Source organism: Mesoplodon densirostris, chromosome 4 (genome assembly GCF_025265405.1).
Source record: "Mesoplodon densirostris isolate mMesDen1 chromosome 4, mMesDen1 primary haplotype, whole genome shotgun sequence".
Taxonomy (NCBI): Eukaryota; Metazoa; Chordata; class Mammalia; order Artiodactyla; family Ziphiidae; genus Mesoplodon; species Mesoplodon densirostris.
Window position 1 is genome coordinate 119,897,642 of NC_082664.1, and position 56,071 is coordinate 119,953,712.

Here is a 56,071-nt window from a genome sequence, read left to right on the forward strand (position 1 = left end):
ACAAAGTACAACAGCTTCCTCTAAAAACCTTGACTCTCCTATCTTTTTTTCAACCTCTCCAATGCCTTTTGTAAGCTGGAGGTAGGTGGTGAACTAAGAGTAAAAAACTGGTTTTCTACACTCTCCCTCTGCAAATCCTGTGTTGGTGAATTTGCATCTAACTTTGAATATGACCTTATTGTTTTGGGGTCTCAGCCAAATCTGAGACTAAGTGAGGTTCATTTAAACATCTTATCTATACATATCTCTGGAAGTATACAGATGGAACAGAAAATATTCATTACCTTTGGAGGGAAATTTGTTGGCACAGGGAAGCTGTGGGAGGGAGAATTTTTCACATATACTCTTTTTAACTGCTTTAATTTTAAACTATATATATATGTAGTACCTATTTAAGAAATTAATCTTCTAAATGTATATTGAAGTACATTTCTGCAATAGAGCACTTTCCAACTCTTAAGAAGAATGAGCTAAAAATTCTGATGTAGAAATATCTCAAAGATGTTGTTAAGGAAGATACAGAACAGTTCATAATGTACCTATTTACATACAATAAAATTACACATAATTACATGTTTTTTAATACATGAGAAACATTTCCAGAGTAATTTTATTGGGATAGACTAAATTATGTTGTAGCAACATGTTAAACTTGAAATCTCAGTTGTTTACCACAGAAAAGGCTTATATTTCTGGTGCATACATGTGTCCATTGAGAGACAGGCAACTCTTTTAGGGAAGCTCTTCTCTATGTGGTAACTCAGGGATCCAGGCTGTTTCCATCTTGTGGCTCCCTCACCTAAAGGCATGGCCTCCACAATTGCTGCAGCATGGGGAGAGAGAGCTGGAGAGTCACACACTGGCACTAAATGCTTTGGCTCAGCAGGGCACATGTCACTTCTGTTTACAGTTCTCGAAGTAGGACTAGTCTCATGAGCCCTGCCTCACTACAAGGCAGGGTAGGAAATATTGTCATTCTTCATGCCCAGGAAGAAGAAAATAAAATGGGTTTCAATATCATGTTGACATTGTCTCTGCCACAGGACACATACACAAAAAGGTAACAGGAAGAGGGAATCTGAAGATCTGAAATCAGAAGACTTACTTTTCACAGTACTATTTACTATATTCACTGTATATTAAGTATGTATGTTATTTGGATTTTTTTAAACCATTGGGTCATGTATACTTTTTCAGTGAAAGGAATTATTAACTTTAGCATCAAGAGATACTAAAACTAGTTTTATGAGGAATAAGGTATAGTATAAAAATATCTCCCCACATGATACTTATTAATTACAAATGGACAAAGAATAACTTTACAATGGAAAACCTGACAGACATCACCTTAACTTAGGGATCAAAGTTAAATAACATCACCAGTAATGGGACAAATAGATATCTTGTGCCTCCTGATTTAATGAACTGAGAAAAACACAGCATCATTTTTGTGATATTCCTGCCAAAAATGCATAGCCTGAACTTAATCCTGAGGAAAAAACAGATAAAACTAAATTGAAGGACTTTATACAAAATATCTTGCCTGTATTCTTCAAGTGACAAGGCAATGAAAGGCAAAGAAAGACTGAGGAATTAATCTAGACTGAAGGAACTAAAGAGACTAGTCAACTAAATGCAATATGTAATCCTGGATTGGATTCTGAACCAGAAAAATACTATTTTCCTCATTGCTACAAAGGACATTATTGAGACAATTAATGATATCTGAATAAAGTCTGTAGGTTAGATGGTATTATTGTAACAATGATATTTTTCTGATTTTATAATTGTGCTATTGTTATATAAGAGAATGTCCTTGTTTTAGGAAACATACACTCAAGTGTTTAGGGGTGAAAGGGCATCATATCTGAAATTTACTATCAAATGGTCAAATGGTTCAGGAAGTAGTTATATATTATATTATATATATATATATATACGTATATACACATAAACATACATACATATATATGTGAGAGAGAGAAAGAAAGAACAATAAAGCAAATGTGGTAAAGTGTTAACATTTTGAGAATCTGAATAAAAGGTATATGGGAGGTCTTTGTAATTTTCATGCATCCATTCTGTAAGTCTGAAATTCTTTAAAAATAAAAAGTTTGTAAAAGTGACCAGTAACTAACTACGCTTATTAAGTTTGTGACTTCTAAATATAATGCTGATCATCAAGTTTTATTTGTAATAGAATAAAGGTGCAGAGTAATTATTTCAAAATTATATCTCACAGACTTACGGTGAGGATCAAAGGTTGTAATATGTATAAATACAGTCTGTTGTCATTATTGCATTGTTTATGTGTGAATACATTTTTTCATTATTATTATTATTATTTTCATTTTGGCTGAAGTGGGTGATTCCTACTGGAGAGTAATAGAGGTTGAGGTTGAAAGACATGGGTTTGACACGAGAAAAAGACAAAATCTTTTGATTTTGAAAAAGATACCGATGAGACTTCCCTGGTGGTCCAGTGATTAGAACTCTGAGCTTCCACTGCAGGGGACCTGGGTTCGATCCCTGGTCGGGGAACTAGGATCCCACAAGCCACACGGCACAGCCAAAAAAAATACAAATAAATAAATAAATACATAAAATTAAATTAAAAAAAGAGAAAAAGATACGGAATGTCAGGCAAGGGGCTTGGATTTTGCCTTGTAAAAGTCACTTTTGGGATACTGAAAAGTTGTTGCTTACCAAAATGGGATGGGGGAAGCTGAATTCTTAGCAGTGCTGGTAGTCTCCTTAGGGATCAGCTGATGAATGGTCCAACCTCCTCATTTTAGTTAAGCTAGTGGGTTATGCAGATGAGGCATCTAGACTAGAGTCTTGAAGATGAAGCTATGAAGATTCAAAGATTGAGAGGGCAAATAAAGAAAAACAAAGAGATGAGAAATGTCACATTACCAGGACCAGCTTCATAATTTGGGGGCCCATTGTGAAAAGAAAATTCAGGGCCCCTTGTTCATAAGTTATTAAGAATTTCAAAACAGTAACAGCAGAACATTATACCAAGCAGGGGATCCTACTGAGCATGGGGCTTCATGTGACAGCACAAGCCACTAACCCATGAAGCTGGCCCTGCACACACAATCCACCAAGGATGTCCACATTCTGTCATTCACCCAAGGTCACTAGGTATTTTAAGTTGAAAGGGACTGGAACCCTGATTCAAAATGGCTTCAGTCCTAAGGAAATGTAGATGGCGGAAGGTTGTTCTTCAGGCATAGTATGAGCAATGGCACTTGAAGTTATCAAAGGCCCGGGTTCTTTGAGGCAAATCTCTATGCTCAGTGTATGGGATTTGCCCTCAGGCGCCATAACATCCAATGTATGAAATGGGCCAACTTCTCCTGTTCTCTCTGAAGGGAGCAAAAATTACTTTCCCAGGAGCATCTCACATTTCCTTAGCCAGAATTGGGTCCCAGTTCCATGGCAGGAGGTATGTGGAGCCATGATTTGATTAAGCGATCATGATGCCCCTCCTGGAGCTCGGAGTGGGGCCATCTTCCCTTGAAGCACAGGGCTACATGGAGGGAGGCGGCACCTGAACAAAATCAGGGCTCTGTTGGGAAAGAGGAGAAGGAGTTTTTACATTGGTCCCTGACACGCTGCTGATTCCAGAACTGCTGATACAAAGGCAGGGTGGTGGGTTAGCAACATCATGCTGTGTGAGAAGGAATGATGTTACGCAATTTAACCTTAAGTGGGTCACAAAAATATATTTTTATTTCAGTAAAGACATGTTTATTCTTATGTATATATTTAAAAAATAAATTGTAAGAGGAACACAAAGAGCACTAAGCATAAAGAAAAAACTGATAATTCAAACTTATTAAAAAGAAGAATTATTGTTCATCAAAGACTCCATTAAGTGAGCAAAAAGGCACGCCATATATTGCATATATGTATATGCAATACATATATCTGACAACAGACACCAAGAGCACGTGCATACACACACACACACACACACACACACATACACATATCAATACCTATACATGCAGGGGGTGGGGGTGGGGGGAAGATGGGAGAAGATGCTGTAATTGTGTAATTTGTGGCAAGCCAAGAAGGGTCCTTGGGGTTCTGGAGCAAACCCATGCCATCTGCAGTGGAGAATTAAACACCCTTTGAAAAATATACACACATGCTACAATACAAAAAATCAATAAGAAAAAAACTAGACAACTCGATTAAGAAAAGGGCAAAGTACATGAATACTTCACAAATGAGGATATGCAATTGACTGACAAACATGAAAAGTTTTCAGCCTCATTAGTCATCAGGGAAATGCAAATTAAAACCACAATGAGATACCACTTTATGCCAATGAGAATGGCTAAAATTAAAATGACTGATGATATCAAGTGCTGCTGAGGATGTGAAACAAGTGGAACACTCATTCAGTGCTTCTAAAAGGGTAAACTGGTACAGCCAGTTGGAAAACTATTTGGCAGTACCTAGTAAAACTAAATATGTCTATGACTCGACTATTTAACTCTTAGGTATGTGTCCTCAAACAGGCATACATGTGTACAGTAGAAGACACTAATAAGAACATGACTAGCAGTGCTTTTCATAATAGCTAAGACCTGAAACAACCTAAGTGTCCATCAATGGTAGAATGGATAAGAAAATTGAGTTGTGACCACACAACAAAATACTATATATCAATGAGAGAGAAGAAATTATTACTATACACAACAAAATAGATGAACTTCACAAACATAATGTCAAGAGAAAGAAACCAGCCACAAAAGAATACACACACTGTAACTCATTCCATTTATATAAGGCTCAAACACAGGTAAATGAGTACACTTATACTCATAGCAGTGTTATTCACAATAGCCAAAAGGTGGAAGCAACGCAAGGGTCTAGCGACAGATAAATCGATAAACAAAATGTGGTGTACACATACAATGAAATCACTCAAGCTTTAAAAGGAAGGAATTCTGACACATGCTACAACATGGATGAACTTTGAGGATATTATGCTAAGTGGAGTAAGCCAATCACAAAAAGACAAATGCTATATGATTCCACTTACATGAGGTCTAAAGTAGTTAAAGTCATTGAAGCAGTAAGTAGAATGGTGGTTGCCAGGGGCTGGGCGGGAGGGAGGAATGGGGAGTTGTTTAATGGGTTGTTTTAGTTCGGGAAGATGAAGAGTTCTGGAGATTGGTTGCACAAGACTGTGAATGTACTGAACCCTACTGAACTATACACTTAAAAAATGGTTAAGATGGTAAATTTTATGTTATGTGTATTTGACCACAGTTAAAAAAAAAGGCAGATAAATGGGTCTATGATAGAAGGATAGTGGCTACCTTGGGGGAGAGACTGACTGAAAGGAGGGATGAATGGGGCTTCTGTGGTGCTGGTAATTTCTGTTTCTTGAGCTGGGTGATGGTCACCTGGGTGAGTTCACTTGGGATTTACGCACTTTTATGTATGTATATTATTGTGGCATGCATGGTGATGTGTTGTCCAGATCACCCTGCAAGGAAAAACCTGCTGCCCAGCTGCAGCAAGAGTGGTCAGCAGAGAGTCTCCAGCTGTTAATTCTCTCAGAGCCTACAGAGGGCCGCCTTGCCTGAGGTCACCCCCTTCCTGGGCAGCCTGAATCTGGTGACTGAGAAAAGTAGGGGTATAAATGTCCAACCATTTAGACTTGATGCTAGACAAATCTGTTGGGATTTCTCACTCCAGAGTGAGCTGCTGATTGGCTGAGACTCTTCTGAGTCTGCAGCACAGGTTGACTTTCCCTCTGCCAATCCTGCTCTCATTCCCTTCCTTTCACGGGTGCAGATCTCTAATAAGCATTTTACACCCCAAACTCTATCTCAGCACCTCCTTCTTGAGAACTTGACCTTTGACTGTTGGTACCAGAAGTGGATGAGAAAGCTGATGATAAGATGGGGTTTTGGAAACTGATGACCACCCATCTGACAAGGAGGACCCCATTACTAGAGGTAGGTGGAGCACAACCAGGGGTGAATTGGGAAGGTGAAAGGATAGAATGGAATGCTCTATCCAGTGGAATAGAGGGCACAATGTACCAGATGCTTGAGATGTGTGGAGGGAATAGTGCTATATGGATGATGGATTGGATGGCTATTGCTAATCCAACTGGATGAGCATCTTTAGCATCTCATGCTAAAGTCAGGGTCCTGGTTGGAAAAACCTGAAATTCTGGCATGGAATGGAGATATCAAGGTGGATGCCCCTAAAGATTTTAACTCCACGAAGTCCTTTGAATCTTCTGAGCCTGCAGAAGTGGCCCACTTCTCCCTAGTAAGAGCCAGCATTCCCTTTCTGCTGGGAGACAGTGCGGATGCCCCTCCCTCACAAAGCAACAAGTACCCTTGTCATGATCTGCCCCTACTCCCTTCCTAGCCATTTTACCTATACTAGGTTAGCTGCAGCATAACTGAGCTATGGAAGTGCTGAGCCTGATAAGGGAAGAAAGGAATTGTGACCCATAGGAACAGCAAGGTCTAGCCAGCATGTACCCAGGAGCCAGAGAGGATAGATATGGAACTGGATTCTGAGGGTACTTGATGAAGGGGGAAGAAACATAAAATTGGAAATGGAAGAGTTTATTGACTTGGGATCCCTCTCTTTAGTTACAAGATTCAATGTCTTGGCAAAGACCAGGAGATGGTGCAAACTCACCACTAGGATGGATCCTAGAAGCATGGAAAAAGCAATGACCTATGCTAAAGGAAGCTTAAAGTTAGGACTGCTGTGGAAGTTGATGGAGGTGGGATTAAAAGACTCAGATAAGTGAGAACGTTGAATAGACTATGGATAAATAGACCTGCCAGATAATTATGTTCTATGAAAAGAACCCAAAGACACACTATTTACCAAGGCCATAAACAATTTGCTGGTGAGAGGCTACCAGAATCTCTTAAAAAGTTAAGTGGTAGCTCTCCTCTGTATTCCAGGGCTGATGAAAGAAGAAATTGTTTTGGTTTGTTTTTTAATTTATTTATTTTTGGCTGCACTGGGTCTTCATTGCTGTGTGCGGGCTTTCTCTAGTTGCCACAAGCAGGGGCTACTCTTCGTTGCGGTGTGTGGGCTTCTCATTGCGGTGGCTTCTCTTGTTGCAGAGCATGGGCTCTAGGCGCGCAGGCTCAGCAGTTGTGGCGCACGGACTTAGTTGCTCCGCAGCATGTGGGATCTTCCCAGACCAGGGCTCGAACCCATGTCCCCTGCAATGGCAGGCGGATTCTTAACCACTGCAGCACCAGGGAAGTCCGAAGGTATTGTTACAGAACTTGGTTCACCGAAAGCAATGGGAATCACTGGACCCTGAAACAATAAAGGCCAAGCAGCAGTGCTTAACTTCCAGAAACTAGATAATAACAATTATCATAATGGCTGGTAAGATTGGAGTGGCAGTCGGGAGAACCTGGCCCAGAGAGTTATGGAGATGGTTAATTGAGCAAAGCATCCCTAGAGGCAGAATAGATGGGCAATTGTCAAGGGTACTACCAGCTGCACCAGCTTATACCAGCTGAAGAAATTAAGGAGAGATGACTGGAAGACTGAAGGCAATAGCCACAAGAAAAAGTTGCAATCCCTTGCCCAGTGTCCAGACCTGAGGCAATTTTCAGACCATGACTGAAGCGGTAGTGAGTCCCTAGGAGGAAGGACCCTCAACACTGTAGCAAGAATACATGATTCCACCAGTCTTTTCCCAAAGAGACCTATGGCCATTTACTTGTGTAACTGCACTGGGAAAGGGGGAATACAGCATATCAAGGTCTGTTGGACACAGGGTCTGTGTTCACATTGATAATGGAGACCTCAAGTATTATCTTCCCCCTCCCCATTAGGGCTGGGGAGGCACATAGAGGCCAGGTAATAAGTGACATCCTGTCTTAGGTTCTACTTACAGTGGGTCTCCTGGGTTCTTGGACCCACTCAAGGGTCATTTCCCTGTGTGTATAATTGAGACTGGTGTTCTCCTGAGGGTCAACACAGAAAAGTGATGAGAGTGGGGATTAGTTCCATTCTTAAGCATACAAAGGATGCAGGGATGCTGGTTTTCCATCATATCTGTTTAATTCACCATTCTTAACTCTTGCAGAGCCTAGATGAACCCTAGAGGGTGACTATAGACTACCATGAACTCAACCAGGTACTACAGCCCTGATTGCAGCTGCTGTATCAAAGGTGGTAAATTTACTAGAGCATATTACATTGGCCTCAGCATATTACATTGCAACCGTTGATTTGGCCAATCAGAAAAAAAAAAAAGACAAAACAATTGCATTTACATGGAATGGACAAGTATATACACTTAAAGTTTTCCCCCAGGGTTATGTCTCTTACCCTATGTTATAATATAGCCTGAAGAGATTGAAATATCAGGAGATACCACTGAGCATCACACAGATGCATCACACTATGGCGTTATGATAGGCCAGATGAACAAGAGTGGATAGTACCCTGGAGGCCTTGGTAAGACACATGCACTCCAGAGGGAGCTGTGAAGATTCACGGTCTTCTACGTGTATAAAATTTTTAGGAGTCCAGTCATCAAGGGCATGATGACTCTCCTCCAAAATAAAAGACAAATTATTGCCATCTTACATGTACCACAGAAGGAAGCACACCGCCTGGTGGGCCTCTTCAAGTTTTAGTGTCAGCACATTATACACCTAGGGATATAGCTCCAGTCTATGGTAAAAAAAAAAAAAAAGGCAGACAGCTTTGAGTGAGACATAAAGCAGGTCCAGAGCACATTTCATCCCTTCCATCCCAGAAGGGCCAGTGGATCATTCTCACAGGAGCAGACATGTATTCCAGGTATGGGTTTGCCTTTACTTCCCACAGGGTCTCAGCCAGCACCACTAACCAGGACTCAATGAGGATTTGATCCACTGTCCTAGGATCCCACATAACTGTATAAGATCAGGGCCCACTTGACAGCAAAGGAGTTGTGAGGGTTAACCCATGACCATGGTATTAATGGTCATATCCTATGCTGTGCCTGATGCAAGAAGATGCTTGGGGCAGTCTGCTGAAGGCACAGCTGAAGCAGAGGCAATACTCTGCAAAGATGGGGTGCTGTTCTCCAGGATGCAGAACATGCATTGGATCAATATAACAGTGGTGCCACAGATGTTTGGGATTATGCTAGAATGGATAATCTAGATTACTGGTATCGGTGATCATAGATTGACTCTCCATGACCAACACTCCTTTCTTTTTTTTTTTTTTTGCGGTACGCGAGCCTCTCACTGTTGTGGCCTCTCCTGTTGCGGAGCACAGGCTCCGGATGCACAGGCTCAGCGGCCATGGCTCACGGGCCCAGCCACTCTGCGCATGTGGGATCCTCCCGGACCGGGGCATGAACCCGTGTCCCCTGCATCGGCAGGTGGACTCTCAACCACTGCGCCACCCGGGAAGCCCCCCAATACTCCTTTCTTTCTAGAAATACATCAAATCATTCTTTCTAGTTTACAATTATTTTGTATTGAAGTATGTATACAGGTACGCAAAAATGTAAATTCAAATTGTACCTTGGGGACTTCCCTGGTGGCGCAGTGGTTAGGACCGCGCGCTCCCAAGGCAGGGGGCCCAGGTTCGATCCCTTGTCAGGGAACTAGATCCCACATGCATGTTGCAACCAAGAGTTTGCATGTCACAACTAAGGAGTCTGCCTGCCGCAACCAAGACCGGGTGCAACCAAATAAATAAATAAATATTTAAAAAATTGTACCTGTGCAGTTTTGTTTTACGTTTCTTTTTACCCCTCATTGGATCAGGGGTTAAAACAAGATATTTTTCCTTTCTTTTAATTTTGAACTAATTTTAAACTTACAGAAAAATTAAAAGACTAGCACACGGAACTTTTTTTGTCCTGAGCTATTTAAGAGTATGTTGCCAGCAATATGCCCTGTCACCTATACAAATACTTTATGGTGTGTATTTCCTACAAACCACAATATTCTATTGCAAGAAGTACAACACAACCATCAGAACCGGGACACTGACAATGATACTTCACTACAATCTAACCTACAGAGCCCATTCAAGTTTTGACAATTGTCCCAACAATGTCCTTGCAAAAGAATCCAACCCAGGATCATACCTTGCTTTTGATTTTTCATCCCTCTTTAGTTACCTTCAGTCTGGAACATTTCCTCAGTCTTTCCTTGAACTTCATGACCACTTTTGATAACAGGCCATTTATTTTGTAGAATGTCCCTTGATCGGGGTTTGTCTGATGTCTAGATTCAAGTGATGCATTTTGGCAAGAATATCATGCAAGTGATGCTGTGTTCTTCCTACTGCATCCTATTGGGGGTGCACAATTTCAATTTGTTGCATTCCTTGTGATGTTAACTTTGTTTACTTGATTCATTTTATGATGATGGTCTCTGCCAGATTTCTTAGCACTCAGAATCTAAGATCTGCTTGCTAAGTGGGCTCCTTGCTTTGGGATGTTGCCACCCCCAGTCCCTCTCAGTGGATAAACCTAGGGAAAATGTGTTATGTACACATACATACACATACATTGTTACCTATTTATATTAAATGAAAACCATTCCAATTCCAATCCAACACCACAGGGTTTTCCTAGTTTCTCCATTAAAATATTTGTCCTTTCATTAAAAACAATTTTATTGAAATGTATTTGATTTACAATGTTGTGTTAATTTCTGCTGTAGAGCAAAGTGACTCAGTTATACATATATACATTCTTTTTCATATTCTTCTCTATTATGGTTTATCACAGGATATTGAATATAGTTCCCTGTGCTATACAGTAGGACTTTATTGTTTGTCCTTTCATTTTTGATAGTGGCTCCCATTATCCTAAAGACATTTACTTATTTCATCAATCCCTTTGTATCTTCTGTGTCACCACCGTCCAACCCCTTCATGAACTCTCTCCTCACCTGGCTTGGACTCTGACATTCCCAGCTGGGCTACTGCCACATCCCCATTGCCCTGTAGAAACCTTCCTCATGCTTGGACTCCAGTACCTCCCTCTTGACTACCTCTGATATTCCTCTCCCCACCATGGACTCTCCCTTCACTCTGCTTGAGCTCTTACACTCTACTTGACACTTATTTTTGTAAATGGTATAAAATGGGGGTCTAGTTTTTTTTGCTGGTAAATAATATCAACACTGTTTATTATTTAATCATCCTTTTGTCACTGAATTAAAAATTCATCTTTCATATGTTATATTCTTATAATCAGATATCCATTCCTGGATTTTATAGTCTGTTACACTGGTTCATTTGTCTATCCCTATCATATGGATTTTTTTTTTTTTTTTTTTTTTTTTTGTGGTACGTGGGCCTCTCACTGTTGTGGCCTCTCCCATTGCGGAGCACAGGCTCAGTGGCCATGGCTTACGGGCCTAGCCGCTCCGAGGCATGTGGGATCCTCCCGGACCGGGGCATGAACCCGTGTCCCCTGCATCGGCAGGCGGACTCTCAACCACTGCGCCACCAGGGAAGCCCCATGTGGATTTTTTTATGGTAACTTTATAGTGTCCTCTGATATCTGGTAAGCCAAGTGCACCTTTAGTGTACTTCTTCCTACATTTAATGGCTATTCACAGGTACTTTATTCTTTCCAAATGAATTTTAGGATAAGTTAATCCAATTAAAAAGAAATATGTGGGGATTATATAGGAATTTTATTAATTTTACATAAATTTGTAAAGTTGACCTTTTTGTGACATACTCAAGAATGAAACAATGAAGGCATTCAATGCCTGTTCATTGTTCAGATCTTGTTTCATTTCTTTATCCAACATATACTTTTGTTGACCACCTACCACATGCTAAGCACTGTTCAAGATGCTGAGGATACAACTGTGAACAAAATAGGCAAGGTCCTTGTCTTTTGCAGTTTGCATTCTAGTAGGGGGAGACAGGTAATAAACAAATATAGAATACATAACACAAGTAAATATGTAATATATCAGGTGGTGTTAAATGCTATCGCCAAAAAAAAAAAAGAATCTAGTTGAGAGGGATATAGAATGCTGGGAGGAGGGTTGTTTTTCTATTTAGGGTGATAAGGTGATGTGGTGACATTTGAGCATTGCTGTGAGGAGGGATCCATGCATTCCAGGCAGAGGAGATAGCAAACGTAAGGGCAGGAGCATGCTTGGTGTGTTATATGATCAGAGGAAGAACAAGAAGCCCAGTGAGTGAGTAAGGGGTAGTTGTGTTGGGGCATAGTGAGGACTTTGGTTTTAACTGTGAGTGAGAAGAAAAGTGATTCCTGAGTTTTGAGCAAAGGAGTAACATGATCTGATGAAGGTAATAAAAGATCATTCCGGTGGACAGGAGTGGAAGGAAGGAGACCAATTAGGAATCTCTTAGGATGATTCTCACTCGAGATGATGGTGACTTGGACGAGGGTGACAGAGGTGGCAAGAAAGGGGGGATTCTGGGGAATTCCCTGACGGTCCAGTGGTTAAGACTCTGAGCTTTCAGTCCCGAGGGCGCAGGTTTGATCCCTGGTCGGGGAACTAAGATCCCACAAGCCGCGTAGCGCCAACCAAAAAAGAAAAAAAAAAAAAAAAAAATAGTGGGGGATTCTGACCCGTCTGACTCAAGTGCTGCCATAGTCCACCAGAGGGCACTACATACGTGTCCTGGTGAGGCGGAGCTGTGACAGCCAGTCCTTCCTTCACCCTCCCATAATGATAGGTTGTGGTATCTACCTACATAACAGCTACCCCTCCCCTTTTGATTTTATTCCAGACTGTGGAGTGCCCAGCCTCAAAGGATGAGTCATGATGGTATAAGCACCATTTCCATCTCCATGATACTGTTATCTAATGTCATAACCTTCTTTTCTTTCCAAGACCCTCCCTCTATCAACCTCTCCTATACACATACATGCATCAACTAGTTTATTAAGGCATCTGGGAGAACAGATTAACTGGTTGTGACTAGGAACTCCCTTCTTTGCCATTATTTCTTTTGGGAACATTGCCTCTTTAAACCTATAGTGTTGAAAAGAAAACGAAATAATGTCTTTAAAAATTTATGTACGTGTAAAGAAAAATTGAGACAAAAGAGTTTACAGCAGCACCGTCCAATAAAATTCTAATGGGAGCCACATATGTAATTAAATTTTAACTTACACATGTAACCAAATTTTTAAAAGTAAAAAAATAGTTTGAAATTAAGTTTAGTAATGTATTTTACTTAATCCAATATATCAAAAATATTATCATTTCAAAATGTAAACAATATAAAGTATACTTAATGAGATATTTTACATACCTTTTTTTCATACTAGGTCTTCAAAATCTTGTGGGTATTTTATATTCATAGCAGGTCTCAATTTGGACTGGCCACATTCCAAGTGCTCAATACCCACATGAGGCTAGTATCCACTGTATTGGATAGTGTAGGTTTTCAGTGTGTGGAAAGGCATCTTATCACCCCCCCCCAGTACTCATTTTTCTCTTTCTTTCACTGTAAACCTGCCCCCTCCCCCCCCAAGTTTAACAATGCTCATGGATGTCCTGCCGCAGACACCATTTCCCAGCCTTCTTGAGAGTTGTGTGTGTATTCATTTTCTATGGCAGTGTAATGAGCTGCCACACACTTAGCAGCGTAAAACACCCACTCATTATCTCAGAGCTCTGTAGGTCAGAAGCCTGGGCTTGGCTGGGTTTTCTGCTCAGGGTTCCACAAGGCTGAAATTAAGGTGTCCACTGGGCTGGGCTCTTACCTGGAGGCTCTTGGGAAGAACCTGCTTCTAAACTTATTCAGGTTGTTGGCAGAATCCAGTTTCTTGTGGCTACGACTCCGAGATCCTGTTTCTGGGCTGGCTGGGAGCTGGGAGCTGCTCTCTGTTCCTACAGGCTGCCTGGACTCCTTTTCGCGTGCCCCCAAACTCCTCACGATTTGAATCTCTCTGACTCCCCCTTCTGCCCACCAGTTGGAAAAACCCGTGCCTTTAAAGGGCTTGTGATTAGATTAGGTCCATCTAGATAGTCTTCCTTTTGCCGTATAACATAACATAATCACAGGAGTGAGCTCATTCAAAGGGGATTATACCAGGGCAAGGGGCGTTTGGGACGTTCTAAGAATTAGGCTTCCAGTTGCTCAGGCCAACATTTTGGGTGTCATGCTTGTTCTCTTGCTTTTCCTCAAACCTCACTGGTCAGTGATCAAATTCTGTCAGCTCAACTTCCAAAACACACTCAGAATTCAACCACTTCCTATCACCACCTCTGCTGTATCTTGGGCCGGCCATCGTCATCTCTCATGTGGTTAGTTCAGTAACCTCCTAACTGGCCTGCCTTCAGCAATCTTCAGCAGTCTCAATACAGCAACCAGAGTGATCCTGGTACAATGTATGCCAGACCATGTCCTTCCTCTGTCACCCCTTAATGGATGCCCATCTTAGAATAAAAGCCAAAATCCTTAATATGTGTACTGTAGGCCACATTGTAGTCCTTGTAAGGTTTTACTTTGGTTTCCTTATTAGCTCTGCATGTGACCTTCAAATCCTACCACTTGTCCCCTCTTTCACTTCACTGTAGCCTCACACTCCTTCTTCTTTTTTTTTTTGCAGTACACGGGCCTCTCACTGCTCTGGCCTCTCCCGTTGCAGAGCACAGGCTCCGGACACGCAGGCTCAGCGGCCATGGCTCACAGGCCCAGCCGCTCCGCGGCATGTGGGATCTTCCCGGACCGGGGCACGAACCCGTGTTCCCTGCATCGGCAGGCAGAGTCTCAACCACTGCGCCACCAGGGAATCCCTTCACATTCCTTCTTGCTATTCCTTAAACATGTCACGAAGTCCTTTAGGGTTTTTGTACTTGCTATTCACTTTGCCTAGAATGTTCTTTCCCCAAGATATCTGCATGACTAGCTATACACACACACACACACACACACACACACACACACACACACGGGAGACTTCATATTCCCCTACCTTGCTTTATTTTTTGCTTCTACTGTAGTAGTTTTTGCTATACTACATACTATATTTTTAATTTGTATCTTTTTTGTCTCCCTGCTAAAATATAAAGCCATTAGAAAAGGGACCCCTGTGCCCCGCACCTGCCAGACACATACCTTTTGTTCATTATTATATCAACCTGGCACACAGTAGGAACTCAAAATTATTTGGTGAATGAATAATAACACGAGAGGGCGTTGATGGGAGTTAAAGCATTCTAAGGTCCTTATATTGTTTGGAAGGAAGGTAGCAATATTGATTAATTTTAGACTTTGCTAAGCTAAATGTGCACGCTACATTTTTCAGGGTTACCACTAAGAGAACAGAAATAGAACTGTGACTTCAATGTCAATAAGAAGGGAAGGGCAAAAGAGAAAATTTCAGCCAGTGGAAGGCAGCAATGAAGAGAAAGTAGCAGAGATATGATAAAAAGAAATCACGGAACTTCCTTATTCCTGTAGAATAATGGCAGATGCCTAAATCCCTTCACAATCTTCCAAAACCCACACAGATCAACAAGGAAAGCAAATTACATCACCCCAGTCCTCACCTACAGCATCCTAGGAGAGGGAGAGTACCTTGAGCCTCAATTTACATGTAAATGGACAGAGAAATATCTGGAACCAGCAGAGCCACAACATCAGCTAGAATTATCCCAGAGGGATAATTGTGAATCCTATTGTGAGAGGGGAAACACTGAGGACAGGTCTGAGACTCGGTGGATCAGAGCACTGGCTACTGGGTAATCGAAAGGAACATTCGTGGAAATTGATGACATATTAGGTCGCAAAAGAAAATCTCAGTCAATTTATTTATTTATTTATTTTCATTTATATTTTACTTTTGGCTGCATTGGGTCTTCGTTGCTGTGCGCCAGCTTTCTCTAGTTGCGGCGAGCGGGGGCTACTCTTCGCTGCAGTGTGCAGGCTTCTTACTGCAGTGGCTTCTCTTGTTGCAGAGCACGGGCTCTAGGTGCACGGGTTTCAGTAGTTGTAGCACGTGGGCTCTGTAGTTGTGACTCGCAGGCTCTAGAGCGCAGGCTCAGTAGTTGTGGCACAGGGGCTTAACTGCTCCTCGGCAAGTGGGATTTTCCCGGATCTGGGATAGACCTGTGTCCCCTGCATTGGCAGGCGGATTCTCAACCACTGCGTCACCAGGGAAGTCCTCAATAACTTTAAAAAGAGCAATAATATAAACAGCATTCTCCAATCACAATGCAATAAAAGTATAAATTAATAACAAAATTAAAAGCAAAAAGAAACTTTCACCTAGAAAATTTTAAAACTCTGTATTAAGCAACTCTTGTGTTAATAAGATAATACAAACCAAAATTGCAGAATTTTATAAAATAGCAATAATGGAAACACAGCTTATCTCAATCTATGTGATGCTGCAAAAGTAGTTGTTAGAAGAATATTACACTAAATATCTAGGTAGAATTAAACATCAATTTAAAAGCTACAAAAATAAAAGCAAAGCAAACCAAAAAAAGCAGAATGAAGGAACTATTAAAGATATAAGCAGAAATTAATGAGTTTGAAAACAGAAAAATAAAATAAAAAGAATAAATAAATCCAAATGCTAGTTCTCAGAAAAAAAGGAAAAATCAGTCAAATGGACAAACTACTAGCTAACCTAATCAGGTAAAAAAGGGAAAGAGCATGAGTATGCAAGATAAGAAATAACAAGGAGGAAATAACCATTGAAAGAGAAGAAAAATTAAAAATCTTAAGATACTACTTTTCACGAGTCTAGACAAACGCATCTGAAAATGTAGATTAAATAGATAACTTCCTAGGAAAATATTGTTTACCAAAATTGACCCTAATAAACATAAAAATTTTAAGCAAATTAAATAATTACTCCTCAAAAATTCACAAGGCCCAGAAGAATTCATAGGAGAATCTACCAAACCTTCAAAGCTACTTAAAAAGTTCCAGAGCATAGAAAAAAGAAACTCCCACATTATTTTTAAATAGCCACATGCAATTTAAAGAAATCAAGAGGGAAGAGTAGTCTTTGACGTTTATCCACATACTTACCATTTCCGATGCTCTTCATTCTTTCCTGAAGATTAAAGTTTCCATCTGGTTCCAGGCAAGAAAAGGAGAAATAAGTGAAAAGGAGAGAAGTAGTGATACTTATAAACAGAAAGCAAAGCTTTTTGAGATATCTTTGGGAGAGTTTTGCTTATGTCTCAATGGCCAGAAAACTTTGATGTGATTTTTAGATGGGCACATTGCTTTCCTAAACAAATTCAGGGTTCTGATGGTAAAGAAGACATGGAGAATGCTTATTGGGTAGAAAGAAAGCAGTGACTGCCACAGTCCACCCTTTTGGGTATCCATCCTTCCATATACAGAATATGCTCCCTCCCTGATGGGGACAGTTCCAAAGTCTCAGCCAGACACTGCAGCCATCTCAAAAGCCAGAGTCTCTATCCCATATGCAGTTTTCTCCACTTAGCCCTGATGTGAATCCTTATACAAAGTCCAGTAACCTACAAACTAAAAGCCAAGTTATCTTCCCCCAACATATCCCATACATAATATTGGAGAAGGAAAAAAAATAAACTCCCACATGGGAAAGGGAAGAATGGGAAACACATCAAAGCTACTGCAAATATTAGAGCTATGGGCAAATACCGGATTCTGCTAGACAGAAGCAGCCAGGACTCCCTGCCGGACAGTAATTTCCTTACTCAGCCAACCTACTCTCTGGGTGGAACTTTTTCGATTGTGCTCCATGGTCCAAGTTCCATCTGCTTTTGAGATGACTTCTTGTGCATTATCCTCTTTAACCATATCTGAAGTATAACTTTGGAGTGGATGCTCTTTCTGTTGTGTGTGTTCGGGGGCCTGGGGTTGAAAAATGATAAGGTTTTGCTGGTCAGGTCCTTAAATTTTCATTTTTGGTGATATGATTCCCTCAAAAATGTTGTAGGCTTCCAGTCTATTTGCTTCTTCTTCAATCCTATGTTGCGAGTAACCACAGCTGAAGCTCCTATGTAGCCATAGTCTGTAAACCTGAAAACCCTCCTCTATTACGTGTTGGCCTCTGTGCTCTGCTTATCCTTCTAGCCTTCAACTTAGTGCTCACTGACTTGAGACAACTGGAAACAAAAGGCTCTAGGAGGAGGAGAACACTTTGCAGACCCCACTTCCTCTGTGGAGTGGTGATTCTTAAAGGAAGGTGCTTAGGAAAGGCCCAGGACACCAGTCTCATCTTCTAAGCTATTGCTTGGTGGCCACCACTCTTATTTGGAGAACAGAAGCAATGATCTTTTTCAGCCCTGCAAGCCTCCAAATTATGAGATGTTCACTCAAAGGAAATTTGCAGGCCCTAGCCAGAGAACCTTCCTTAGTGAAGCGGTACTTCCTTACCTTTTTTATTCAGCCTGCATAACTCTAGCTCATTGGTCTCTCTCAGGACTTTGTTGAAAATAGAACGAAGTCACCAGCACGTGCCAACATTCTGAATCATTCCAGCTATTTTCCCTAACACAACAGACTTGATTGGCATGTGGGGTATCTCCCATAGAAGAACAAATTGACCAAATGTTCCACCACTGACTAACAAGGTCATTGGCATTCCAGTTTGTAACGCATGTACACTCAGAACCCAAAAGCCCATCTCTACCACTCAACAAATCCACGTTTCAGATTATATTACTTGCAGCATCCCACTTCAGTTACTGAATTCTGTAAGTGATAGAACTGCATTTGGCTGCATTTAACAGAAACCCAACAAAGTGGCTAAACCTATAAGGGGTTTATTATTCTTATGTTACAAGGAGTCTGGTATAGGCAGTCTGGGAACTGGTACAGCTGCTCAAGGAATCAGGCTCCTTCTATCTTCTTCTGCAATCCTTAGTGTGTGTCTTTCGGCTTCAAGATCATAATTTGGCTGTTACTCTTCCTGCTTTGAAGGCAGGAAAAAGGGGGTTGGGAAAGGCACAATGCATGTGCCAGTTGAATCTGCCCTCTTTCTATTTAAATCAGGAAGTAAATCACTTTTCCAGAAGTATCACCAGGGACTTTCAGTAGTATCTTCTTGGCCACATTGCCATGCTTAGCTCCAGGGGAGTAGGGGAGACAAATTTTTTTTTTGTTTTTTTTGTTTTTGTTTTTTTTGCGGTACACGGGCCTCTCACTGTTGTGGCCTCTCCCATTGCAGAGCACAGGCTCCAGATGCGCAGGCTTAGCGGCCATGGCTCAAGGGCCTAGCCACTCCGCGGCATGTAGGATCTTCCCGGACCAGGGCATGAACCCATGTCTCCTGCATCGGCAGCCAGACTCTCAACCACTGCGCCACCAGGGAAGCCCAGAGACAAATATTTTTAAATTACTAATAAAAAGGGGGTTCTGTAAGTAAAGAAGAGACTAGGGACTTCCCTGGTGGCGCAGTGGTTAAGAATCCGCCTGCCAATGCAGGGGACACAGTTTCGAGCCCTGGTCCGGGAAGATCCCACATATCACGGAGCAACTAAGTCCGTTCGCCACAGCTACTGAGCCTGCACTCTAGAGCCCGCAAGCCACGACTACTGAGCCCGCGAGCCACAACTACTGAAGCCCGTGCGCCTAGAGACTGTGCTCCGCAACAAGAGAAGCCACCGCAATGAGAACACTGCACATCGCATGAAAGAGTAGCCCCTGCTTGCTGCAACTAGAGAAAGCCCACGTGTAGCAACAAAGACCCAACGCAGCCAAAAATAAATAAATAAATAGATTTATTTAAAAAAAAGAGAGAGAGAGAGACTAGATATTGGATAATCAGTTAGTTCTGCCAGACAAATGCAAACTGTTTTACACAAGAAAAGGAATATCTTGGATCAAGTAACTAAAAAGTCCGGAAGCTGTGCTTGCTTGATCCAATGGCTTAAGAAAATCACTAAGACTCCGGTTTCTCTTCAGCTCTCCACTCTGCCTTCCTCCATGTCAGAATAAACTGAGGCTGATTCCCCTTGTGGTCCTCAGATGGCTCCCAAGGCCACAAGCTTTTTCATTCATGCCCAGTGGGAAATATAGAGTATCAGCATCCCAGCATCTGTAGCTGACATGCTCAGTCCATCACTGGGCTCAGAGGATGGAATGCACGGATTGGCTTGGCCTAGGTGGTGAGCTCCAAACCTACATCTAGGATGGAACCATTGCAGGAACTGCAAGGATCGGACTTCCCAATGGAAAGTATGGTCTGTTGAAAGGGGGCCAGGGACCTCTGGGGAAGGAGGTGGGGAAATGGATAATAAGAAGACAACCAACATATGTCCTTAGGGTAGCTAAAGAAGAAGGAGTCAGTCAGAAGGGGGATTAGTTAACAGTGGAAACTCTGAAAAAGAGGAGGGTCTCTGAAGCGACATTGTCAGTGTTCATCTGAGCATTGGCTGGGGAGAGGGAGGTCTCATCCAAGTCATATCCTGTCCAGTTCCAGTGGCAGATCCATTTTTACTGTGAGGGTCTTGGAAGCACACTCCTGCTATTCTCGGCCCCCGACTCCCATTCTGGTGCTCTGGTTTCAGCTCACCATGCAGCCTTCTGATTATATTTGACTTCCCAAGTTGTTTTCTTACAGGGAGTGAGTATCTTAATCAGAGACGAATGCTTGGCAATTCTGGTTCATGATGGGAATTAATACATCAGCATTCTGATTTTTAAATTTGCTTTTTTTTTTTTTTTTAGCTGCACTGTGCGGCTTGTGGGATCTTAGTTCCCCGACCAGGGATTGAACCTGGGCCCTCGGCAGTGTAAGCATGCAGTCCTAACCACTGGACAGCCAGGGAATTCCTCAGCATTCTGATTTTTACATTAATTGCTGACTCACTATGTCAGCAAAAGCTCTTTTCTGAGCCTGTGTGGCTGAGGACCAGACCCCGAAGTCCTGGTGTTTCCAGAACATCTGACAACTTGTGAGCCTATTAGCAACAAGCCAATGGGTTTTCCTTGAAGATCCCCACATTGCATGCGTCCAACCCATTGTCTACTACTTGCGTACTGATTTGAGGTTTCCTAGAGTTCAGGGTCTTATGCTGGAATCCCACTGTATCATTCCTGATGCTGGAATGATGCAAAGGCTGGGTTAGAGCTGATGCAAAGTTCTTTTTCATCTTCAGGATCTCTTGCTGTGAGCCTCATGACCTGCCTAGCTGCCCTTTTGATCCTACAGTAGAAGAGTCTATGCAGTACAAACTTGCATCTTACATGAACAGACACTTCACACAAGAGGATATACAAATGTTCATATGAAAATATACTCATGCTCATTAGTCATAAGGGATATGTAAATTAAAATCAAAATGAGATATTACTACAAACCCATCAGAATGGCTAAGATTAAAAAGACTTGGGGGGCTTCTCTGGTGGCACAGTGGTTGAGAGTCTGCCTGCCAATGCAGGGGACGCAGGTTTGTGCCCCAGTCCGGGAAGATCCCACATGCTGCAGAGCGGCTGGGCCCGTGAGCCATGGCCGCTGGGCCTGCGCATCCGGAGCCTGTGCTCCGCAACGGGAGAGGCCACAACAGTGAGAGGCCCGCGTACTGCAAAAAAAAAAAAAGACTTGGGAATTCCCTGGCAGTCCAGTGGTTAGGACTCTGCACTCTCACTGCTGAGGGTCTGGGTTCAATCCCTGGTTGGGGAACTAAGATCTCACGAGCCACACGGTGTGGCCAAAAATTAAAAAAAAATTTAAACTAAATTAAATTAATCATTTATTTATGTATTTATTTATTTTTGGCTGCGTTGGGTCTTTGTTGTTGCGCGCGGGCTCTCTCTAGTTGCAGCAAGTGGGGGCTACTATTTGTTGTGGTGAGTGGGCTTCTCATTGCAGTGTCTTCTCTTGTTGCAGAGCACAGGCTATAGGCATGTGGACTTCAGTAGTTGTGGTTCGTGGCCTCTAGAGTGCAGGCTCAGTGGTTGTGGCACAAGGGCTTAGCTGCTCCACGACATGTGGGATCTTCCCGGACCAGGGCTCGAACCCGTGTCCCCCGCATTGGCAGGTGGATTCTTAACCACTGCACCACTAGGGAAGTCCCAAAAAATGTTTTTAAAGACTTGACAATACCCAGTGTTGGCAAGGATGTGGAGAAAGTGGGACTCAACATTTCTGCTGGGAGTGTAAAGTGGTACAGCTACCTGGGAAGTCTGTTTGGCAATATGTATTAAGCTGAACATACATTTATCCTATATCCTGGCAATTCTACTCTTTTTTTTTTTTTGGCAATTCTACTCTTAACTATGTATGGGACAGAAATGCATACATATACTCACCAAAAGACATATGTAAGAATAGTCATTGCAGCATTATTCCTAATAGTTCTAACTGGAAAATAATCCAAAAGTACATCAACAGTAGAATTAATAAATACATTGTGTTATATCCAAACCATGTTATACTATAAAGCAATGAAAATGAAGGAACTACTACTGCTATTCACAGCAAACTGGAAGAATCTCATTAATATTATGCTAAATGGAAGAAGCCAGACACGAAAGACTATATATGGTATGATTCCATTTAGAAGAAGTTCAAGAGCAGGCAAAAGCTAATCTATGGTTAGATGTCAAGGTAATGGTTACCTCTGGAGGAGGAGGTGGGTAATGACTGGGAAGGAGCCTGCGAGCTGCTTCTGAGTGCTGCTAAATTCTCATTTTTGTTTTGGGTAGTGATTATATAGATGTGTACACTCTGTAAAAAATTCATCTGGTTACACAAATGATAATTTGTACACTTTTCTTGGCTGGGCTGAGTGACATGTCCATAGGTCGTCTGATAGCTAACCTAGGCTGGCCTCTTCTAGAGCAGTTTAGGAGACTCAGCTCTGCAACATGTCCTCCAGCAGACTAGCCCAGGCCTGTTCTCCTGGTGATGGCAGTGGTGCAAAAGGGCAGCTCCCAATGTTCAAGTCCATTTCAAGCCTCTGCTTTCGTCATACCTGCTAACATTCCATTGGCCAAAGAAAGTCATGTGGTGAAAGCTAGAATCAAGGGGAAGGCAGGTTACTCCGCTCATGGGCACTGCAAAGTTATGTGGTAAAGGACATGGATCTAGGGAAGATGATGAATTGGGCCATCAACACAATCTACAACTTGTGGGAGAAAGAAAAATAAAGTTAATGATAATATAGTGAAACATATACGATAATTGAGAGAAGTACAGGGTGCTTTAAGGGTGCAGAAAAGGCCACATTTTATATTTTATCTGATATTAAAATTATTCACGGAAAAGTTTATGCATGGACATTTCCCCTTCTAGACCATGAACTTCTCGTATATACTTCATTTTCACACCTTCCACAGCTCCTGGCATAAAGTAGGCATTTGAACATTTGTGAAATAAATGTTCAGCCATAAAGGTAGTAATTTCTTCTTTGCCCATTTTTATTTCAGGCTCTAGGAGAAGAAGGAGACCCACATATGCAGCAAGACATATTTTTATATTTTACAACCATTTTAGTGAACTCATAATCTCCATTACAGAATAGGCTCCAGTCAAGCGAAGGGTTGGAGGAGTTCCAGCAGAGAGATGGGTGGAATCATTCAAATTTTGATGTGTTTCCTTTTTCTGGTGGTGGTTGGGTGTCTTCTATGTATTTTTTAATATTGCAGTTAAATATACATAACATGAAATTTACCATTTTAACCATTTAAGTGTACAGTTCAGTGGCATTAAGTACACTCACATTATCGTGCAACCATCACCGCCATCCATCTCAAGAACTTTTTTATCTTCCCAAACTGAAATTCTGTATCCATTAAACAACAACTCCCCATTCTCCCTGCTCCCCAGCCCCTGGCAACCACCATTTTACTTTCTGTCTCTATGAATTGCACTACTCTAGGTGCCTCATAGAAGTGGAATCATACAGTCTTTTTGTGACTGGCTAATTTCACTTAGCATAATGTCTTCAATGTTCATCCATGTTGTAGCATGTGGCAGAATTTCCTTCCTTTTTAAGGTTGAATGATACTCCATTTTAGGTATATACCACATTTTGTTTACCCATTCATCTATTGATGGACACTAGGGCTGATTCTACCTTTTGGCTATTGTGAAGTAATGTGCAAAGTAAATTCCACCCAAGTATGGAATTCTGGGGTGGAAAGTGCCTCAACACTCAATTTGAAAGTGAGATGAGGGGCTTCCCTGGTGGCACAGTGGTTAAGAATCCGCCTGCCAATGCAGGAGACTCAGGTTCAATCCCTGGTCCGGGAAGATCCCACATATTGCAGAGCAACTAAGCCCGTGTGCCACAACTACTGAGCCTGCGCTCTAGAGCCCGCATGCCACAACTACTGAGCCCATGAGCCACAACTAATGAACCCATGCACCGCAGCTACTGAAGCCCTTGCACCCTAGAGCCTGCGCTGCAACTACCGAGACCGAGACCTGCAATTACTGAAACCCATGTGCCTTGAGCCTGTGCTCCGCAACAAGAGAAGCCACCGCAATGAGAAGCCCATGCACTGCAACGCAGAGTAGTCCCCACCTGGGCGCAGCAACAAAGACCCAACACAGCCAAAAAAAAAAGAAAAAAAGTGAGATAAATCATAGCTACATTAGGACCATATAGCTAAGACTCATGGCCTGATTAACTTTCACCAGAGTTTTCTTATAATGATACCAGGAAGAAAATAAGGATTACTTTTCTGAGGGGACTTCCCTGGTGGTCCAGTGGTTAGGAATCTGCCTTCCAATGCAGCGGACACAGGGTCCATTCCTGGTCGGGGAACTAAGATCCCACATACCGCGGGGCAACTAAGCTCACATGCCAGCACAGTCAAAATTAAAAAAAAAAAATTGCTTTTCTGAGGGTGATAAATCTGTCTGAGAATTTAGGTATAGGATGAGACATTAAGCCAAGCTTCATTATTAACCCCAGCAACAATATCCAGAGTGTGGCAGACACCATGATTTCAAACTAGTCTCAAGGGTGGAATGTCATAGGTGGACTGACATAGGCCATTTCTAAGGTTGGTTGCCTCTGCCTAGACACCATTGCCCCGCAACCAAACACCCCTTCCCTGCCTGGCTAACCTCTAACTAATTCTTTGACAGTCACTCCAAACACCCCTTCCTCAGAAAAGTTTTCCCTGACCTAGGCCCTCACCTCAAGCCTGGGCGGGGCTTCTCACCCTGTTGCTCCCTCACTGCAGTAACTGCCTGGCACCCCTCCATGGCAGGGATGAGCACTGGCTCGTCTCTACCCCAGGAGCTGGACCCCGGCCCGGTATATACATGCTCAAGGCTCAGTCCCCGCTCACAGAATGGATGAGTGTCTCTTCAATTAAAACTGCCACAAGTATTCAAGCCAGGTGGTCAGCGGAGCCGGCTGTGGTCACTGGGTGCAGGAGTGGAAGCCACAGGGACAACTAGCCTTGCTGGGAGCATCCTCTCCTGTCACACTGCCATCCCCAGCTGTTCCTGGAGCAAAGCAGGCCAAGTGGGAAGGGCCTCCAGAGAGCAGAAGCAGGCTCAGTGTCCAAAGTAACTAAGAAGCCATGTGAACATCAGGAGTGGGGAAGACTGACCTGAAGGCTGGGCTGCCCGGACGCCTGCAGCGCATGCTGTAGAGCTTGGCTGAAGAGATCATTGGTGATGGGCGTCCCTGACTGGACGCCGGATGACACTGGGGAGGTCCCTGAGGAATGGCCCTAGAGACAAACCAGGGTCAGCGCCACGCTCAGAGACACCTCAGGCTCCCAGCACATACCCACTGCTCTCACATCACCCCAGGGTGCCCCTGGGTGCCCCACGACTGCCTCCCAGCAGGGGCCTGCATGAGACAACCACACAGAGGTACCCCAAAGCTCTCTATGTGCGCAGGAAAGGTTCTGTTCTCTTTTGCTCCAGGGAGATGGAATGGAGCCCCCGACCTAGCCTAGGACCCAGCACTGGGAGAGATGGCCTTGGAAGCTGGAGTGACCGTCACCAGGAATGCTTAAGCCTGTGATGTCTGGCCACTTTCAGGGACAAGTAAGGGTATATTGTGTGACGGGAGGTTCTTCCAAAGTGCTGGCAGGAGTTAATCAGGCCTGTGATGAACCCCAGACTTCTAAGCCCTGAAGGCTGGTGACGGGTGGTCGCCTGAGCTGCAGCGGGAGACCCACCAGGGCTCCAGGTAGAGTTTGGCTCAAAGCAGATCCAGCTCTAGGATCAGCAAAGGTAAATCCATTCTACCACTGGGCCCTTCTCCCTTAGGGGCCTGGCCTTGATCTTCCCGCCCTCTCTCCATACCTGGGTGCCAGGAGTTGGCGTGTGAGAGCTGCTCTCTGGAGTGCTGGCCAGGGCCAGGGCGGTGGCCAGCTCGCTCTGGGTGATAGGCCGGGGCCCGGCAGCTCCACTGTACCCCAGGGAAGCTGGGCGGGAGCTGGGTGTGCTGCTCGAGGGCGTGGACCTGGCGCTCTGAACAAGAGAGGCACCAAGAATCAGGGAAGCAGCCCTGTGACGTTCTCAGATGAACCCCACCCCCGCTCCAGGATCAGTTCTTGGGGAACCTCCCCTAGCTGCCAGGTTCAGACAGCAATAGTATGACATAGCTGGGTCACCAAAGGGCCTCCGATCACCTCCCAGCTGGGGCGTGCCAGGTCCCAGCAAGGGGTGCATCCCCAGCACCATCTCCCCCAAATGGCAGGCAGCCAGGCCACTTACTGGGTGAAAGTCATCCTCATCATCAGAGAGCCCTTCAAACAGGAAGCCACCTGGAGGAGGGAGAACAGATTTCAGGAGGAAGAACAGAAAGGCACAGGCGCAGCTCCAGAATCTCAGCTCTAGTTACTCTCCAAATTCATATTTTCATCTCTCCCCTTGGAAAATTACAGGACAGATGCACTCCTTGACTCAAATTGAGAGTTCCCAAGGAACGCCCTCTGCCAGCACTATACATAGCTGCTGAGTAAAGCAAACCCCTGGACCACCGCCCACTCCCGAGGGGGCCTGCGTTCCACTGTCCTGGGGCTCACCTGGCATATCCCGGTACGAGCTGGAGGGCATGCCCCGGGAAGAGGAGTCGCCCCTGTGCTGTGGCTACGGGCTGCCGGCAGACTTTGAGCCTTACAGCTCTCTCTGGCGTGGCAGCTTGCACACTTACACACTCACCCAGACCCACACGCTCCCCTCTCCGTAGCGACGGCCCTGGACCCGCAGAGCCATTTGCACGCACTTCCTGCAGCACCGCACACTCCTCACTCACCCAGGCAGCATCTAATCCTGTGTCCCGCCACTTGCGCCACGCTTCCTACCTTTCCAGGTAGCAGAGTACAAAATATATTTATAATTTGGTATACAAAATATCAATTTGCAGAGATGTGGATGGACCTAGAGACTGTCATACAGAGTGAAGTAAGCCAGAAAGAGAAAAACAAATATCATATATTAATGCATATATGTGGAATCTAGAAATATGGTACAGATGAAACTTTTTGTAGGGCAGTAAAGAGATGTAGACGTAGAGAATGGACATGTGGACACAGTGGGGGAAGGGGAGGGTGGGACGAACTGGGAGATTAGGTTTGACATAAATATACTATCATGCGTAAAATAGATAGCTAGTGGGAATCCCCTATTTTCTTGAGAACTAGGATTCTCAGTGTGGAAAAGGAAAGAAACATGAATATACAAAAGGTTACATAAACCCCTGTAGTCTTGAATTTGAAGTAGCAGTATAAATTATTTCTATTTCGATTTTTATAAGCATAGATCTATATATAGATATAGATCTAGCTCTCTCCCTAGTTCTCTCCACTGAAGCAGCTTAGAAATAATGACCAATCCAGTAGAAATAGGCATCCCTAGTGCCCAGATTGTGGTTTTGAAATTCAATTTCCCACTAAAACCCATCTGAGCTTTTAATTAAAAAAATTTTTTTATTCCCCCCACCCCCTGTCCCCTTTAGAGCTGATCAGGCTCTAATCCACGTGTAGAGATGTATGCTCAGGCTATGAAGCTCAATACTTTGAGAACTGCCCTGAATGTTCAATTTGGCCCTGGGTTAACCTCAGCCTGTTGGATACCCAGAATCTCTGGTTCATTGAGGGGTGAAGGTTTGTTCACATGTGAACCTGGAAATGCAATTCAGTTTGGACCTCTTACTGTACTGTACCCTTAAAAATTTTTTTTAAATTGGGATATAGTTGCTTCATTTATTTTTCATAAATTTATTTATTTTATTTTTGGCTGTGTTGGGTCTTTGTTGCTGAGCGGGCTTTCTCTAGTTGCGGTGAGCAGAGGCTACTCTTCCTTGCAGTGCTTGGCCTTCTCACTGCGGTGGCTTCTCTTGTTGTGGAGCACAGGCTCTAGGCGCGTGGGCTTCAGTAGTTGTGGCTCTCGGGCTCTAGAGCGCAGGCTCAGTAGTTGTGGTATATGGGCTTAGTTGCTCTGCGGCATGTGGGATCTTCCCAGACCAGGGCTCGAACCCGTGGCCTCAGCGTTGGCAGGCGGATTCTTAACCACGTGCCACCAGGGAAGCCCTATAGTTGCTTTATTTATTTATTTTTATAAAGATTTAATTTATTTATTTTTAGCTGTGTTGGGTTTTCGTTGCTGTGTGAAGTCTTTCTCTAGTTGTGGCGAGTGGAGGCTATTTTTCCTTGCGGTGCACAGGCTTCTCCTTGTGGTGGCTTCTCTTGTTGTGGAGGATGGGCTCTAGGTGCGTGGGCTTCAGTAGTTGTGCCACGCAGGCTCAGTAGTTGTGGCTCACGGGCTTAGTTGCTCCACGACATGTAGGATCTTCCTGGACCAGGGATCGAACCTGTGTCCCCTGCATTGGCAGGCGGATTCTTATCCATTTTGCCACTGGGGAAGTCCCCATCTGAGCTTTTTGAAGAAATGGCTCTTTGTTGTGTTTGGGGCAGGAAATGTAAAGATGAGCCTGGAACTCTTGTCATGCCAGATAGTAAGGCAATGATCAGAAAATTTTAGGTTAAGTGTTAAAATGATGCAGCCTCAAGTTGAAGAAGCTCCACTGTGATGGTTACCATGGATTTCAATATAAGCAAATGCAGGTAAATACATTGTGGAAAATGGGAGCCATTTTGGAGAAAAAAGGCAAAATTATAGAGGAGGGGAAGACTAGAAAAGAATATGTAGGGTTGAATTGGAATTTGAAGTATTGGTATTAGAACTTATGTAATAAACTATACTCCAACAAAAATTAATGAAAAAAAGAACATATACATATTATTTCATATATGTAACATATATATGAAACAGAAATATAGATGAATGGGTTTGTGTCTGTAAATATGTATTTCATAGGTCTACCCACTGAGAGGAACTGGAAAATGATGACATCTCAGTGACAATAAACACACCCAGACTTGGATTCTAAATACTATTCACCACTAAAAGGAACCAAAACTGTTTGGATTAATGACTGATATGAGAAACTTTGTGAAAATCTCCCAAATAATTTATGAAAACAGCAGTGAGGTGATCAGTCTCCACCTACCTGGGACAGTTGATGAAATTTAAATTACATTTGTGGATTAGATGGTAAAACTGTATTAATTTCTTGATTCTAATGGGTTGTACTGTGGTAGGTAGGAGAGTGTGTCCTTGTTTTCAGGAAATAGCCACTGAAATATTTAAAGGTAATGGGGCATCATATCTACAACTTGCTTTCAAACAGCTTGGGGATGGGGTGGGAGAATAATATATATAGAGAGAGGGTGAGAAAAAATGATAAGGTAAATGTTATAAATGTTGACAGTTGGGGACTTTGGGTGGTTAAGAGGGAATTATTTCATACTATTTTTGCAACTTTATTGTAAACTTGAAACTACTTTAAAATAAAAGTAAAAATATCACATTCTCAAAGACAATTTGAGCACATGGGGAAATACTCAAGTTAAGTGAATTATGCAGTTTACTAACATATGCAGTATAATCTAAATTTTGTTGAATATAAAATTTATTTAATTCAATAAAATTATATTTTTAGAAACATTAAAAAAGTTAACAATTGTCATCTATTAGTGATAGAGCTATGTTAAAGCAAAATAAATTTGGAGGACTTATGCTACCAGATGCCAAGACCTACTCTAAAGCTACAGAAATCAAGTTGTACGGTTAGTGGCACAAGGATATAAAAATACATCAGTGGGACAGAACAGAATCAGAAATGGACCAATAGATAACAGTCACCTTATTTATGACAAAGCTGCCAGTAAAATTCAGTGGGGATGGGATTAAAAAAAAAGTAGTTCTCATCAATTGATACCCTATGGAAAATAAGAATCTTGATTCCTATCTCACTTTATACATAAAAATTAATATGAAATTACTCATAGACCTAAACGTGAAAGATAAAATTTACAGAAGAAAGCATAGGAAAATATCTTCATAATTAGGGCAGAGATTTTTTAAATAGGACACAAAAAGCTCTACCCATCAAAATAAAATTTCATAAATTAGACTTTCAAGAAATTCTTTAAAAATCCCATTAAGAGAATAAAAATACAAGCCACGAACTGAGAGAAGATATTCACAATATACATTTTTGACAAGGACCTACATCTGTTAAGTTCTTAATTTTAGTGACAGTACTTCTTATTTCTAAAAGTTCTTTTTGGTTCTTCTCAAATCTGCCTGTTCTTTTTTTTTATCATGTGTTATTCTTTCTTAAGTCCTTAAGTCCTTTCTTAAAGTCCTGATAGCTTCTTCAGTGACTTTTTTTTTTTTTTTTTTTTTTTTTTTTGGTACGCGGGCCTCTCACCGCTGTGGCCTCTCCCTTTGCAGAGCACAGGCTCCGGACGCGCAGGCTCAGCGGCCATGGCTCACCGGCCCAGCCGCTCCGCGGCACGTGGGATCCTCCCGGACCGGGGCACGAACCCGTGTCCCCTGCATCGGCAGGCAGACTCTCAACCACTGTGCCACCAGGGAAGCCCTTCAGTGACTTTAATACATTTTTTCATGCTTATTTTACATCTCTTTTTAAATTGACTTCCTAATATCCAACATTTTTGGTGTTGTGACTTGTTTGTTCTGCTCTTTCTTGTTTGTTCTGCTCTCTCTTCCATGAATATTTGTTAATTCTTTTTGTGAAATCTTCAGTTTAGCTTTCTTCTTTCCTGTTGGATGGCATGAGTTTTGGTAGTGTTGCTCCAAAAAGGATTTATATTTGCTTTACCAAGAACCTCAGGACCAATTTCTTTTAAGCATACTTTAAAAAAAAATAAATTTATTTATTGAATTAATTCATTTATTTTGGCTGCGTTGGGTCTTCGTTGCTGTGCACAGGCTTTCTCTAGTTGCAGCGAGCGGGGGCTGCTCTTCGTTGCGGTGTGCAGGCTTCTCACTGCGGTGGCTTCTCTTTGTTGTGGAGCATGGGCTCTAGGCATGTGGGCTTCAGTAGTTGTGGGTGCGGGCTCAGTAGTTGTGGCTCACGGGCTGTACAGCACAGGCTCAGTAGTTGTGGCACATGGGCTTAGTTGCTCCACATCATGTGGGATCTTCCCGGACCACGGCTTGAACCTAAGTCCCCTGCTTTGGCAGGCGGATTCTTAACCACTGCGCCACCAGGGAAGTCCCAAGCATACATTTTATTGTATGTAAACTATTTCTAAATAATGTTGACTTAACAAAACTTGAGAAAATACCTAAGATAACATTTTGAGGGACATCCCTGGCGGTCTAGTGCTTAAGACTCCACGCTTCCACTGTAGGGGGCACAGGTTTGATCCCTGTTTGGGGAACTAAGATTCTATATGCCACACACCATGTGGCCAAAACAAAACAAAGATAACACTTTGAGCATGCTAACTTATTTTATTTTCATGTCTTTAGTTTTTATATTTTTTATTAATACAGATCTGGTTTTTGTTGCTTTCTGTAAAAGAATGAACTGGATTAAAAATTTTAAATTGTAGACCTCAAGTGACATGTTATTTGCTTTTCCCCCTTAATAAAAAAGCAGACCAGCTAGTCAACTTCACTTACCCAAAAGTCACTGACTACACATTTCCTCCTGCCACTGAATATTTAATTTCTTAATAGAATGCCCTAGTTTAACTGTATGTTAAAATGCAGACCCAGGGACCAATTTTGGACGTTTCTGGGAAAGTTTGGCCACAAACTTACACAAAATACAGGTCTAGGGTTTCAAATTCTCAGGGAAGGCTGTTCTTTCACACGTCAACTCCCCTTTCACTGACCTGCCTTCATAGCCAAGCAGAGAACTTTTCTTATCTTCTCTTAGTGCTGATGCATGGGTTTGGGTTTTTGGTTTTTTGTGCTCTGCCCTTTTACTTAGGAGGCAAATCTTTTAGTTTTTAAAAAATATTTATTTATTTGGCTGCATTGGGTCTTAGTTGAGGCATGCAGGATCTTCGCTGTGGCATGTGGGATCTAGTTCCCTGACCAGGGATCGAACCTGGGCCCCCTGCATTGGGAGTGCAGTCTTACCCACTGGACCACCATGCAAATCTTTTAAAGGTTTAAACTTTATGTAGTGGTATCAGTTTCAGTTGCTCAAGGGCCCAGCCCAATGTTTTGGTGTTAAAAGAAAAATCTCCAAGCAAGGCTTCCAGGACCACTATTCTCTCTGGAAAGGTGCTCATCAGCTTCCAAAGCTCACTGCTTTTTTCCAGTTACCCCTTCATTTCTAGCATCTGAGGATTTCCCATTTCTCCTGTGACCATGGTTACGTGTTTAATAGATGTATTATTTTATACATTTTTGTTTGTAGCAGGACTACTTACAGTTGATTTTCATTTGCTGTCTTGCCAGACCCAGAAATCCCCATATTAATTTTATAGTCATTTTAAAAATGCAAATGTACACTTTAAAAAAATAAATTTGTTTGTTTTTATTTTTGGCTGTGTTGGGTCTTCCTTGCTGTGCGCGGGCTTTCTCTAGTTGTGAGCAGGGGCTACTCTTCGTTGTGGTGCGCGGGCTCCTTATTGTCGTGGCTTCTCTTGTTGCGGAGCACAGGCTCGCGGCACGCAAGCTTCAGTAGCTGTGGCGCATGGGCTCAGTAGTTGTGGCGCGTGGGCTCTAGAGCGCAGGCTCAGTAGTTGTGGCACATGGGCTTAGTTGCTCTGTGGCATGTGGGATCTTCCCGGGCCAGGGCTTGAACCCGTGTCCCCTGCATTGGCAGGCAGATTCTTAACCACTGCACCACCAGGGAAGCCCAAATGTGCAGTCTCATAATTTGTTTTCCAATAGCAAACGATTGGGCAAATAGTCTCTTGAAGGTTTAATGAAAAATTGTCCACCACTTTCTCAGAGAAAGCTAATGAGGGTATATGTCTCCAAATATAGATTGATGGAAGGACTGGGCCTGGACACTTTCTTTTTTACCATGTCTGGTCATTTGTCTTGTGTCCAGACTTCTAATTTTATCTAGAATCTGACCCTTGCATCTGGCTACCGTACCTATTTGGTAAATTGGTTCCCAAAGAACCTGTTTGGTCCTGGGTTATTCCTTCATTCATTTACTCAGTTAATAATTTATCATTACAATGTACAATTCAGAACTTAGAGAGGTGTACCTCCTTTCCTGGGGGCAACAAGCTACAGCAAGACAGCCACATTTGGTAGATGAATTCTTTATTCAACACATATTTATTGCTCACCTACTAAGTGCCAGGTCCTGGTCAACTGCTGAAGACAAACTGCAGGGTAAGATAGTCATTGCTTATTCTCCTATGGAGCTTATAATGAAATGAATCAAAGCAAGAAACTCATAAGCACCTAGTATATTCAGTTCTGCTATGAGGAAAACCAGATGAAGACAGGATCCCTGTCTTCTCCGGCAGGCAGTCAAGGCACAGTATTGAACAAAGTTTAATAAAACACTAAGGTATGTAGTTCAGGTCCAAGTACCTTAGTAGATAAGAGAAGAAGGAGCTTAAAGAGGGCTGGATAGTTAGGAAGGATTTCTGAAAGAGAGGTTATATCTAAAAATGGGTAGGATGGGGGAGAGGCTACTTTGGGGACAACTATGAGGAACCTAGGGTTCAGCAAGAAGACAGTGACAGACTTTCGTGAAAATCTCCCGTATTAGAAGAGCAGAGGAGTGAGTAGCCTCCAGCGTCAGGCCCTCCGAGACCCTGCAGTTTATCTGCTCTCCTCAGTCAAGCTATCTTGCTCACAGTTGCTGCCTTAGTCCCAGGCTGTACAATGGGACGTTGCAGAGTCATGCTTTTACGTTTGTGCACATCGGATCAGCCTTTAGTTGCTAGGACCAACCTCATTATATTTTTTATTCACCTGTGGTTTTTTTTTTTTTTTTTTTTTTTGCTTTCCTTAGTCCTTGAATTAATTCCTCGAGTAGAGTCCAATCAGAATAGTTGGCTAATCCTAACCTCTGTGCAAACACCATCTATTCTAATCGCGCATCTAACAGTCAGCCCTGGGTACCGGCGGGCTCCGCTCGGATGCGGAGGGCCGACTGTACTATGCCATTTTATATAAGGGATTTAAGTATCCGCGGATTTTGGTATCCACGGGGTGGGGTGGGGGTGGGGGGTCCTGGGAGAAAGCCCCCGCGGATACCGAGGGACGACTGTATGCAGTTTCTCTAAGAGTTCAGTGGAAATTGCCCTCCCCGAATTGATTCCCACCATTGCACGCTGGGGCGTAAGAGGAACCCGGCTTGGTAACTTCTCTCAACGAACCAACTTTTGAAGGAAGTCATCGTTGGGTTCCTGGTATGCCCTCAAAGGTAGGGTCGCCACGAGAAGCCAGAGGCGAGAAGCACAGAAGAGGCCGACTTCACCCGAAGGCAGGCCGTTTTCTGGTGAGGGCTGCAAGGTTGAGGTGTGTCTGAAGAGGCCGTTCGGGAAAGGGCCCTCTGGGAGCGAAGGGTCGAGGCGGGAGGGGATCCGGTGTCCGCGATGTGCCCAAGAGCCCGGCAGTGGGAGTTCCCACCTGCGGCGCTGTAAGGACCCGGAGTAACCGAAGGACTCTGCATGCGTCCCAGGACAGTGGGGGAATCGCGGGGCTGTAAACTTCACGCCAAGCCCCGCTCTCGTGACCTGCGCCCTGGAACACTGACACCTCTAGACTCCTCTCCGACGAAAGCACGAAGACATTCTCGCGCCGGAACTTTCAAACCGCAGAGGAGCCACGCCCTCCCCGGAACCGGAAGCTTTACAACTAGCGCCACTGGCAGGCTGGCTATTTATAAAGGGGCGGGGGCCACAATAGGAACTGCAACTCCCAGAATGCAGCGCGGAGCTTCCTGTTTCCGGCGAGAGGACCTGAGTGAGTGTTTACGCCGGCGGCCCTGCGGCCGGGTTCCTTCCGCGGGACGGGTGAGGGCGCTGGGTCCTGGGTCGCGCGGGCTCGACGTGTGTTGACTAATTAGCTGGTCCCGTGGGAGCGGTTGGGTCGTTACCCAAGAGGTAGTGTCCCTGTCCCAATATAAACTATCAGTGACCTTGGGCCACAGACTTCACCTTTCTGAGTCTCGGTTCCTTTGTCTGTAGTATGTAAATGAGAATTCCTGTCTCAGGGAACAGTTGTGAGGATTAAATGAGATATGGTAGATTAAAAGCCCCATTTCCTTCCCTGCCATAAACCTGGAGATGGACGGTTTGAGGATGCCTTAGGGTCTGCTGGGCAGCCTCTGAAGCCTTTTCTTTCCTCTTACAAAGAAGCCACTTTGGAAGCAATAATGATTATAGCAAGGACTTATCTTGCCTTACAAGATTCTTCCCACAGGTTTTTGATTCATTTTCTGGGCACCCATAAGTACTGGGCATTGTGACAGTAACGACCAAAAATTCTGGTCTTTGCTTTCAAGAGCCTCTAAGAATGGGATGCGGGGGAGATTGAGAAGTAAATAGATATTTGTAACCCTTTGCCATGAGGGAATATGACAACAATAGAGGGAAGAGAGAGGGGACAGGAGAGGTTGTATTTGGGTTGGTCTTGATAGGAGTTTGCTTAGAGATGGAAGAGGGAAGAGGAGTTACATGCAGAGTTAGCAGATGAGCGGAGGTATAAAGTGGGGGAGAGCTTTGTTTTGAATCCAGGCTTGGGGAGGGTGGGGCAGCCCAGAGCTCTTGAGGAGGAAGGCTGGCAGAGAGAACAGTTGTGAATGTTTTTGAAAGCCAGGCTGTGCCGTTTAGACTTATTCATAGAGGTGGTCTGGAGTCATTGGAGGGATTCTAAGCAGAGGAGTGACTTGATCAGATCTGTGTTTTAAAATGATGGCTTGGGTGGCAGCATGGATATTTGGTAGGGAGAGGCCAGAGGCAGGGAGCTTGTTGTAAAGCTGTGTGGTAGTTAAAGCAAGAGTTGATGAAGAAACACGGAGTGTACATAAGGGAGAGTGTTGGATGATCTCATTTGAACCTCACAACATTCCTATTAGCTGGCATGACATTTTTATGTCCACTTTAAAGCTGAAGAAACTGAGGCTTAGCTGAAGTCCCTTGCTGTCTGTCATAGGGTGAGTGAAGAGAGGACCCCAGGTTCTAGTTCTGGCCTCCTGATGCTGCATCTTGCACTTTTCCAAGTGTCACCCTGAATTACCTCTCATTCAGCCCCCTGGTGGGGTGGGGGCGGTGTAGGGTGGTGGTCTGTCCTTTAACCACTAAGGCTTTGTTCCTTTACAGGGAGAAAGAGAGAGCGCGAAAGAGAGAGGATGTCTCTCTCAGATTGGCACCTGGCGGTGAAGCTGGCTGACCAGCCACTTGCCCCCAAATCTATTCTTCGGTTGCCAGAGACAGAGCTCGGCGAATACTCACTGGGAGGCTATAGTATTTCATTTCTGAAGCAGCTCATTGCTGGCAAACTCCAGGAGTCTGTTCCAGACCCCGAACTGATCGGTGAGTCTCTGTGGACTAGGGATGGGCTGCTGCTCTGATCTCTTTTGGGGGAGAATAATTCTGGAATTAAAGGGTAAATTAAGAGTTCGGGATTTGTCTCCTAATGTTAACACTCCAGGGAAGTGATTGTTGTTGGGTGAATAGAAACAGAAATCATAATGGAAGTGATTGTTGTTGGGTGAATAGAAACGCAAATCATAAGGAAACTATTGTTGCCATTTTAGTCGTTGGTTATACTGAGCTACTTTATCACAACATTCCTTAACTATGACATTGTTGAATTCTTTCTCTGATAGAGCAAGAGTTTAGGGTAGGGAGACTTCCCTGGTGGTCCAATGGGTAAGACTCCGTGCTCCCAATGTAGGGGGCCTGTGTTCAATCCCTGGTCAGGAAACTAGATCCTGCATGCATGCCGCAACTGAGAATTCACATGCCCCAACTAAGAAGCCTGCGTGCTGCAACTAAGACCCGGCACAGCCAAAAAAAAAAAAAAAAGAGAGAGAATTTAGGTTAGGAAGGAGGAGCTGGCTAGGGAAAGCCCCTCAGTATATGGCATTTGAGCTGGGTATTAAGGGGTGGTTAGAAGGATTTTTGGTTGGTTGGTTGGTTAGAGGGAAGGCAGTGAAAAAGGATAGATGGCAAGGGCATTCGAGGTGGAGGAAGAAGGAATTTAAATATAATTTCTTCCTTCATTCCTTCCTTCCTTCTTCCCTCCCTCCCTCCCTCCCTCCTTTCCTCCCTCCCTCCCTCTCTCCCTTCCTTCCCCTCCCTGCGTGGCTTGCGGGATCTTAGTTCCCCCACCAGGGACTGAACCCAGGCCCCGGCAGTGAAAGTGAATATAATTAAATTATATTATAAACGCAATGTCATATAAACTGACAAAATGGTATAAGCTGGCAAAAAGTGTGTTTTCAGTCATAAAAATATGGGGTTCATCCTTTTTTATTGTTGCATTTTTCCCGTTCATTTAAATTGAGCAGTCTCCATGGTGTTAAGCTCTAGAGTTTTCCTGCATAGATTCGGTGTTTTATCAGCTTGTGCTCACTAACAGTTGTTATTCAAATGCATTCATTGGGCTTCCCTGGTGGCGCAGTGGTTAAGAATCCGCCTGCCAATGTAGGGGACACGGGTTCGAGCTCTGGTCTGGGAAGATCCCACATGCCACGGAGCAACTAAGCCTGTGTGCCACAACTACTGAGTCCACATGCCACAGCAACTGAAGCCCGCGCGCCTAGAGCCCATGCTCCGCAACAAGAGGAGCCACCGCAATGAGAAGCCTGCGCACCGCAACGAAGAGTAGCCCCCGCTCGCCACAATTAGAGAGAGCCCGCGTGCAGCAACGAAGACCCAACACAGCCAAATAAAAAAAATAAAAAATGTATTTATTAAGTAAGAGTACTTTTAAAGCATATATCACTCTCTAGCTATCTGTCCAATCAAGATAAGGTTCTTAGGGGACAAAAATCATTTAAATTGTTTTGAGGAGCAAAATATAAATGAACAGTTCTTTTTTTTTTTTTTAGATCTGATCTACTGTGGCCGGAAGCTAAAAGATGATCAGACCCTTGACTTCTATGGCATTCAGCCTGGGTCCACAGTCCATGTTCTGCGCAAGTCCTGGCCTGAGCCTGATCAGAAACCGGGTGAGAGAGTGCTGTCTCTTAGACAGGCAGGGCTTCTGTAATATCTACAAGGGAAGGAGGGTCTGTGTGCGTTCTTGAGGCAAGGACCTGCAAGGAGGGTCTGTGTGTGTTCTTGAGGCAAGGGCCTGGGTGGAACAAAGGGGTGATTTACTGAGATGATAATAGAGGATATCTTTATTACTTATTGGATTAGACCACATCGATTAACAGAGTACAATTTTGATCTTGCTGCCAGTGCCTCTAACAGAAAGGGATTTGTTTCTCTACTTTTAAGTTCATCACCCACTGTTTTAATGGGGCGGGGAGGATGTGTCTATTTAAATTCCTTTAGGGAGTGAACTTTGTATTTTTGTTATTGTTGTTGTTCTCATTAGAAAAAAGCTGGAAACTCCCTGCTTTCCTCTAAATGCTGTAGTGTGCTCTCATGTTAGCAAATCTTCACACAAACTGTTGCAGGCGGTGATTTGTTCAGTCACCTCACTCCTGCTATACTGATAATTTATTTTCCTGAAGTTTGAAAATATTTGAGTGGTATGAAAGTAGCTCTTGGAGAAAACATACAAAGCCTCTAATGCTTTTTTGACTTATTAATAAAAGGTGCTGCTTGGAATTCATAATTTAAATTTTGCATCCGTGTTTTAAAAGCCTCCCCAAAGATAAAGCTAAGCTGTATAAGAGATTCGCTTTGTTAAAAACGGGCAGTTTGACATATTTTAATAATGTTCACGATTGCTTTGACTGGTTATTAGCTTGAAATTTTTCCTCTTTTCAATTCTAAGCATAATGGACAAAAAGATCTTCTTTTGTACCCTGATGGGAAGTGAGAAAGAGAAAGGCAGTCTCTGACATCTGGGGGCTGGCCTGGCCTTCAGCTAGGCCTTGAAACATGAACAATTTCACAGGTCACCAACATCTACAAAGCCACTCACTCTGGGACTGTAATGGATCAAGACAAAAACAAGATTCTTCTCATTTCTGAGCAGAGACAAAAACATGAACATTGTCCAAACCACAGAAATGACCAAATATCCGTCTATCCTGGCTATTATGAGTGACTGCTGGTTCTTTACCAATTACAGCTTTCATCTTGTGCTAGTTTTCCTTCCTTCTAGATAAGAATTATTAAGATACGTGATCATAAAATCACCCCCACTTCCTGACAGCCTCCAATCCAGAGCAAAAGCCTGCTTCCTTAAACTTCACCCACCAAGTCACCCAACCAAAGCCCAAATCCTATAAGTTCTTTCTGACTCCCTCTTACTGAGATGCGCCATGGTTCCGGTGGTGGCATTCTCTCTGTAAGAGCAGTAAACGCAACTTGCTCAACTGTAGGTGTCCCCCTCTGATCTTTGGCTGGAGGGGATTGACAGAAGGAAAGTAGCATTTGTTGCTTCTTCCAGCCAGATTGTTTCTCTTTGATATCTCATTTAATCATGACAGTGGCTCAGCAGGGTAGGGTAATAGCATTAGCATTTTATAGACGAAGAAAAAGAGGGTTAGAAAGGCATTTATTCAAGGTTAGCTGCTTAGAAACTGAATGTAAGAGCTGGGATGTGAATCCAGGTTTTCCTGGCTCAAGAGCCCATGTTCTTTCCACTGGGCTGGCTGCCTCTCACTTCCAAAGGGTGAAACTAGCTCAGAGATGTTAAAGAGACAAGCATAACTCTTAGCTGATTGTGGGCTTAAGATTTTGAGTCCTTTTCATCCTCCTTCTACCTGGAGATTTATTTTTGAAACAAACGGACTTTTTATTGGGAGGTGAAAATAAACTTTTAGATTTGAAAATAAACTTTTGTGACAGCATTTTAGGTATTTTATCCTTGAGTGTTCTTCCAAAAGGAAGCACATTTCTTTTTATCTCCCACCAGATTAGATCCTGTAGGAGGAGAAGGTGTCAGTTTCTTCCTTCCCACCTGGATCCTTTTGGTGGTTCTCCGCAGAGGGTTACAGATCCCTTTAGGATCTCACTTAGGCCTGCTGTTTGAGCAGGGGTGTGTACCCCGGACTCCAGACACCAAGAATGACTTACTGTTCCTTCGAGGCACCTCTTATATTCTTCCATGCCTTTGCACTCATTCTCACTTAGGCCTGGAATACCTTCTCTTCCCAGTAAACGTCTGCCTTACCTTAAATACCCCTCTCAAACGTTCTCTTCTGGGAGGCAGCTCTGTGTGGTCCTCCCACTCAGTAATGGCTGTCTGCCTCCATGTTCCTAATGCCCTCGCTGTGGTCCATGCCTCTGTTGAAGTCCTCAGCATGGTATTTTGTAATTATGTGTGTGTGTTTAATCCAGTCTCATTTCTCCTACTGTTAAGTTCCTTGATGGCAGGGACTCTCTCTTTTTGTATTCCTGTGCCTTGCACAAAACAAGATTTACTCCAAAACCATGGAGTAAATGCTTAGCACAGGTTTGTTGAATGAATACATTAGGTAATTTACTTGAGGTGAATATTTTTCAAAAGAGACAACCCTCATGATTAGAGCTATAGGTAAGGATGTGGTTGCCACACTGAACCCTAGGGGTGCTGTTCACCTTGCTCTGGGAATGGTGCGTCTGGAGTTGGGCAGTACACAGTCCATATAATCACAAGTAGCCGTTTTGGGTGAGGGTCACCACGCTTTTACAAGTGTGACCCAGGGTGGACTTCCTGCCTACTCCCCCTTCTTTTACCCAAATTTCTTTACCTGTGAGATGGGCTGATGTCCTAAATAGTAAAGTGACCAAGTGAAACTAAGACAACTGCTAAACTTTCCCATATATATGAGTCATTGTGTCCAAAGATCAAAAAGGAGCTTTGAAAAAAAAAAGGAACTTTGAGTCCCAGTGACATGCTTGTTTTTGGACATGTGATGAGTTTGTTAAGAACCCTAGAAGTACAGTGTTTTCTTGGTCGTTGTTGTATTTTTTTTTTTAATCAAAATATTACAGAGGCCTGAAAGAAAATATCCAAAAGAAAAGAGTTACCCCTGATCCTGTCACCCTAGCTTGTTCCCTTCCAGCCTTGGCCCACGTGCACACTGACACACATCACAAAGTTTTACTAGAGAATGCACATACAACTATGTTCTATTTCTTTCTCTTAACATATTGTGTCAACATAGCTCCATATTGTTCAGATGGCTTGCAGCATTTATTTTAAATCATTGCACAAAAGTCTGCTGAGTTCCTTATACCCTCCTCCTTTTCAAATGTGAAAAGCCTAGAACTCCTGCAGTGGGATATTGATCAGAATAGTCTTTTTCATGTGATAAGATTCCCCTCTGCTGGAACTTGAATTTGTTTATCTACTGAAGATGCTTAAAAGAGAGTGCAGTTTTCACATCTATGGCATAAATGTTTTTTTCTGATCGGGTGCCCATTTTTAGTGGGGTGATGAGGGAAGGGAACCTGCATCTGGGTACTTGGCTGAAGTGATGTTGTGCGTCTACAGCAGGGGCAGGGCCCGGTTGTAGGGTAACTGAGTGTCTTGTCCTCAGAACCTGTGGACAAAGTGGCTGCCCTGCGGGAGTTCCGGGTGCTGCACACTGCCCTGCACAGCAGCTCCTCCTACAGGGAGGCGGTGAGTATGTGCTGAGCCCCCTACGAGATGCTTGCCAGGCCTGCTGGAGAGGGGTTGAACTCGAGTGGTGTAGAGAGGGAGTTGGAAGCCGGTTGTCATGGCTCCCAAGAGTCCCTCGGGGAGTTTTTGCCATGTCTGTGGGTCTCAGTAGAGCCCTATCTTCCCCCAAAGAGGCTCTCAGCTAGATATTGTTGATTTCCTCTAATGATAATGATACAACCTCTCCTGACATTGGCCTCACAGAATGAATATGGTTACAGCAAAGGATGCATATACTGTTTCTGCTGGGCCTCATTCTTTGACTTTGGCTGAACTGCCTGCCCCCCACTCCTTACCAGGATTTCCTCACTGGGAAAATGCACTGATATCTTTCTATAGGAGAGTCGATAATCAAGATTAATACAACTGCAAACTTCCCAATATATATAAATGTGAAATGGTAATTGTGTGGAGATTGAAAAGGACTTTTGGCATCTAGAGGAACCTTTGTTATTGGGCTTATAATGAGAGCTTTTATTTTGGAAGCACTAGAACTGTAAATGGGGGAAAAGACCAGAGATTGAAGGTTTATTGTGCTCTTGCTTTTATATTGTTTGTTTCCCCTCCAGTAAGCCATGATCTCAGAGAAAAAAGAGGTTCATCTGTTTCCTGGGGCAACTGTCCCATTGCGGTGGTGTATGTGCAAGCACTTAGAGGGAGGAAGTACTTCAGCAGAGTGTGGGTATTTGCTGAGTGCATTGAGCTAGTTGGAGTGTTCAGCCCTCCCCACTTCTCTTGCAGGTCTTTAAGATGCTCAGCAATAAGGAATCTCTAGATCAGATCATTGTGGCCACCCCAGGCCTCAGCAGTGACCCCATTGCTCTTGGTAAGTGCAAGGCTGAGCTTAAGGAAATAGGAGCTGTCGGAGAAGGAGAAACCAGGAGGAGGCAATGACCTTAAAGAACCTTTGACTATCTTGTGAAGAATCACTGGTCTTGTGGCTGGAGGGGGAATAATCCAGATGTATTCCATACACCCATCCCTCCAAGACTTGTCAGTCCCACAGCGAAAATATGGCCTGAATAACATCCGAAATGAGACTATGAGGAAGCCATGTGAGGGCAGCTGTTAGCCCAAACCATAGCCATCAGGGAAGACTTCCTGCACACCTTGATGGATAAGGGAAGAACCCAGAGATAAGGGGAAAAGAGGCTGGTGTAGTGGTACACAGCATGTAACCTAAGTGCGGGGGGCAAGCAGGGAGCAAGATGGAGAGCACGTGGTTGTGCTGCTGGGGCTTTGTTTCCCCCGCTTCTCTTTAGGGCTGCTTTGTAGTCTTGCATCCCTGTTAAGCCGGTTGCTCTGAGGCCTGAAGTCTCGTCTCCCCACTGGATCTGGCTAAATTTCCAGTCTCTGAGGTGAGCCCTGTTCTCCTTCAGGGGTTCTCCAGGACAAGGACCTCTTCTCTGTCTTTGCTGATCCCAACATGCTTGATACGTAAGTATACCCATCTTATTAAGGGGACCCTATCTCTCCTCATGGTTGGGCCAGAAACCTAATTGTCACCCTGGATTCTGCTCTTGCAGCCCATCCCCCAAATCTGTCTTCTAAATGTGTCAGGAGGTGAGAAGGAGCAAGGGCTATGGGGGGAATAACAAGCCCAAGGGCAGGGGCATGCAGAGATGTTGGGATGAAGCAGGGTTCTGAGGCCGGTGATGCTCAGTTTAGATCTCATTCAATAGATACTAGGGAGCCTTTGAAGGATTTTAAGCTGGGAAAGAAACAGGTCCATACATCCCAAAATTTTAGAGCTGGAAGGGATAGTAGAGGTTATGTCCCCTTATTTGCAAGTGAAGAAAACAGCCAAAGCCTGGAAAGAGAAGGGACCTGTCAAAGATTGCCCAGTGAAGTAGTAGTGGAGTCCAGACCAGAAACTGACCCCTGAGCCTCCTGGGCTGTGCATGTCCCATCATGCATTGCCGGAGGGGAAGGTGAAGCATCTGCAGGGGGGCCCGGGGGTGAAGGCCTTGCTGTTCCTGGGGACAGAGCAGCAGGAGCACAAGTCGACTGGAGGGAGGTGCTGAAGACTGGGAAATTGAAGGGCAGGCGTGGGTGACTTGATTGTTGTGAGGGGCACCCAGAATTCCTGTCATGGCCAAGGGTGCTCTTTCCTTCTTAGTCACCCTTGGGTTTCTTCCTGCCCCATCTCAGGTTAGTGCCTGCTCACCCGGCTCTGGTCAACGCCATTGTCTTGGTTCTGCACTCGGTGGCAGGCAGCACCCCGCTGCCGGGGGCCGACTCCTCTTCCCGGGGCATGCCCTCCAGCTCGTACCGGGATATGCCAGGTGAGCCCCAGGACAGTGGAACGCAGGCCCCCTCGGGAGTGGGCGGTGGTCCAGGGGTTTGCTTTACTCAGCAGCTATGTATAGTGCTGGCAGAGGGCGTTCCTTGGGAACTCTCAATTTGAGTCAAGGAGTGCATCTGTCCTGTAATTTTCCAAGGGGAGAGATGAAAATATGAATTTGGAGAGTAACTAGAGCTGAGATTCTGGAGCTGCGCCTGTGCCTTTCTGTTCTTCCTCCTGAAATCTGTTCTCCCTCCTCCAGGTGGCTTCCTGTTTGAAGGGCTCTCTGATGATGAGGATGACTTTCACCCAGTAAGTGGCCTGGCTGCCTGCCATTTGGGGGAGATGGTGCTGGGGATGCACCCCTTGCTGGGACCTGGCACGCCCCAGCTGGGAGGTGATCGGAGGCCCTTTGGTGACCCAGCTATGTCATACTATTGCTGTCTGAACCTGGCAGCTAGGGGAGGTTCCCCAAGAACTGATCCTGGAGCGGGGGTGGGGTTCATCTGAGAACGTCACAGGGCTGCTTCCCTGATTCTTGGTGCCTCTCTTGTTCAGAGCGCCAGGTCCACGCCCTCGAGCAGCACACCCAGCTCCCGCCCAGCTTCCCTGGGGTACAGTGGAGCTGCCGGGCCCCGGCCTATCACCCAGAGCGAGCTGGCCACCGCCCTGGCCCTGGCCAGCACTCCAGAGAGCAGCTCTCACACGCCAACTCCTGGCACCCAGGTATGGAGAGAGGGCGGGAAGATCAAGGCCAGGCCCCTAAGGGAGAAGGGCCCAGTGGTAGAATGGATTTACCTTTGCTGATCCTAGAGCTGGATCTGCTTTGAGCCAAACTCTACCTGGAGCCCTGGTGGGTCTCCCGCTGCAGCTCAGGCGACCACCCGTCACCAGCCTTCAGGGCTTAGAAGTCTGGGGTTCATCACAGGCCTGATTAACTCCTGCCAGCACTTTGGAAGAACCTCCCGTCACACAATATACCCTTACTTGTCCCTGAAAGTGGCCAGACATCACAGGCTTAAGCATTCCTGGTGACGGTCACTCCAGCTTCCAAGGCCATCTCTCCCAGTGCTGGGTCCTAGGCTAGGTCGGGGGCTCCATTCCATCTCCCTGGAGCAAAAGAGAACAGAACCTTTCCTGCGCACATAGAGAGCTTTGGGGTACCTCTGTGTGGTTGTCTCATGCAGGCCCCTGCTGGGAGGCAGTCGTGGGGCACCCAGGGGCACCCTGGGGTGATGTGAGAGCAGTGGGTATGTGCTGGGAGCCTGAGGTGTCTCTGAGCGTGGCGCTGACCCTGGTTTGTCTCTAGGGCCATTCCTCAGGGACCTCCCCAGTGTCATCCGGCGTCCAGTCAGGGACGCCCATCACCAATGATCTCTTCAGCCAAGCTCTACAGCATGCGCTGCAGGCGTCCGGGCAGCCCAGCCTTCAGGTCAGTCTTCCCCACTCCTGATGTTCACATGGCTTCTTAGTTACTTTGGACACTGAGCCTGCTTCTGCTCTCTGGAGGCCCTTCCCACTTGGCCTGCTTTGCTCCAGGAACAGCTGGGGATGGCAGTGTGACAGGAGAGGATGCTCCCAGCAAGGCTAGTTGTCCCTGTGGCTTCCACTCCTGCACCCAGTGACCACAGCCGGCTCCGCTGACCACCTGGCTTGAATACTTGTGGCAGTTTTAATTGAAGAGACACTCATCCATTCTGTGAGCGGGGACTGAGCCTTGAGCATGTATATACCGGGCCGGGGTCCAGCTCCTGGGGTAGAGACGAGCCAGTGCTCATCCCTGCCATGGAGGGGTGCCAGGCAGTTACTGCAGTGAGGGAGCAACAGGGTGAGAAGCCCCGCCCAGGCTTGAGGTGAGGGCCTAGGTCAGGGAAAACTTTTCTGAGGAAGGGGTGTTTGGAGTGACTGTCAAAGAATTAGTTAGAGGTTAGCCAGGCAGGGAAGGGGTGTTTGGTTGAGGGGACATGGTGTCCAGGCAGACACAGCCACCTCTTTGACTGAATGTGGAGGTACAGGTGACAAAACTGAAATAGGCAAGCCCAGAAGGCAGTGTCCTTGTGGGGAAGATCCTGAGATGGAGCCAGAGTAAAGGAGAGTAGGAGCCTGAGTGTGAGGGCCTCATTGAGTGCCTGCGTAAGGAGATTAGTCTTGTCCTGTGGTCACCAGGGAGCCGTGGAAGATTTTAAGCATCTCCCCTGCCTCACGGAATGTGGAAGCTTAGCTCGCAGCTAAGTGCATAACCCGAGGGGTTCACATTGTACTGCATGCCCCTGTGCACAGGCTGTTTGCTTCACTCTCTTTCCTTTGCTCCTAAGCCTGGGGCATGAAAGTCATCTCTGGAACTTGTCCACGGTCATCAAGCCATTAAGTGATAGAGACAGGGTCAGGCCCCTGTGGTTTTCGCCAGCCCACATGGCCCTGGTGGACAGTGAGGGGAACAGGAGCAGGACCCGTGGACAGCTGGTCTTTTCCATTCCTTCATCTTCCCCATCCTGATGCCTGTTCACTCTGCTCTCCAGCTCAGAAGCTCTCATGTGTCTCCCTGGCCTGTAACATGAGTTTGAGTTGGTTTGTGTGGTTTTTTAAAAGCCCAGCACATCCTCACCCTTGCCTGCCTGCTTCTCTGAATTTGCATTTCATCCCCACTGCCTTCTCCTTCCCATAGTGTGAACACAGCCTTTTCCCTCAGGTGTGCACTTCCTTCTGCATGGGATAGAGATATTGATGAAGCTTTGAAAATACGAAATTTCTTTAAACCCTTATGGTAGAGAAGGACTTTCGTAGCTGAAAGTCAAAATCGAGGAACCATTGTATAAACAGTAAAAGATATTTAGAGTTAATAAATGTGAACGTTGCTGCATAGCAAATCAAACCCAACCAATCAACCAACCAACCAACCAACCAACAAAAAAACCAAGCGAAGTCTGAAAGCTAATAACAAACTGGGAAAGAAATCTGCACGTATCAGACAAAGGGCAAAACCTCCCTGAACTATAGAAGTTCTTGTGGTTTAGGACCAAGAACGCCATAGAAAAATGGGCAAAAGACATGAACAGACTATTCATGAAGAAGGAAGTACAGATGGCCCTTAAAGCTGTGTAATTCCTTGCAGTCCCATTTCTCGAAATTTATCCTGAAGATGTATGTGCATGTAGAGGATGACATTTGTACACAATCAGTCACTGCAGTGTTGTTTGTAACGGCAAAGACTGGGAACAGCCCAGTTGTACATTTCAGGACATCCACAAGTTGGAATGTTATACAGTTATTAAAAAGTTATTTATGTATTGGCATAGGGAGCTCTCTAGGATACATTAATACGTTGGGGAAAAAAAGGCGTGTAAGAAAAGGGTAAATATAGGAATATATATTCATATTTCTTCAAAGAAAATAAAATACGTTATCAGGGTGGGGAGGGGAGTAGATGAGGGTGAGACTTTTCACTGTGTATCATAGTAAAAAGCGAAGTTAATTTAAAAATGTACCCCCCACCCGTTTGTGTGTGTTTGTGTGTGTGTCTATACATACAGCAGGAGAAAGAAAGTAACTTAATCTTTTGAAATTTAGACATTGAGTACTTTGTGATTTCTCTTTTGATCCTTATGTTACATTTTCCCCTTTTTCATTGGAAAGACTTTTACTGTAACTTGTTCTCTAAACCCTCAGGCCTCTCTTGTAGTTCTCCTAGAAGCGCTGTGTTGTATGGAACTTCACATCAGCAGCTTTACTGGGGGAACCCACCTTTCTCTCTCCCCCTGAAAGGACAGACATAAGCAAGTCTCCGTAGGAGCCTAACTAACAGCTTCTGCCTGTCCTCTCTTTCTGCAGAGCCAGTGGCAGCCCCAGCTGCAGCAGCTGCGTGACATGGGCATCCAGGATGATGAGCTGAGCCTGCGGGCCCTGCAAGCCACTGGGGGGGACATCCAAGCGGCCCTGGAGCTCATCTTTGCCGGAGGAGCCCCATGAACTCCCTGCTCTTCCTGAGCCCCCAGCAAACTGCCAAGGCCGCTGCCCATGGGAAGCACTCTGGAAGGTGCCCCATCCCTCCTCTCCCCAATACACCTGATGGTCGACCTTCTGCTTTGCCCAGTGCTTGGCCTTTCTGGCTGATGTGAGCTGGTAGAGGCAGTGGGGCAAGCATGGTGTGCAGGTTTTGGTGCCGTGGCATCAGGGAGCACAGCTGGTCCCTGCTTCTGGGCCCTGGGTGGAGAATTTTAGATCCACATCCTGAGATGCTGCGTGATGCCCACACTGGTTTTTTGGCAGAAGTTTCCAGTGGTAGCCCCCAGAACCTTTGGTGCTTTGGGTGTGGCATCCTCAGGATGTGCCCAAGGACTGCTGCCCAGTCTCCATGTGGCTGCTGTGTTACAGCTGTGGCCAGAAGAGGCTGTGCTTCTGAGGTGACCGGTCTCAGGAGGGGCCAGGTGGACTTCCGGAGCAGCAGGTCGGGGAAGCTCACCCTCCACATCGCTCCCTCTCCCAAAGGCTTTCAAAAGATTCCTTGTCCCTCCCCTGGCCTAGTCTCACCAGGCACTGTTTGATGCCTGTTCTGTAATGATGCCAGAATCCAGGCCTCAGAGCCGTGCCAGGAGGCAGGGCCCTCTTCTCTCTCCTGAAAGCGTAAATACAAGAGCAGTTAAATAACAATACTAAACAACACCAACACAAACAGGGCCCAGCTTTCATACTGAAGAGAGGCCACGAACCCCCAAGCTGCTGCTCCATCTGCCCGAGCTCTCATTCCCCTGGCACAGTGTTCCCTGGTGCGTCTCAGACATGTCCAAGTTGAGCGAGTGGGTTTCATGTATTTTGAATACTTTGTCAGGAGAAAAATCCTTCAGCTGGTGTCTCGGTGGGAAGTTGCTCAGAGGTCTGCTCCTGCTGTGTCCCTTTGCCAGAGGTTTCATCCACAGCATCCACAATCACGGTCATTCGTCTTCTGCTTGTCACCCCCTGGGACAAAAGGTTTACTGTTGATAAGGACTGCCTACTCTGTCCTTTGTTCCCCAGAGCGTTTACCCCTTGGCCCCCTTTCTGTCTTGAGGGACCACACAGAACAGGCCTGCTCCCTCTGCTCTGTGAGCTGGGCTCTGTGAGTTCAGGAGAGTGGTAGCAATTCACTTGCCCTTTGACCTGTCCTCCTGGTTTTGGTCTCCAGCACGTCCTGTTCCTCTCTCTGGATGACCACCAGTCTATCAGTGATACTCTTAAAGAGAGGTACTTGGGAGGCCCCACTATTCCAGATATGGCCTGGACGGCAGGCCATATCTGGAATAGTGGCCTGCCAGAAAATGTGAAGTCTCCACATTTCCCTCTCCATCCTAGAGTTAACGTTGAGGGGTGTTTGCATTGGCTGAAAAGACTCAGAGCTCACCAGGCTTCTAGGTGCCAGGCCTCGTGGTGCCTCAGTGGTCTGCCTGGAACCCAGCTGCCTCTTCGTGGTCGGGAGCAAAGACCAGGAAGTGCTGTCTTTGAACCTGATGTCTCTGGTTTGTGATGGAAACGAAGGCCAGTTCCATCCTCACAGGCCTGCCGTGGTCAAATGGGGCTGACACAGCCCTTCCCGTCCCCGCGATACAGCCTGCCTAGAGCTGATTTCCATTCTGTGGCAACTTGCAGCCTGCCCCCAGGGACTGTGCTGGGGCTCCTTAACTCCCCCGGCCCATTATGCTGCGAAACTCTTGGGTAACCTTGCCCTGTCCCTGGAACTGACTCCCAAATACCAAATATACTGTTTCCCAGAATTGAACTGTCCCCACGATTTCCCTTTCCCTTCTTTGTCAGCTCTTTCCTCCAGGGTCTTGGCATGTTGGCTTTGCTTCCTGTAGCCATGTTTTAAATAATATATGTTGAGTCTGGTAAGTTTCTCCACCGAGCCTGGGGCTTTCCATGGGCCAAGGACTCCTTCCTTGCCATTGTCTGCTTTACCCTTTGAACAAACATTCATTCAGTCTCTGCCCTGTGCCCGGTAAACATGACAAGGTCCTCTCACAGAGCCGTGCCATTGGGAAGACAGACCAACAGATGTTTACACTAAAGCCTGATGAGAGTGGGCCAGGCTGGTTCTGTGGGCTTGGAGCTCATAGGAAGGGGTGCTCTCTTGGGTTAGGGTAGGGCTGTGTGTGAGGGAGAGCTGCTTGGAGAAGGTGGCATCTGACAGACCAGCAGGTGAGGAGGAATTGGGCAGGGAGGTGTACGTGCAGAGTGGGCTGGGAGTGGAGAGGACACAGCTCCTGGAGCCCTGTGTGTGAGGGTGGACTTCAAGGTAGGTAGAGGCTAGACCACTTTCAGCTATGCAAGGAGTTTGGACTTATCCTAAGGACAGTGGGAAGTCACAGGAGAATTTGAATCAGGGGAGAGAGTCAGGGTTGCATCTTAGGCAGCTGGCTGCTGTGTGTGAATAGATGGGGAGTGGGACGAGCTTGAGGAGGGGAGAACAGCGAGGAAGCTGTGATCCTCTTAGAACTGACAGTGTGTGACGGGCAGTGTGGCAGCTGGGGAGGAGAGGAGTGGCGGGGGGTGGGGAGACTTCAGGAGTTAGTGTTGATAGAACATCTTGGGAAACCACTTATCCGATGGAGACACCAAGGATGAGAGGTGAGATCATCTGTGCACAGTCTCATGGTGGGGCAGTGGGCAAATCGGCCTTGGAAACTCACGTCTGTCTTACTCCAGAGGCGGCACCCTTCCCGCTGCTGCCTGTGGCTTCTGAGTGTGGAGAAGTGGGAGGCGGTGTGTGGGTCTCGTCAGGCTGAGGAGCTTGGGCTTCATCCTGAAGGCAAAGAGCACCCCTTGGATGGCTCTAGGCAGGGCAGTGGAGGACCAGACTCGTGTGTGAGAGAATCTGACAGCTGCGTGGAGGCTGGATTTGTGGGAAGTGAGATTGGGAGTGGGAGACCAGCTAGGAGGCCCATTGCCTCCGGATGGGACACAGTGGGGGTCTCAACTAGAGCTGCAGTGGGGGAGCTGGGAGGAGGAGAGGGAGGTGAGATGTGAAGGACTCGATCTGGCGGGCAGGCAGGATGTGAGTGGGTAGATGGTGGTGCAGCAAGAATGAGGGAGTGGGGTTGGGATCTGGAGTGCAAGACCAGTTTTGGAGATACTGAGCTTGAGGTGCCATGGGACGGCCGGGTGGGGATGTCTTATAGACAGGTGGAAGTTTCTAGGCTGGAGATAATTATCAGGAAGTTTCAGGTTGAAGGCCGGGCCTGTGTCAAGTGCAAAGGGAATCCAACTTTCCGGGGAAAGGTAGAGGAAAAGGGATGCCCACTAAGGAGTTAGACTTTCTAGGAGATAGTGCCTGGTGGGCATGGGCGTGGAAGGGGGAGATGTGCTGCCTCTGGGAAGGCGAGAGCAGAGGTCATCAGAGCTGGCGGAGTGCAGAGAACTGGACAGCGGGGCATGGTCAGTGGTGTGGAATGCCACAGAGAAACGTCGTAACCCAGGGGCTGACCTTTGACTTCACTCCTTTAGCCATGGTGACCTTGGGGATGTATCACAGAGCTCAGTTGCAGGGGTTGAGGCCTTGAATAGGTGGGGGCAGGGGGGGCAGAGAACTCTGGCGTACCTTTCCAGTGAGGGTAGTTGGAGGGGAGATGGGATTGAGAGTGAGCTTTTGCAGTTCAGCAGAGGTGAAGCTGGAATTGATCACAAGAACTTTTCTAGGAAGCTAAGGGGAAAAAAAAGGAAGAGACCCCAAAATAGAATATGCAAATATGCAGAGATGGGTGAGTTTTCTGAACAGATCCCTTCTCCTGATATAACTCAAATTTGGCTGGGCTGGCATGGGCTGGGCTGGCACAGCTTGCTGGGCACATGGGCCCTGGTTCTGCTCCTTGCCTCAGCCCCATATGGCCTGGGCCCCCGACCAAGCTCTGAGTCCTACCCTGAGGTGGCCTCTTGTTGCCTCTGCCACAGACTTTGGCAGTGAATGTTTGGTGGGCGTGGGGGGTGGTATTTAGGCTTCCCTCTATCTGCTTACCCAGCCTCTGCAAACCCCCTCTGGCCCTGGGCTGGGGTCGGGTCAGCTTGGCTGTGCCCCTGGTTTCCCTGGGCTCAGCTGCGTTTGGCTCCTGTAGCCTCTGCAGTTGCTGGTAACAGAATTCGGCCTCCTCTATGCTTGAAATGCTTTTGCAGAGACCCAGGCACTGCCCTATTCTACCTTGGCAAAAGCGGCTCACAGCAATGCAGTGCAATGGTGCTCACTTACCAAGCACCCTCTCTGTGCCAGTCATTGAGCTAGGCATCAATATGCCATCTTAGTTGATCCTCATAACAACCCTGAAAAGTAGACATTATTATCCCCATTTACAGATGAGTGCTTCCTGTTAACCGGACGTGACTGTGCTGGGAAACTGGTCTTTCTAGGACTTGGGTGGGATTGTATCAGCACGATTCCATCAGTGCACCCACCTGGGACCTTGCCTGTCTGGCAGGCCGGAAGCTACTCAGGGACTGAGGGTCTGTTCACCACTCATCCTTCCTGGAAGTGGCAGCTTAAGTCCTGGAGGAAAATCAGGCTTCTAAGTCAGACTGACTGAGCTGTAGGTCTCTTTTCCACAGAGAACCTAACCTCTTGGAGCCTCAGTTGTGTCCTGTTTGATATTTTCCCTCAATTTATATAAGTGGATGTTGACAACGTGTATATCTGAGATGCCAAGGCACTCAGAGCTGGACTGGTGAATGTTCTAGATGACCGAAAGAGTCAGGATCCTGACAATTAGGCATCCCTAGCAAGAGGGACAGGAACAGGGACACTGAGGTCCTGTGGTGGGGACTAGAAAACCATTTGCTCTTCTGCAGGATGGGGTCTCATTTCTTCCCCTCTTGAACCCAGATTCAGACTCAGTCTTTCTCAGCCAGTATCTCAGAAAGCCACTGCTGATAGATGGGAATGGCTCAAGGATGACCCTAGGCTAAGATCAACAGGATTTAACAGCCTGGTGTCTCAGCCCAAGGAGGCAGTTCCTTTGGAGGGGCTGTAATAGGAGCAAAGAAGTCTCTCCAGCCCTTTACTCCTCCACCTCTCTTCTAAGTGCTGTGTTCTGATCTGACACCGACCTTTGAAGGAGATGGTCACAAACCAGACCGCCTAGCACCTAGGACAGTCTCAGTAGAAGTTTGTTAAATGACTGGCTGATGATGTCCTAGGAACCAACCAGGATTAGAGAGACCAAGCAAAGCCCCACGAGGGACCTAGTTGGAACTGGGGTTATTTACCCTGAAAAAGAAGTAGATTTAGAGGGACATGAGCTCTGTGTTGAAATCCCTGAAGGGCTCTATTCCAGGAAGAGGGATTAGACGCGGTCTGTGTAGCCTTGGAGGACAGATTTAGGACCGATGGGTAGAAGTCTTCCACTGGGGAAGAAGACTTTGTGTCAGAGCTAAACAAGAGGGGCAAGGCTGCCTTGGGGGTAAGCTCATCGCCACCGGAGGTATGTAAGCAGAGGCTACGTGACGTCCAAAAGGGCTGTTTGAGGGGCTCCCAGGTTGGACTAAATGACCTCTGAGAGTTACTTCTGACCCCAGGAATTGGGATTCTTGGATCACGGTATCCATGAAAGAAAGTGAACTGTTTGTGGGAAACCACATGTCTGCATGCATTTCTTTTCCTCACTCAGGTGGCCCCAGCAGGCCCAAGGATCACATCAGAATTGGGTGGGTCCTCTGACGCCTTCCATCCTCCAGAGATTTAAAAGCATGTTTATTTCAGCCTACAAACAAGAAGGAAATGCAGAAGATAGAATGAGAAAGCTTTGTCTCCTCTGGTCCAGATAGGAGATAGAAGAACTGCTGATTTAGCTCCTTTTTCTCATTTTGTAAACAAAGAAATGGAGGCCTGGCGTGGGGTAGGATCTTGCTTAACTTGGGTCAGTGGTCAAGCTGGGGCTTGATGTTTGGCCTCCCAGCCATGTCTGGTCAGGAGACTTCATTAGTCTTGATGGGTTCCGCATGACTCCCACAAGATCCTCCTCTGCCTCAGGCCTTGGGCACTGAGAATGGAGGCTCAGAGATGGATTTTGAGGGGGATGGGCAGAAGAGGGAATAGGGTGGAGTGGAGGGAGGAGTTTGTCTCCAGAGAGGCTTGGGAGTATATAGAGTTGACCCTTGAACAAGCGGGGTTAGTGGTGCTGACCCTCTGTGCAGTCCAAAGTCCACATACAACTTACAGTCTGCCCTCGGAAACTGCTGTTCTGCATATGAGGACTCAACTGACCGGGCATAGGACTGTGTAGCACTGTAGTTTCTATTTAAAAAAAAAAATCCACGTGTAAATGGACCCACGCAGTTCAAACCCATGTTGTTCAAGGGTCAACTGTGTTACCTACACACTTGGTCTCTGCTAAGACTCTGTTCTTAAGTGGCCACCAGGTGGCACTCCCGCCACAAGCCCAGTGCCACATGGGCAGAGTTTTGGGGCTAAGGATGCCGGGCTGCCCTTGGAAGCCATGGGAGAACTTACCATGTTTTGGAGTGAGCTGAGTGCCCTGACAGAAGGAGAAAAGGTGTCTCTTCTGCCAGCCTCCTGTTCATCACTGAATATCCCCCTGTGGATTTTTACTTTTTGTCTCTCAACTTGGCTGGCCAGACTCCGACCGTAGCAGTTTAAGGTAGGGCCAGTCAAATAAAAATGCATCTAGAATGACTAGGACAGAGAACAGAGATCCAGGAATGGGATGCTGCTGTGAAGTATTGACCCTCAGAGCTAAGAAAGGTGGTGGCAATTCTGAGAAGTTCTTCATTTAGGGTGGCTCTGAGCTGGCCTAGAAGGAAGAGGCAGCCTTGGGTAGGAGGGGAGGGGCAGGCACTTGAGGGGACATCCTGTCAGAGGTTTAGGGGTCGGCAGACCACTGAGGGAAGGGTGAGATGTGGTATTAGCGTCTGTATGAGCCGAGGAGGTTTACTCTGCGTGCCTCGCTTGGTCCAGCCCTGAGCCCTGACACGGTCTTTCAAGAGTTGGGTCAAGTCCAGTGGTAGCTGAGGCTGTTAGGACCATGCCTGTGCCTGTGAGACAGTCAGGGGCCTGCACACCGTGAGCACACAGTAAGTTGGAATTCCCAGGTGTGGCCTACATGACCATCAATATCTTAATTTTGAATTATTTGCAAATATTTTTAAATTGGGAGTTTCAATAAAAACTCATTTTTAGCTTATCTTGAAAAATCAGCTGTCTGTCATACTGAGTGTACTTTCCCATGGCCCCCAGGGCTGGAGCTGTCTACAGCTGCCCTGTAGACAGATCACCCTGGTCTCTCTGCCCCTGCAGTGGGTGGTGGTGGTGATGGGGGCACAGGAAGAGTTGGCTATTAGTAGTAGCTGCAGGTCCTGGGTGGGCACCAAGCTCTGAGGCTTCATGAAGGGGCTGTCGTGGGCTTGGGCTCCTTATACCTCCCGAGGCTCCTTATAACTCCACTCCTAACAAGGCCTCTTGTTAGGGGTGGGTCACTCCTTTGAAGACCAGGTGTAGCCATGGGATCAGGGCTGAGGAGGGGTCAGAGGAAGCCTGGAGTGTGAGGAATGCTCTGAGTATGGCCCTAAAAGGCCTTACTTGGAAGGCTGGAGAAGGCTTCCAGGGCCTCTTGCGGCTTTGGGACCTCAGGTCTATGTGTGTCCATTTCTCTGACTCCCCAAGGGGCTTTTTGGATTTGGCTGTGCCTCCATTGCCCACAGGGAAGACCTCTACAAGGTGGGTTTCTCCTAGATAGAAGCCCCCGTATCATTTCTTTCTCACAGCCTCCTCCCCCTATTCCCCCCATGTGGAGTGGCAGGGAAGGGGAAGGCAGGAA

General features: G+C 45.6%; 2 protein-coding genes across 3 annotated transcripts; one reads left to right on the plus strand and one right to left on the minus strand.

Moving 5' to 3' along the window:
• Nucleotides 1–25,381: 25,381 nt before the first annotated feature.
• LOC132488155 (ubiquitin-like protein 7) lies at nt 25,382–26,988 on the minus strand. Its single transcript, XM_060096107.1, has 5 exons — nt 26,944–26,988; nt 26,633–26,682; nt 26,219–26,386; nt 25,513–25,635; nt 25,382–25,405 (listed from the first exon to the last, which is right to left on the minus strand). Exons 1-5 carry the CDS (start codon nt 26,972–26,974, stop codon nt 25,382–25,384), a joined length of 396 nt encoding a protein of 131 aa, XP_059952090.1. The 5' UTR covers nt 26,975–26,988.
• Nucleotides 26,989–35,160: 8,172 nt separating this feature from the next.
• On the plus strand, nt 35,161–50,053 carry LOC132488625 (ubiquitin-like protein 7). 2 transcript variants are annotated; one of them, XM_060097014.1, is made up of 11 exons: nt 35,161–35,238; nt 36,547–36,759; nt 38,283–38,402; nt 41,880–41,962; nt 42,743–42,827; nt 43,381–43,438; nt 44,153–44,286; nt 44,548–44,597; nt 44,844–45,011; nt 45,595–45,717; nt 48,114–50,053. In XM_060097014.1, exons 2-11 carry the CDS (start codon nt 36,576–36,578, stop codon nt 48,249–48,251), a joined length of 1,143 nt encoding a protein of 380 aa, XP_059952997.1. In that variant the 5' UTR covers nt 35,161–35,238; nt 36,547–36,575; the 3' UTR covers nt 48,252–50,053. The 2 variants fall into 2 exon arrangements, with proteins under 2 accessions (XP_059952997.1, XP_059952996.1); XM_060097013.1 differs by lacking the exon at nt 35,161–35,238 and adding an exon at nt 35,245–35,328.
• Nucleotides 50,054–56,071: the final 6,018 nt, after the last annotated feature.

Bases quoted from the DNA above. Each gene is read 5' to 3' on its own strand.
- LOC132488155 (XM_060096107.1), bottom strand. From the start codon at position 26,974: ATGCCCTCCAGCTCGTACCGGGATATGCCAG. The intron at 26,683-26,943 runs GTGAGCCCCAGG...TCCCTCCTCCAG, and splicing joins CTCGTACCGGGATATGCCAG to GTGGCTTCCTGTTTGAAGGG. The intron at 25,636-26,218 runs GTATGGAGAGAG...GTTTGTCTCTAG, and splicing joins CGCCAACTCCTGGCACCCAG to GGCCATTCCTCAGGGACCTC.
- LOC132488625 (XM_060097014.1), top strand. From the start codon at position 36,576: ATGTCTCTCTCAGATTGGCACCTGGCGGTGAAGCTGGCTGACCAGCCA. The intron at 41,963-42,742 runs GTGAGTATGTGC...CTTCTCTTGCAG, and splicing joins GCTCCTCCTACAGGGAGGCG to GTCTTTAAGATGCTCAGCAA. The intron at 44,598-44,843 runs GTAAGTGGCCTG...TCTCTTGTTCAG, and splicing joins ATGAGGATGACTTTCACCCA to AGCGCCAGGTCCACGCCCTC.